Source organism: Aegilops tauschii, chromosome 3 (assembly GCF_002575655.3).
Source record: "Aegilops tauschii subsp. strangulata cultivar AL8/78 chromosome 3, Aet v6.0, whole genome shotgun sequence".
Taxonomy (NCBI): domain Eukaryota; kingdom Viridiplantae; phylum Streptophyta; class Magnoliopsida; order Poales; family Poaceae; genus Aegilops; species Aegilops tauschii.
Genome location: NC_053037.3, coordinates 91,169,113 through 91,241,201, shown reverse-complemented (window position 1 = coordinate 91,241,201; position 72,089 = coordinate 91,169,113). Strand labels below are relative to the sequence as shown.

The window sequence follows — 72,089 nt, the reverse complement described above, 5'->3', positions numbered from 1 at the left end:
CTGGCTCGACGCAGCACTGGAAGACTCCAGTGACGCTGCGCCTAACGATTTCTCTGTTTACTATTGTGTATGCTCTGACTCGGCGTTGAACTTGTCTTGCCGAGATCTCATCAGTCGGCAGCTCTCGGTTTACCAGGAAGTTGAGGATGTGTTGGGCCCATGATGGAGTTGTGACTTCTTCTATTGCCAATACGGCTACTGCGACCAGGGTGGGTGGGTTGGGTGGTGAAGAGTTGGAGTCGGCCACCGCATGTTGTGTCGTTGCAGTCCCCGGGCCGACTGCTGCAGTCCCCGGGCCGGGTTCTGAAGTCCCCGAGCCGGGTGCGACTACGGCAGTCCCCGGGCCGCCTGTCGAAGTCCCCGAGCCGCTTGTTGGGTTCCCCAAGTCGGATCCGGCTGCATCAGGGGCAGGCGGTACGAAGATGGAGTCTGATTCTGGAGACGGCTTGACAGACGGTTTGAGGAGGCGTTGGAGAGAGACACCGGTTGGTATAGATTGTCGGGTGGAGCCGATTCGTGCCAGGGCATCTGCTTGCTCGTTGTCAGCCCGTGGCACGTGGAGGAACTCGCATCCTTCAAAGTATCCGCTGATTTGCTGAACGAGGAATCGGTAGCTCGCCATGTTTGCGTCCTTAGCATCCCAGTCGCCGGATGATTGTTGGACTACCAAATCCGAGTCGCCATAGCACAGGATCCGGCGGATGCCGAGCTCTTTGGCTAGCCGGAGCCCGTGTATGAGCGCCTCGTACTCGGCCACATTGTTGGAGGCGGCAAAATGAATTTGCAATGTGTATCTGAGTTTGTCGCCCTTGGGAGAGGTGAGGACGGTGCCGGCTCCCAAGCCGGTGCGCATCTTGGATCCATCGAAGTGCATCCGCCAATGAGTGGAGTCGGGAGCCGGCGGTAGGTACTGGGTCTCGGCCCAGTCGACAAGGAAGTCGGCCAATGCTTGGGACTTGATGGTGGTGCGAGGCTGGTAGAAGATCGTGTAAGGAGCCAGCGCAATGGCCCACTTAGCCACCCGGCCGGATGCATCCCGGCTGCCTATGATCTCGGCGAGCGGGCAGTACATACGACCGTGATGGGATGCTCTTGAAAGTAGGGCTTTAGCTTCTTGGCGGCGAAGTATACTCCATAGCACATCTTCTGGTAGTGCGGGTAATTTTGCTTTGAGGTGGACAGTACTTCGCGCAAATAATACACCGGCCTCTGGACTAATTGAGCCCAGCCTTCTTCTGGGCGTTGGACCACAATAACTGTACTGACCACTCGACTAGTTGCGGCAATGTAAAGGAGCATGGGCTCTTTCTCAGTCAGCGCCGCCAAGACAGGCGGCGTGGTCAGCATCTTCTTCAACTCGTGAAAAGCTTGGTCTGCTTGGTCGCTCCACTCGAAGTGGGTGGACTTTTTCATGAGTCGGTACAGGGGGAGAGCCTTCTCTCCTAGCCAGCTGATGAAGCGGTTCAGGGAGGCCAGGCACCCGGTAAACTTTTGGACGTCTCGCAGCTTGGTAGGAATCTCCATTCTCTCTATGGCATTGATCTTCACTGGGTTGCACTCGATGCCGCCTTCGGAGACCAAGAAGCCTAGAAGCTGGCCGGTTGGTACTCCGAACACGCATTTCTCAGGGTTGAGCTTGATCTGAATCCGGCGCAAGTTGTCAAATGTTTCTCTGAGGTCTTCCAGCAGGGTGCCGCGCTTCTCCGTCTTCACCACAATATCGTCTACATAGACGTGGGCATTTCTGCCGAGTTGCTTGAGGAGGCATTTCTGCATGCAACGCTGAAAAGTGGCACCGGCATTTCTCAAGCCGAATGTCATAGTCAGGTAGCAGAAAGCTCCGAATGGTGTGATGAAGGCGGTCTTCAGGCGGTCGGCTGGATCCAACTTGATCTGATGGTAGCCTGAGTCAGCATCCAAGAAACTCAACAGCTCGCATCCGGCTGTGGAGTCTATCACTTGATTGATTCGAGGTAAGGCAAACGGATCTTTGGGGCAGGCTTTGTTGAGGCTGGTGTAATCTATACACATGCGCCATTTATTGTTTTTCTTCAACACCAGGACCGGGTTGGCAAGCCATTCTGGAAAAAACACCTCCATAATGAAGCCGGCTGCCAGAAGCCGGGCTATCTCTTCTCCTACAATCCTTCTCTTTTCCTTCGATAGTCGGCGGAGAGGTTGTTTGACTGGTTTTGCATCTGCTCGGACGTGTAACTTGTGCTCGGCGAAATCCTTCGGAACACCCGGCATGTCCTTTGGGGACCATGCAAAGATGTCCCGATTCTCACGGAGGAAATCGACGAGCTCGCCTTCCTTTTTGCTGTCTAGGTTTGCACCAATGACAGCAGACCTCTCCGGGTTCTCCGGGTCCAGAGGTATCTTCTTGGTTTCCTTGGCCGTCTGGAAGGAGCCTTGAGCATCATATTCCTTGGGGTCAGGGGACAGGGCCGGCTGCTTGCCGGCCATGGCCACGACTCGGTCCAGCATCTTCTTTTCTTCGGCAATCACAAGGGACTCGGCCAGTCGGCTGCTGGCTGCAGCACACTCGGAGGATTTCTTGTAGTCTCCGGCTATGGTGATGATCCCCTTCGAACTTGGCATCTTCATCTTGAGGTAGGCGTAGTGGGGCACGGCCATGAACTTGGCCAGGGCAGGTCGGCCAAGCAACGCGTGGTAAGGGCTCTCTAGATCCACCACTTCAAACCAGATTGCCTCTCGGCGAAAGTGATCCTTGTCTCCGAAGAGAACATCCATCTTGATCTTGCCGATTGGTGAGCAGGACAGGCCGGGTACGATGCCATGGAACAGAGTCCGGCTTGGCATGAGTTGCTTTGTCTTGATGTTTAGCTTCTCCATGGTGTCACGGTACAGTATGTTGATGCTGCTCCCACTGTCAATCAGTACACAGGAGAAGCGGGCAGCTCGCCTTTCTGTCGCGAGGGTGGCGTCTAACACCAACGCATAAGAGCCGGGAGACGGCATCACCTCTGGGTGATCGGCCTGGCTCCAGCTGATAGGCTTCTCAGACCAATGCATAAACTCTGGGTTGCTAGAGGCCACCACGTTGACTTCTTGGTGCTGTCGGTGCCGACTGCGCCTGTCTTCAGTTTGGCTTGTAAAGACGACGTAGGCGGCGTGCTCGTCCGGGAACTCGTCTTGAATGGCTCCGACTGCTGGTCGAGCAGCTGGCTGCTGAGGGGCTGGAGGTGGCGGGCCGGCAGGTGGAGGCGGCACCAGCCCTTCGCCTTTGGAGATCCGCGTGAGCCAATGACACTTCCGGGTCGTGTGGTTAGACGGCTTCGCCCCGCTGTGGAACTTGCAGGGAGCATCAAGGGTTTGCTCGTAGGAGAAAGTCGGCTGCCAAGCCGGCCTGCCGCCCTTCTGCTTCTTGGGCACGGACCGCTCTTCAGGTTGTTCGTCTTCGACTGTGGCCACTTGCCGACTGGTGGAAGGCGGCATAGGGGCCTTGCGCTTGTTGTCGTTCTGGTAAGGGCGTCGATTGGAGTCGCTAGCCGACGTCTTGGGAGCCGGAGCGAGCACCTTTCCAAAGGCATCCACTCGAAGCTCGGTCTTCATTGAAGAGTCGGCCGTGGCGTACTTGTCTGCTATGATCAGCAGCTCGTCGAGGGTAGTCGGCTCGTCGCAGAGGAGCCGGTGCTTGAGGAGGGTGCCCTCTCGGCAGCCGGCGGTGAAGTACTCTATGGCTTGAACCTCGTGCACCCCTTCGCAGGAGTTGCGGAGCTCGGCCCAACGTGTGAGGTAATCGCGAGTTGATTTGCTGGGCCCTTGGACGCACAAGGAGAGCTGGCGGGGCTTGGGAGGCCGCTTGTACGTGCTGGTGAAATTGTGGATGAAGACTTCCGTGAAGTCTAGCCAGCTGTTGATGCTGTAGGGCTTGAGGTTGTTCAACCAAGTGCTTGTCGTGCCTTGAAGCATGAGCGGGATGTACTTCACGGCAACGCGCCTGTTGCCGTTTGCTATGCGGACTGCGGTGGAATAATCGATCAACCAGTCTTCCGGCTTCACGGAGCCGTTGTATTTTGGCATGTCTCTTGGGAGCGAGAACCCTTTGGGGAAGGGTTCGTCGCGAATGCGGGGGCCAAATCAAGGCGGGCCGACATCATCTTCTTCTTCTAGCGCCAGGGATCGCGCTAGGCGGTCGATCCGGTGGCGGGCGTCGTTGTCGCTGACTCCTTCGCGGTGGCCTAGTCGGCCGCCAAGAGTCGGATGCGTAACAGGTGGCGGGGTGGGATATCTCTCCCCACGAGGCGGATCGCCTCGTCATTCCACAGCTCGGGGGCGGCCTTCTGCGTCGCGCTCGATGGTGAGCCGAATCCGACTGCGGCTAGTAGCCGGCTCCTTGTCTTTTCTCGCGCGGGCGCCGTCTGCAGTCGGCGTCCGGGATGTCGCGCCATGCTCTCGGCGTGGGAGAGGACTTTCAGCGCGGGCAAACCGGCAGATGTTGACAAAGGAGGCCTCGCGGCGGCGGCGGGGGCGGACTTTGCTAGGGTTTCGAGCGAGGGAGGGTGTGTGTGTCTGTGTGTGTGTGTGTGCGCGCGCGCGCGCATGCCCGAGGAGGTTTTGGTGTGTGTGTGTGGAGGAGGGCACGGGGTGTTTGAGGAAATGACGTGGGTACTGAAAATTTTACTACGCGGGAGTGAAATGCCGGGCTATTGAAAATTTTGATGAGAGTGCATCACACACGGTCCGGAGATAACAACCGTGTGTTATGAAACAGAAAAACCCTCGAGGCGGGCAGATATTTTCCTGGGATGCAGGCAGGATTGGGAACAAGAAACATCGCACACGGTCCGGAGATAACAACCGTGTGTTATGAAACAGAAAAACCCTCAAGGCGGGCAGATATTTTTGAGAGGGGGAGCCTCGTGGAGCCCAATTTACTGTGCGGATGTGTGCGTGACAGGTGCACCGGCGTGGCACACGGTTAGTTTGAGTGAACCGTGTCTGTTGCGTCATCCGACTTGTCTAATGTTCATAAATTTGGCGAAAAATGACGCAGGAGAGGGTCAGAACACGAACACACTTGCATGTGGACCAAATTTATGTATCAAAAGGGTGGTTTGATTTTTAAATACCAAATGCAACTTCGATGTGGCACCTCTCTCGCAAAGCGCACAGTATTGCTTGCCCCCCCTCGTGTCGGCACGAAGGGAATCCTAAGCTATGAATGCATGCCCCCTTCCCCTCAACCGAGGTTCACCTAGCAAAGTGCGAAGTAGCTAGCAGACCCCCTCCTCCCTCGTGTCGGCACGAAGGGAATCCTAAGCTATGAACACATGCCCCCCACCAACCGAGGTTCACCGTAGCAAAGTGCGAAGTAGCTAGCAGCCCCCCTCCCTCGTGTCGATACGAAGGGAATCCTAAGCTATGAATGCATGCCCCCCAACCGAGGTTCACCTAGCAAAGTGTGAAGTAGAGCTAGCAGCCCCCCCCCCTCCCTCGTGTCGGCACGAAGGGATTCCTAAGCTATGAATTCATGCCCCAACCCAACTAAGGTTCACCTAGCAAAGTGAGAAGTAGCTAGCAGCCCCCTCCCTCGTGTCGGCACGAAGGGAATCCTAGCTAAGCTATGAATGCATGCCCGCCCCCCCCCCCCCAACCGAGGTTCACCCTAGCAAAGTGCGAAGTAGCTAGCAGCCATCCCTCCCTCGTGTTGGCACGAAGGGAATCCTAAGCTATGAATGCACATGCCCCCTCCCAACCGAGGTTCACCTAGCAAAGTGCGAAGTAGCTAGCAGACCCCCTCCCTCGTGTTAGCACGAAGGGAATCCTAAGCTATGAATGCATGCCCCCCAACCGAGGTTCACCCTAGCAAAGTGCGAAGTAGCTAGCAGCCACCCCCCCTCGTGTCGGCACGAAGGGAATCCTAAGCTATGAATGCACATGCCCCCCGCAACCGAGGTTCACCTAGCAAAGTGTGAAGTAGCTAGCAGCCCCCCCCCTCGTGTCGGCACGAAGGGAATCCTAAGCTATGAGCATGCCCCCTCCCCCGAACCGAGGTTCACCTAGCAAAGTGCGAAGTAGCTAGCAGCCCCCCACCCCCCCCCCCTCGTGTCGCCACGAAGGGAATCCTAATTAAGCTATGAATGCATGCCCCCCAACCAAGGTTCACCTAGCAAAGTGCGATGTAGCACCCCCCCCCCCACACACACACACTTTCAGTCGGCGGGCCAGAGAGGCATATATCTCACCAAGATGGATCTAAAACGGACCAAGAATAATCCACCTTGGTCGTACAACCTCTCTCTTGTTGTTGGTCAAAGTGATGGCCGTCCATGCGACCCCAGAGATGGGCTAGCTCGCAATAATCACGCAAGTAGCTAGTCCCCGAAGACAACCACTACATGCATGTGGCCCAAACATATGTATGGAGAGGTGTGTTTTTGAGTAACAATGGAACAACTTTGATGTGGCACCATGATTTCGAACTAGAAATCCCCACACTGAGTGAGGGTTAGGTTGACGATGCATATGTATGTTACACCACACTTCAAGCCAATGACGGGGATTCATATTTGCATGCATGCGTGCATAGTATATGCGCTCAAACTTAATTAGGTCTGAATCTCACCATGACCTATACTACGATAACACGAACCAAATGAAGAATCCGCCATGGTAACCTATCTTGTTGTTGGTCAAGGTGATCATGGATGTCCACGCGGGCCCACGAATATATAGGCTTGTCGCCGATAACCACGCGAGGGAGTGTATCGTTCGAAGGCAACCACTACATGCATATGTATGGAGGTGATGCATGCATGCATGTTTGAATACACAACATTGATCTGGCGCGTGTGTGTCAAAAATCGTACACTAGCTCCCCACACAGAGTGAGATCGGTTCATGATGGTGTCTTGTACTAGCCACTTCGACTCGATGGGAGGGATTCATGCATACACATGCATGTGTGTGTGCTCAAAGTGTATCATGCATGTCATCCCAGAGCAAAAATAATAATCCCCTCCTAAGTCAAATTAACCTCTCTTGTTGTCAGGTAAAAAGAAGTGATGGACCAAGCGGGCCCACAGATGGAAAGCATCGATATCGCTGATAACCGCTTAAGTGGGTGCTAGAGGACAACCACCACCGCTTTGCATGTGGGCCAAACATATATATGTTGAATACCCAAAATGCACAACTTTGATATGCCACATGCCTCAAAAACCGTAAACCATGCACCCACACAGAGCGAGGTTCATATCAAGCGTACTACAGATGATGGTCCCCTTCCCCCCTCTTCACCGCATACTACTCCTGCCGTAATATATGTACAACCCAAAAGAATCCTCGTCAATGGTGAAATTAATTAACCTCTCCCGATGTAGGTCAAAGTGATGCATGCATGCATGCATCGACGATGGCCTCGTGGGCCCACAGATGGAAGCGTCACACGTGAGTGTCCTAGCTAGGATATATATGCATGTGACCCAAAAAGGTGTTGTGTGATGTTTGGATAACCAATTTCATAATTTTGATGTGGCACGTGCCTCGGTAACCAAAAAGTCCTGACACTGAGTGAGGTATACTTGTTCACGGACGCATACGTATAGTATATATGTTAGTCCCCTCCCACCTCTTCGATGCGTACTATATACCACCATAACACAAACAAAAAAGATTCTACCTTGCTGGTCAAATTAACCTCACTGCCGGCTGTTCGTCAAAGTGATGGACGACGACCTCGCGGGCCCACAGAAAGCGTCACACGCGAGTATCGAGTGTTGTGTAGGACAACCATCGACTGCATGTGGCCAAAACATTTATGTATGAAAGGGTTGTGTAATGTTTTAAATAACGATTTCACGACTCTGATGTGGCACCAGCCTGCCTAACAAAACGGCCAACCCACACGGTGGCTCACAACTCGTAGTGTACTTCGAGCCACCCGCCACCCCCAGACGCACACACCCCCACACACACCGCGAATCCACTGCAACTACGATGCATATTAAATTAATTATCCCTCCGTGAACATACATGTTACCAAAGGAGGGACGTTTTAATTTCAAAAAAATCACAGAGATCATTAAGACGTTTTAGTACATTGATTGATTGATATTCTATGGGTATAATGTGCAAAAATCAAATTTGAGCTACATGCACACCTGATAGTGCACCTAAATGGATTGCAAAAACACATGTGTCTCACTGGGTGCATGTTTACTCCCCGTGCAACAAATTTCAAACATTGAGAATCTTGATTTTTAAATTCTAGTACATCCAAAACTTATTTGAAGTTCATGAAACTTATCGTGTTGTCATATGGACATCAATACAAAGTGGCATTGTACTTTTTTATCAAATTTGAGACCAGTTTTGATGTAATCTTTATCTAGTAATAGACGGGAGATTATTAATAATTGGGAACCAATATCCCAAACGGATTATTTATTCGAACCGTGAGCGTTAGACCAACAATGGATACGTGCCATGCTTCGGTTAAGCAATAAAGCGGCAGCATTAATCATCCAAATAGAAAAACAATATACGTGCCGCCGCGCGACCCGTGTGGCGTGCGAGGAGGCGTTAGTTGATGGGACGCATGCGAGCAGTCCGCCGTGCAGGCAGACGGGGAGGCATGCGTGCAGGTGTGTGAATTCACGGAGGCATGCTCATTGTGCAGTGTCAACCGGAGGGGTGCGAGTAGCTGTGTGAAACTTTGGTAGGCATGCGAGCAGTCCGGTGCGCAGGCTCACCGGGGCGAGCCATCGGTTTGACCGCCGCCCGCCTCTCTCCCACAACTCCCACTGCTCCATATTAATGGTGCGCCCGAGCAGCCGCACCCCCCATCCTCGCTACGCACACACAATCCTCTCTCTTCGCTTGCATCCTCGACGCTGCTCTCAGTCCTCATAGCCGTCAGTGTATGAGGATGCCGCCGAAGCGCCCCATCGGAGGGAGTGGCGACGCCGGGGCTGCTAAAGCACCGGGGCACGGCATGGATATGGAGACAGAGGTTGCCGTCACCACCAGCGAGTTATCGCTGCACCCTGACGTCGTCGACGGCGTCGAGCTTCCACACCGACTCCGATGACCACTCCGGCGACGACTCCGACAACGACGGACAGCTGGTTAGTCATCTATACCCATTTATGTGTCAAATAGATCATAGGGTTTCTCTGGTTACTCCTGCCTCCCACGTTTTGGAATAGATATCCTGTGGTTATGTTCTCCCAATCCATGAAATCTGAGTAAGTTTCGTTAGATCCGTGTAGTGTATTGATTGTTTGAATGGTACAGGTGATAAGTGATTAGTTGTTTCATCTGTGCAAATGATTTCTGCTAGTAATTCGACTAGGGTTAGTGTTCGTGCTAATAATTCCTAGCTAGGACTTGACAATTGATTTTGAATGACCTACATATGTTTGTGCCATTATTTTCTTCAAGATTGGTCTATATATAGACGACTGTGCTTAAAAATTGAACCATAATCTCTGGATATGTATAAATAGATAGCCATAAATTCTCCTAATCCTACTTCACGGCATGTAATCAGTGATTTGATGCCAAATTTGTTTTACTATTTGTATAGGTGTTGTCTGACAATGTGGACAGCGCGGATGAAGATGCCCAGAGGAGGTACAAGAGGCGAATCCTGAGGGAGCTTTATGCGGGAATGCATGACAGGCGTATTAGGACCTGGAACGCCGGTTATGGATGCCCATTTTGCAACCACAAGATTCATGACGCGTATCTAAGTGTTCTGGCGCATGCAAGAGGACGGACCGTTGGCTCCTTCAAGCAGAAGTATTCTCGTAGGGTGGCGCACGACGCGTACGCCGAGTACCTGGAGAAGCTTCAGGATCGTGCCGGCCGCATGTGAGATAGATGTGCGATGGATCGAACTATGTACGCTTGAGTATGCTTAATGACGGTTGAACTATGTACTTATGGTTGAACTATGCTTATGTACATGTACGCTTATTATCTATGTCTGAGTATGTTAAATATTTCACCAAATTTTGGTAAAACTTACAATGGGGGACCAATAAACCAGGACGGAGGTAGTACGTCAATCACACACGGTTCCCAAAATTGGAACCGTGTGCAATGACTTTCATTTTGCCTGCTGCGTCAATCACACACGGTTCGCTCTAGCAAACCATCGCCCTCAAAATTCGTTGTGGGACAGAAAACCCTCACCACCCAATTCAAAAAAGAAAAAAGAAAACCCTCACCATCCCCACGTCACAAAAACCCTCACCCCGCCCGCCACCCACTCGGCCCCTCCGGTACGTTCCCCATTCACAGCTGCACAAGCTCCTCCGCGTCTATGCCATGGCACCGCCTATCGCGGCGGTAAACACTTAGCTCGATGCCTGCCGCCGCCAGGCTGCCGGCAAAGCCCACCACATTTCGCCGCTTCCACTTGCCGCCGCCTATCGCCATCCACTTTCTCGACGCTGCTCGCGTTTGACCCAGCTCCGCTCGGTTGGGGAATCTGCCGTACTGAGGGTTCCTTCTCATGGACGACAAGGTAACTAATTTAACGAGATATTATCTCATCTCTTATCCCAGTTCATCTGCCTCCTTTAATCACCCGGCATAAATCGCCGTGAATTCATTTTTATTCGAGCTGATTTGAGGGTTTTCTTTCATTCATAGAATGTACAGTGCGCCGACACTTCAGGACTTTGCGACCGACGCCAGAGATTCCATCTCATCATACCAGATAACTTGAGGACGCGCGCGGTATGTTCAATCTCACCCTAAATCGGTTGGCATGGCCTACTTTCCTGAACATATTCTAAATATTGCTACATTTGGATGAAAGGTGCCACATGCACCATATACGTCAAAGGGGATTTTCCTCCTCTTCTTTCTATATTAGGCAAATTAATGATATATTGTTCTTTCGATTACTCTCATTTTTCCATGACATCATGTTTACCCTATCTGTTTAATTATAGATTCTTGTCCTTCGATTTCAACTGCTGTACAGTTCTTTCAATTTGGGCCCATATTTGCATGTTACCATATTTTCTTTAACAATCTTACCATTTTCTGCAGGACATCCCTCGCTATGCAATAGATTATGTAGTGCACAATTTTTCCCTTTACATAGATCAAGGCTCCAATGATGTCATACTGCACACAAACCATGGATTTACAATCGTTGCTACTATAAGACTTGATGAACGTGGTGACTCCTATTTTTGCACTGGCTTTTGGAATGAAATTGCAAAGTTTTATGTACTGAAAGCTGGCACTAAAATTGCACTGCACATAAAAGGGCCTGGTCATGAGATATATGCTAACTTCCCCGACAAAATCATCCGTCCAGACTTTGTTCGAAGTAAGTTTTCTTTTCAACTATCTGCATATGTTGACTTACCCAGCAATGTCAAATGAATTGTGTAGTATTTAAGCAATCAATTGTTATTCCCTTTTCTTACTATATTCCTACCTAATAACTTCTAGTTACCAATACACTTTTCTATTGCCCTGTTTTAACTAAATATTCCATGTACTCCCATTTCTATCAGAAAGCGTCGCTGACAAGGAGACTCCGGAGGTAGAGAACGGGGCTGCCAACAAGCGGAGGCGGGGCGAGCTAGAACCGCAAGCGACTCCAGCAGGCCTAGACTTAATCAGCAACCTCCCTAATGATATGTTGAGAGTCATCATCTCCCTCCTCTCAATCAAATATGGGGCGTGGACAACCCTCGTTTCCCGACGGTGGCGCCCCCTATGGAACTCCAGCCCTCTCGACCTCATCGACACCCACGAGCTTTGCCATGGCTATCGCAAAAGCTTGGATGCGTTCTCCAAGATCCTCGGCAGTCACCTTGGCCCAACCAAAGGCCTTAGAACGGGCAAGTTCCGTTCCAACGGCAAGGACCGAGCCAAGCTTGACGACTGGTTCCGATCCCCCGCCCTAGATCAGCTCGAGGAGCTCACTTTTGATGATGGGCATATGCAGTCGCTGCCAACGTCCACACTCCACCTCGCGCCCATGTTGCGCGTTGCCAAGTTCAGGAACTGCCATTTCCCGCCCCTTAATGACGTGCCCGCTCTTATTCTACCACGACTGAAGCACCTCAAGCTCGTCGTCGTCTACCTCTCAAAGGGTGACATGGGGCGCCTGCTCCGTGGTTGTACTGCACTCGAGTACCTTCGTCTTCAGGCGATCAATGGGTTGAGTACCTTCCACATCACCTCCATGACTCTCTGGACTATTTATGTGTGTTGCTGGTGCGGCAGGAAGACATCACAAGATGTGTACCACGGTATGGTCATCCAGGACACACCTGCACTTGAGAGATTACTTGTAGTTTTTCAAGAAGGTCCAACAAGAATCAATGTCACTTCTGCGCCGAAATTGACAATGGTGGGCTACTCGTCTAACAAATACTCCGAACTTGTTATTGGATCCACACCCGTTCAGGTACCACAGCCGCCTTCTACCTCTCCTTCTACAAATTAACATTATTTCTATTTTTGAATATGTTTGTTCGTCTCTCATTCAGAAAATTATTCCGACGAGCTTGACCCCGAAACTGCGCATAGTGAAGGTCTTGGCACTAGAATCTATTGGGCCCGACCTAGAGCAAGTTGTCAGTTTCCTGAGAGGCTTTCCGTGCCTGGAGAAGCTATATATCGAGGTGATGTTCCTTTCCTATTAAATGTTAACCATAAGGGAGTTCAATTTGTGACGCCTTTTTCCAAGTTTACAATGACAATGTAGTACGATTTCCGAAGGTTCTTTTGGAGGATTTCAGTACATACATGTCCCCCCCATATTGGTTGCTTGATCCATATGGTTACAATCAATAAGCATTTCTCCTTTGAATTCATCTGTAATAGTTTTCTTAGGGAACTTTTCATCCACTCCAACCTCTTGTGAAGAAGGCTACATTTTTCATCAAATGCCCATGTTAATCATGTCAGATCAAAGATGGCATGTTAGTGCATTTTACAAATCCTGCAAACCAAATAGCTAGGCCTGTAGTAATGTTCAAAACTGCATGTAGGCACTAACACGTTTTCTTCTTTTGCAGATAAGATTAGGCCCAGTGGTGGATAATGTGATACAATATAACAATCACGTCGAATGCCTAGATCTACATCTCTCAGAAATTACTTTGAACTCCTACCGAGGGACCTTACCGGAGATTATATTCACCAGGTTCTTTGTTCTCAGAGCAAGGGTGCTGAAGGAAATGAGGTTTGCCCTACATTTATTTCGCAAAAATGAATGGTTTGTTAATCAGCGCCGGCGCCTGCGGCAGAATGGAGTAGGCTCCAAAAATGCTGAATTTCATTTTGGAACTTCAGATGACAGAGTAATCGGAAGTCATCGTGTCAACCCCATACATGACTTCTCAATGGCTGACCCCTTTGCAAAAAATGTGAGGTTTCGAAGCCAGACTTAGAAGCGGTGATATTAATTTGAACGTATCTGATATCCATGTTCAGCGGATCAGCGCGAGCGTTTGCAGCTGATGAGCTGAATTTCATTTCTAATATCAGTTTGAACCTTGTAATCTTCGAATTTGAGCCATATAACTATGGAATTTGAACCTTGTAACATTTCGAGCTTTTGTGGTACAATCGTTGAAATTGCATCGTCTGAGACTCGTATATTGCTAGCACTATTTTGACCTTAATATGCAATGGTCTTAGATTTCATTAACCATTCTCGAATCAGTTTACCTTGTCGATCTCATAGCACACGATCTGTATAGCTAACTCGACTGTGATCTTCGACATTATTGCACACAGTTGGTTCTTCCACCGTGTGCAGTGTAGAGCGCAGAATTAATTATCACCCTCGAGTGTCCATCATCACCCTTCTGTGTAACTTTGACCTCATCACCCAAGGGTAAACTTATGACCAAAGTCATTCCACACACTTCATTTTTACAAAGTTTTTGCCAATAAATGCCCATGATTTGTCCCTCTTCTAGCCGACGCGTGGCCAAACTAGCCGGACGGGAAGCTTGTGCGGTAAACAGTGCGGTAGCGCGGGAACAGGCTGACCGATGATACATTTGGCGCCTGTTCGAACCCACGCATGCGGTGCGGTGTTGTCAAGCGTGCACTAGAATCCTCCGCTATGAACGCCATGACAAGACGTGACGATTACAGGCCGGCCGGCCCCCATTTATTACAGTGGCCATTTAACCTACCCTTATGTCTCTTCAACCTTTCGATCGCGCCCCACCATTGCAAGAAGCACACCCACCACAAGAAATTCTTAGAGGGTGTCCAACGCGGCTCCAATGGCGCTCCGAGCGGCTGCCGACGACGAGCAGTAGTTCACCATGCATGCCGTGGTGGACACCCACAGAAGGTTCATGGACCTCTCGATGGTGTACACCAACGACCCGGTCTGGGTGGAGCACTCCATCCACATCATGGAGCTGTTGCTTGTCGAGGAGAAGTACAAGGTGGTCGGGTTCGACCTCGAGTACACCCGTGCTCATGCCGGGTCTCGTCCCAAGGTCGCCATCGCCCAGATGTGCGTGCACCACCACGTCCTCGTCTACCACTACTACCTGGCCACAAGGCCTTGCGAGCATTTTGCCAGGTTTGTCAACAACCCCCACTACATGTTCGCTATGGTGGACTTCACCAACGATGTAAAGGCGCTCGAGAATTCGGGCATCACCTGCCAGAATCTTGTCGACATCCAGGGCCAATACAAGATCTGGGGCAGCAAGGAGCATGAGAAGGACTCACTGGTTCACCTCATCGAGGCCATCATCGACCCCTACTACAGAGACATGAAGGATTCGTGCAACAAGGACAAGCGTGCCTGGCACTCGGCCTGGATGGAGAAACTCGACAAAGCTCATGTCGTGTGCGCGGCCAAGGAGGCATACACGAGCTACAACATGTACAGGCGGATCGTTGACATGAGGAAGTCCCTCCTTCCCCAAAACGGCCAGGGATCCAGCCGGAAGTAGAGCAATGGCAAGCGTCGTCGCAACAATAAGTAGATGATTAGATCCTCGTTTCTCCTACTTTAGTATGCATGTAATTGCTTTCTTTGGTGTGTGGAAATGTTATGTGTGTAGTCACTTGTGTAATTGTATGCTTTATTTGGTTATGCAATTCTGTCTTTTTAAGTATATATGTTGATGCTCTATAGGCTGAGCGTAGATGTTGTGCGGACAAGAAAAATCACATCGCACACGGACTAAACAATGGAACCCGTCGGTGATGTTTTCATCAATCACTCACAATTGTATACCAGCAATCGTTTGCTCACAACACACACGGCTTGTTAGCAGTAATCGTTTGTGTTGTTATCGGTCTTCGCACACATTTTCGACTACAGACCTGTTTGCCTCGTATCACACACATCTTGTTCATTTGAACCATTTCTGTTCTCATGTCTCAACACAAACAGTTCATTCGAGTGAACCGCATGCCGTATATCGCACACACCTTTGATCTGGCTGACCGTTTCTTTTGTGTTGCCTAATCACAAACAGTTCATCCGAGTGAACCGTATGTTGTGTATCGCACACGCCTTCATCTGGCTGCTCGTTTCTTTTGTTCCTCCTCATCGCAAACAGTTAATTGAACTGAATCGTATGCCCTTCATCGCACACGCAACTAAAACCTGAACCATGTTTGACGCATCCGTCATCGCAAATGTTTTATACATTTCTGACGGTTTTCATACAGCACCGTTTGCGATTATTGCATCGCACACAGTTTCTCGAAGGGTCTCTGATCGTAGTGTCGCGTTAGCAGCATCCTGCAGTAGTGAATTGCTATATTTCCAAGTTGTTAAGCATGCTTGGTTTGGTTAACTATCTAATCTTCTCTTAGGAGTATGTTATATTGTGCAATGTGGTGCTCAGTTAATGTTTGGTTCATTTGTTGTGGTGTTTAGTTAACTGCTTGGTTCAATTCTGCAATGCGATGTCCAATTGTCGTGGGTAAAATTTTATATTGTTGTGCATGTGAGGAATAAATCGAATTTGGCTGCACTTAATACATGAGAAACATATACAAGTGCTATATTTCCTAGTTCTTAATCATGCTTGGTTTGGATAAATGGGTTTTCCATGTGGCTTGAATTAATCTGATGAATCTGTAATGTGCTTATTTTCCATCAACATATTTTACTAATAGCATGCGAACCCTTACTTAACCTGATGGCTAACTACCTTATACGTGTTGCAGGGAAACAATGGGAAGCACTGAGGTTTACAATTGAGGTTAGCACGTGCATGGTCCGTTGTCTAATAGCACATTATTGTGCAATTGCAGGAACCATTCTAATATTTAGGTTTTTAACAATTTGGTCTTGCACATGTAGATCCTGCTGCCAGAGGTTTTGATCCACTGTTCGACCCTTTTTGCATATGGGGAAATGAGTTGTCCATGAATATCAGTCAAATCAAGAAACTCAGAAAGATTGTTAGGATAAAGAAATTAGCGACAAAAAACAACAAGATCTTTGTGTGCACAATGAAGAACATATCAGTTCACTACAAGATGGTACTAACTATTATACCTTAACTTTTTTATTCCTTTGCCCCATTTCCAATATAGAGAAGATATTTATGCAGATCATTGTTTTCAAGCCTTTCCAAAGTAGTTCACTGATGGTTACCTCTCAAACCACCTCTATGGTCAGGAGGCGAGGAAGGTTTTCATACAACACCCACGGTTCAATATTGAAGTGTTCCTGAAGAGGACGAAGGACAGACGATCAATCATCCACAGGCACTGGCCTAAAGTTGCAAAGACCTTCAACATGAATGAAGGCTCAATATTCGCCTTCCGCTTCAGCAGTTTTTCCAGATGAGATGCATCTGTCTATATATCGTCTATGATGCTAATTTTGAAATGTTCTAGATGTTGCATGTGAAACATGGTGCTGGTGCAGTTGTGTAATGGGATAGCTGAGTGCTGAAGCTATATCATGTTGTACTCTGATGTATTTCAATTATAAAATTCTGCTTCCTTAATATGGAAATGAAATATATTATGTGCTGAATATGAATGTCAATTCGATTAATAAATGGATTATTAATAATAGGGCAATTAGCCTGCTAATGGCGAATTAGCCTGCTAATTGGGTTTTGCTATTGCAAACGGTTATTGAAAAAATACCGTGGCCGATGACCTTTGGCAACGGACACAATTTCTAGGAATAAACCGTGTTGGGTCAATGAACAATCACACACGACTTTCTCTTGAAAACTGTTTGCGTTTGGCCACCTTGCGCAAACATTTACCACATAAAAACTGTGTGTGATGGACAGCCTTTGCCACACAGTTTCTTCTACGGACCATGTGTGATGCATTCAATAACGCAAACGATTTAACGGGAAAAAATTGTGTGTGATGTACCTATGAACGGAAACGTTTTCCTTGGAGCGACTGTGTGGGATGTACATACGAACGGAAACGTTTAGCGGGGACTGATTGTGTGGGATGTACTTGCGACCGGAAACAATTTCGCCAGTATAATTTTATTTTTTTAGCTCTACTGTACGTATTTCCGTATTTGAGGGCTCGCCGGTCGCACACAACCTCATTTTGCCGAGCGTGTGTGCCAGGAGGGCATATCCCCGACAGTTTCTGGGTCATGTGGGAAGGACCCCCCTATCACCGTCACTCACTAGTCACTAGGCAACGGTTCCAAATGCCGTCGCGGAAAGGGGTTAAAAACCGTTTGTATAGCACCGACGCGTACTGGTGAGTTGCTTGCTCAGGACAAGTACCAAGTGGTTGGCTTCGACCTCGAGTTCACCAGCATCCATGCCAGGTATGATCAGAAGGTTGTCGGCGCCCAGTTGTGTGTGCGCCATGACATCCTCGTCTAACACTACCACCTGGGCACAAGCCCTTGCGAGCATTTCACCAGGTTTATCAACAGCCTCGACTACAGTTTCGTTATAGTGGACACCAACCACGATCTAAAAGCACTCAAGATTTCAGGCTTTACCTGCCGGATTCTTATCAACATCTGTGACCACTACCCGGTCTGGGGCAGCATGAAGAACAACCAGGACTCCCTGGTTGACCTCGCCTCGGCCATCATCGACCCCTACCACATGAAGATGAAGGATAAGAGCAAGAAGGACAAGATTGCCTGGCACAGTGTTTGGGAGCAGAGACTGGATGAAGAACATGTCAAGTACCCGGCCAAGGACGCGTACCACAAGCTACGAGATGTACAGGCAGATCGTTGACATGAGGAAGTGCCTTTGTTCTGCCCCAGATGAGGGATCGAGCCACATAGCGGTGGCGGCAGCGTCACAAGAAGTAGATGATTAGATGATCGTTTCTCCTAGTTTAGAATGCATGTAATTGTTTATTGAGGTGTGTGCGAATGTTTTGTATAGTCACTTATGTAATTGGATGTTTATTTTGATTATATATGTTGTTCTTCTATAGACAGAACAAATCACATCGCACAAGGAGTAAACTAGGGAACCCCACGGTGATGATTTCATCAATCGCTAACAATTATATACCAACAAGCCCAGCCAAAAAAAATTATATACCAACAAGCATCTGCGCACAACACACGCGGCTTATTAGCAGCAATCATCTGTGTTATTATCGGTCTTCGCACACATTTGTGATTACAGACCTGTTTGCCATGTATCACACACATCCTGCTAAGTTGAACCGCTTCTATTGTATTGGCTCATCAAAAAATAGTTCATTCGAGTGAACTGTATGCCGTATATTGCACACACACACACCTTGATCTGGCTGACCGTTTTTGTTGTGTTGCCTAATCACAAAAAGTTCATCCGAGTGAACTATATGACGTATATCGCACACACCTTCATCTGGCTGACCATTTCTGTTGCTATTCTCATCGCAAATAGTTCGTATGGATCAACTGTATGCCACGTATTGCACATGCAACTCTAATCTGAATCGTGTTTGATGTCTCCGCCATCGCAAACAATTCGTATCATTTTTGACGATGTTCTTACACCACCGTTTGCAATTAATGCATCGCACACAGTTTCGTCGAAGGGTCTCTGATTGTAGTGTCACGTTAGCATCATCCTGCAGTAGTGTAATCTTCTTTTGCGGTGTGTTTGTTGGGATCCAATAAATTGTGGGTTTATGATCAGATTATTCATTGAAAGTAATTGAGTCTTTACTCTTTACTGAACTTTATTATGCATGATTGTTATAGATTTGTATTTCTCTCCGATTTGGCCAACTAGATTGATTTACCTTTAGTGGGAGGGGTGCTTTTTAATGGGTTCAACCTTGCGGTGTCATCGCCCAGTGACAGAAGGGGTAGTCAGGCACGCATAGTGTTGTTGCCAGTAAGGGTAAAACGACGGGGTTTAATCATATTGCTTGAGTTTACTTTGTCTACATCATGTTATCTTGCTTAAGGCGTTACTCTGTTTGTCATGAACTTAATACCATAGATGCATGCTCGATAGCGGTTGATTGGTGGAGTAATAGTAGTAAATGAAGGCAGGAGTCGGTCTACTTGTCACAGACGTGATGCCTATATACATGATCATTGCCATGAAGACGTCGTAACTATGCACTTTTCTATCAATTGCCCGACAGTAATTTGTTTACCCACCGTATGCTGTGTGTTTCAGAGAGAAGTCTCTAGTGAAAACTATGGCCCTGAGGTCTACTTTTATCATATTATTAAAAAAATATTTTGCTACAATTTTACTCTTTTTATCAGTCTATCACTATCAGAATTAATCCTTATAGGTAATGAGTTCAAGGGGATTGACAACCCTCTTGCCTGCGTTGGGTGCAAGTATTTGCTTTTGTCTGTGTAGGTACTGAAGACGGGAATTTGTGTGGTTCTCCTGTTAGTTCGATAACCTTGGATCTCTCTGAGGGAAATATTTACACTACTGCAGGTTGCTGCTAACGCGACACTACGATCAGAGACCCTTCGACGAAACTGTGTGTGATGCCATAATCGCAAACAGTGGTGTAAAAAACCATCAAAAAAGGTGCAAAACGTTTGGGATGGAGGATGCATCAAACACGGTTCAGATTTTAGTTGCGTGTGTGATTCAGGGCATACAGTTCAGTTCAATTAGCCATTTTCGATGAGGAGGAACAAAAGAAACGGGTAGCCAGATGAAGGTGTGTGCGATGTACAGCATAGGGTTCACTCGGATGAACTGTTTGTGATTAGGCAACACAAAAGAAACGGTCAGCCAGATGAAGGTGTGTGCGATATACGGCATGCGGTTCACTCGGATGAACTGTTTGCGTTGAGACAAGAGAACAGAAATGGTTCAACTTAACAAGACATGTGTGTTGTGCGATGGGATTGCATACAGAACAACAACATATATATACACACTTATAAGGACATGCTTGCATAACCAAATTAAACATCCACTTACATAGGTGGCAACTACAACCATGGCATTTACACACACCAAAGTAAACTATTACATGCATAATTACATAGGTGGCTACTACACACATGACATTTCCACACACCAATAAAGTAAACTATATATTATATGCATGATTAACTAGCATAAATGATCATCTGATCATCATCTACTTCTTGTGACGCTTGCTCTGCTTGTGGCTCGATCCGGGCTCGTCGATTTGGGTAAGGAGGCACTTCCTCATGTCAACGATCCGCCTGTGCATCTCGTAGCATGTGTACACGCTCTTGGCCGCGAACCTGAGGTGAGGTTCATCCAGTTGCCGCATCCAGGCCCTGTGCCAGGATAGGGGGCTTGTTCTCTGGGCATCCTGCTTCATCTTTTCGTAGTAGGGGTGGATGATGGCCGAGGCGAGTTCGACCAGGGGGTCCTTCTTCATGCTGCCCCAGACCCTGTAGTGGTCACGGATTTGGACAAGGTTCTTGCAGGCCAAGCCCGTAACACCGAGCGCTTTTACATCGTCGGTGGTTTCCACCATGGCGAACTTGTAGTCGGTGCTGTTGACAAACCTGTTGAAACGGTCGCCAGGCTCTGTGGCCATCCAGTAGTGGTAGCTGAGGACATGATGGCGCATGCATAACTGGGCGATGGCAACCTTCTGATCTATGCCGGGACGACCGGCGGTGTACCGGAGGTCGATGCCGACCACCTTGTACTTGTCTCCAGCAAGCAACTGCTCAACGTTGTTGATGTAGTCGTCCACCACGGCCGGTCGATGGTGTACACCACCGAGAGATCCGTCTCCCTCGCGTGGGTCTCCACTCTATGCTTGTCGAACTCCATTGGAGCACCGCTGGACACCCCCTCTCTATGTGTCGTCGTGGGTGTGCTTGTTGTGTTGTGGGGCGCGATCGAAAGGTTGAAGAGACTAAGGTTATAATGGCCGCGGGAATTAAAGGGGAAGCCGGACAACCAGGAATATCGGCAGGCCCTGATGGCAGTTCTAATTTGCAGCGCATAACTCCTGTTGGGGAACGCAGTAATTTCAAAAAAAATCCTACGATCACGCAAGATCTATCTAGGTGATGCATAGCAATGAGAGGGGAGAGTGTTGTCTACGTACCCTCGTAGACCGAAAGCGGAAGCGTTATGACAACGCGGTTGATGTAGTCGTACGTCTTCACGATCCGACCGATCCTAGTACCGAAAGTACGGCACCTCCGCGATCTGCACACGTTCAGCTCGGTGATGTCCCACGAACTCTAGATCCAACTGAGGTCGAGGAAGAGTTTCATCAGCACGACGGTGTGGTGACGGTGATGATGAAAATACCGGCGTAGGGCTTCGCCTAAGCACTACAACAATATGACCGAGGTGGAAATCTGTGGAGGGGGCACCGCACACAGCTAAGACAACTGTCAACTTGTGTGTCTATGGGGTGCCCCCCTCCCCCGTATATAAAGGAGTGGAGGAGGGGAGGGCCGTCCATCTCTATGGCGCGCCCAAGGGGGAGTCCTACTCCCAGTGGGAGTAGGTTTCCCCTTTCCCTAGTTGGAGTAGGAGAAGAAGGAAGAGGGAGAAGGAGAGAAGGAAAGGGGGGCCGGCCGCCCACCCAATTCGGATTGGGCTTGGGGGGCGTGCCCTCCACCTGGCCGCCTCCTCCTCTCTCCCACTAAGGCCCATTAAGGCCCAATGACACCCCGGGGGGTTCCGGTAACCCCCCGGTACTCCGGTAAATGCCCGAACTCACCCGGAACCATTCCGATGTCCAAACATAGCCTTCCAATATATCGATCTTTATGCCTTGACCATTTCGAGACTCCTCGTCATGTCTGTGATCACATCTGGGACACCGAACTATTTTCAGTACATCAAAACACATAAACTCATAATACCAATCGTCATCGAACGTTAAGCATGCGGACCCTACGGGTTCGAGAACTATGTAGACATGACCGAGACTCATCTCCGATCAATAACCAATAGCGGAACCTGGATGCTCATATTGGTTCCTACATATTCTACGAAGATCTTTATCGGTGAAACCGCATAACAACATACGTTGTTCCCTTTGTCACCGGTATGTTACTTGCCCGAGATTCGATCGTCGGTATCATCATACCTAGTTCAATCTCGTTACCGGCAAGTCTCTTTACTCGGTCCGTAATGCATCATCCCGTAACTAACTCATTAGTCACATTGCTTGCAAGGCTTATAGTGATGTGCTTTACCGATAGGGCCCAGAGATACCTCTCCGACAATCGGAGTGACGAATCCTAATCTCGATCTATGCCAACTCAACAAACACCATCGGAGACACCTGTAGAGCATCTTTATAATCACCTAGTTACGTTGTGACGTTTGATAGCACACTAAGTGTTCCTCCGGTATTCGGGAGTTGCATAATCTCATAGTCATACGAACATGTATAAGTTATGAAGAAAGCGATAGCAATAAACTAAACGATCATAGTGCTAAGCTAACGGATGGGTCAAGTCAATCACATCATTCTCTAATGATGTGATCTCGTTCATCAAATGACAACTCATGTCTATGGTTAGGAAACTTAACCATCTTTGATTAACGAGCTAGTCAAGTAGAGGCATACTAGTGACTCTTTGTTTTGCCTATGTATTCACACATGTACTACGTTTCCGGTTAATACAATTCTAGCATGAATAATAAACATTTATCATGATATAAGGAAATATAAATAACAACTTTATATTGCCTCTAGGGCATATTTCCTGCAGTCTCCCACTTGCACTAGAGTCAATAATCTAGATTACACAGTAATGATTCTAACACCCATGCAGTCTTGGTGCTGATCATGTTTTGCTCGTGAGAGAGGCATACAACGGGTCTGCAATATTCATATTCGTATGTATCTTGCAAATCTCTATGTCTCCCTCCTTGACTTGATCGCGGATGGAATTGAAGCATCTCTTGATGTGCTTGGTTCTCTTGTGAAATCTGGATTCCTTTGCCAAGGCAATTGCACCACTATTATCACAAAAGATTTTCATTGGACCCGATGCACTAGGTATGACACCTAGATCGGATATGAACTCCTTCATCCAGACTCCTTCATTTGCTGCTTCCGAAGTAGCTATGTACTCCGCTTCACACGTAGATCCCGCCATGACGCTCTGCTTGGAACTGCACCAACTGACAGCTCCACCATTCAATAAAAATACGTATCCGGTTTGTGACTTAGAGTCATCCGGATCAGTGTCAAAGCTTGCATCAACGTAACCGTTTACGATGAGCTCTTTGTCACCTCCATAAACGAGAAACATATCCTTAGTCCTTTTCAGGTATTTCAGGATGTTCTTGACCATTGTCCAGTGATCCACTCCTAGATTACTTTGGTACCTCCCTGCTAAACTAATAGCAAGGCACACATCAGGTCTGGTACACAGCATTGCATACATGATAGAACCTATGGCAGAAGCATAGGGAATGACTTTCATTTTCTCTCTATCTTCTGCAGTGGTCGGGCATTGAGTCTGACTCAACTTCACACCTTGTAACACAGGCAAGACCCCTTTCTTTGCTTGATCCATTTTGAACTTCTTCAAAACTTTATCAAGGTATGTGCTTTGTGAAAGTCCAATTAAGCGTCTTGATCTATCTCTATAGATCTTGATACCTAATATATAAGTAGCTTCACCGAGTTCTTTCATTGAAAAATTCTTATTCAAGTATCCTTTTATGCTATTCAGAAATTCAGTATCATTTCCGATCAATAATATGTCATCCACATATAATATCAGAAATGCTACAGAGCTCCCACTCACTTTATTTTAAATACAGGCTTCTCCAAAAGTCTGTATAAAACCATATGCTTTAATCACACTATCAAAGCATATATTCCAAATCCGAGATGCTTGCACCAGTCCATAAATGGATTGCTGGAACTTACACACTTTGTTAGCACCTTTTGGATCGACAAAACCTTCTGGTTGCATCATATACAACTCTTCTTTAAGATATCCATTAAGGAATGCAGTTTTGACATCCATTTGCCAAATTTCATAATCATAAAATGCGGCAATTGCTAACATAATTCGGACAGACTTAAGCATCGCTACGGGTGAGAAGGTCTCATCGTAGTCAACTCCAACTTGTCGAAAACCTTTCGCAACAAGTCGAGCTTTGTAGACTGTAACATTACCGTCAGCGTCAGTCTTCTTCTTGAAGATCCATTTATTCTCTATGACTTGTCGATCATCGGGCAAGTCAACCAAAGTCCACACTTTGTTCTCATACATGGATCCCATCTCAGATTTCATGGCCTCAAGCCATTTTGCGGAATCTGGGCTCATCATCGCTTCCTCATAGTTCGTAGGTTCATCATGGTCAAGTAACATGGCCTCCAGAACAGGATTACCGTACCACTCTGGTGCGGATCTTACTCAGGTTGACCTACGAGGTTTGGTAGTAACTTGATCAGAAGTTTCATGATAATCATCATTAGCTTCCTCACTAGTTGGTGTAGGAATCACTGGAAGTGACTTCTGTGATGTAATACTTTCCAACTCGGGAGAAGGTATAGTTACCTCATCAAGTTCTACTTTCCTCCCACTCACTTCTTTCGAGAGAAACTCCTTCTCTAGAAAGGATCAATTTTTAACAACGAATATCTTGCCTTCATATCTGTGATAGAAGGTGTACCCAACAGTCTCCTTTGGGTATTCTATGAAGACACATTTCTCTGATTTGGGTTCGAGCTTATCATGTTGAAGCTTTTTCACATAAGCATCGCAGCCCCAAACTTTAAGAAATGACAACTTGGGTTTCTTGCCAAACCACATTTCATAAGGTGTCGTCTCAACGGATTTAGATGGTGCCCTATTTAACGTGAATGCAGCCGTCTCTAAAGCATAACCCCAAAACGATAGCGGTAAATCCGTAAGAGACATCATAGATTGCACCATATCTAATAAAGTACGATTACGACGTTCGGACACACCATTACGCTGTGGTGTTCCGGGTGGCATGAGTTGCGAAACTATTCCGCATTGTTTCAAATGAAGGCCAAACTCGTAACTCAAATATTCTCCTCCACGATCAGATCGTGGAAATTTTATTTTCTTGTTACGATGATTTTCCACTTCACTCTGAAATTCTTTGAACTTTTCAAAATTTTCAGAGTTATGTTTCATCAAGTAGATATACCCATATCTGCTCAAATCATCTGTGAAGGTCAGAAAATAACAATACCCGCCGCGAGCATCAACACTCATCGGACCGCATACATCAGTATGTATTATTTCCAACAAGTCTATTGCTCGCTCCACTGTTCCGGAGAACTGGGTCTTAGTCATCTTGCCCATGAGGAATGGTTTGTAAGCATCAAGTGATTCCAAAAGCCCATCAGCATGGAGTTTCTTCATGCGCTTTATACCAATATGACCTAAACGGCAGTGCCACAAATAAGTTGCACTATCATTATTAAACTTATATCTTTTGGCTTCGATACTATGAACATGTGTATCACTACTATCAAGATTTAGTAAAAATAGACCACTCATCAAGGGTGCATGACCATCAAAGATATTACTCATATAAATAGAACAACCATTATTCTCTGATTTAAATGAATAACCGTCTCGCATCAAACAAGATCCAGATATAATGTTCATGCTCAACGCTGGCACCAAATAACAAATATTTAGGTCTAAAACTAATCCCGAAGGTAGATGTAGAGGTACCGTGCCGACGGTGATCACATCGACTTTGGAACCATTTCCCACACGCATCGTCACCTCGTCCTTAGCCAATCTTCGCTTAATCCGTAGCCCCTGTTTTGAGTTGCAGATATTAGCAACAGAACCAGTATCAAATACCCAGGCGCTACTGCGAGCATTAGTTAAGTACACATCAATAACATGTATATCAAATATACCTTTCACTTTGCCATCCTTCTTCTCCGCCAAATACTTGGGGCAGTTCCGCTTCCAGTGACCAGTCCCTTTGTAGTAGAAGCACTCAGTCTCAGGCTTAGGTTCAGACTTGGGCTTCTTCACCTGAGCAGCAACTTGTTTGCCATTCTTTTTGAAGTTCCCCTTCTTCCCTTTGCCCTTCTTCTTGAAACTGGTGGTCTTGTTAACCATCAACACTTGATGCTCCTTCTTGATTTCTACCTCCGCAGCCTTTAGCATTGCGAAGAGCTCGGGAATCGTCTTATCCATCCCATGCATATTATAGTTCATCACGAAGCTCTTGTAGCTTGGTGGCAGTGATTGAAGAACTCTGTCAATGACACTATCAACTGGAAGATTAACTCCCAGCTGAGTCAAGTGATTGTGGTACCCAGACATTCTGAGTATATGTTCACTGACAAAACTATTCTCCTCCATTTTGCAGCTATAGAACTTACTGGAGACTTCATATCTCTCAATCCGGGCATTTGCTTGAAATATTAACTTCAACTCCTGGAATATCTCATATGCTCCATGACGTTCAAAACGTCGTTGAAGTCTCGGTTCTAAGCCGTAAAGCATGGCACACTGAACTATCGAGTAGTCATCAGCTTTGCTCTGCCAGACGTTCATAACATCTGGCATTGCTCCTGCAGCGGGTTTGGCACCTAGCGGTGCTTCCAGGACGTAATTCTTCTGTGCAGCAATGAGGATAATCGTCAAGTTACGGACCCAGTCCGTGTAATTGCTACCATCATCTTTCAACTTAGCTTTCTCTAGGAACGCATTAAAATTCAATGGAACAACAGCACAGGCCATTTATCTACAACAACATAGACATGCAAAATACTATCAGGTACTAAGTTCATGATAAATTAAAGTTCAATTAATCATATTACTTAAGAACTCCCATTTAGATAGATATCCCTCTAATCATCTAAGTGATCACGTGATCCATATCAACTAAACCATGCCAAGTCATCACATGAGATGGAGTAGTTTTCAATGGTGAACATCACTATGTTGATCATATCTACTATATGATTCAAGCTCGACCTTTTGGTCTCAATGTTCCGAGGCCATATCTGCATATGCTAGGCTCGTCAAGTTTAACTTGAGTAGTCTGCATGTGCAAAACTGGCTTGCACCCGTTGTATGTGAACGTAGAGCTTATCACACCAGATCATCACGTGGTGTCTCGGCACGACGAACTGTCGCAACGGTGCATACTCAGGGAGAACACTTATACCTTGAAATTTAGTCAGAGATCATCTTATAATGCTACCGCCGAACTAAGCAAAATAAGGTGCATAAAGGATAAACCTCACATGCAATCAATATAAGTGATATGATATGGCCATCGTCATCTTGTTCCTTTGATCTCCATCTCCAAAGCACCGTCATGATCACCATCATCACTGGCTTGACACCTTGATCTCCATCGAAGCATCGTTGTCGTCTCGCCAACTATTGCTTCTACGACTATCACTACCGCTTAGTGATAAAGTAAAGCAATTACATGGCGATTGCATTTCATACAATAAAGCGACAACCATATGGCTCCTGCCAGTTGCCGATAACTGTGTTACAAAACATGATCATCTCATACAACAATTTATATAATCACGTCCTGACCATATCACATCACAACATGCCCTGCAAAAACAAGTTAGACGTCCTCTACTTTGTTGTCGCAAGTTTTACGTGGCTGCTACGGGCTTAGCAAGAACCGTTCTTACCTACACATCAAAACCACAACGATTTTTCATCAAGTTTGCTGTTTTAACCTTCAACAAGGACCAGGCGTAGTCACACTCGATTCAACTAAAGTTGGAGAAACAGACACCCACTAGCCACCTGTGTGCGAAGCATGTCGGTAGAACCAGTCGCGCGTAAGCGTACTCGTAATCTCGGTCTGAGCCGCTTCATCCAACAATACCGCCGAATCAAAGTGTGACATGCTGGTAAGCAGTATGACTATTATCGCCCACAACTCTTTGTGTTCTACTCATGCATATAACATCTACGCATAGACCTGGCTCTGATACCACTGTTGGGGAACGCAGTAATTTCAAAAAAATTCCTACGATCACGCAAGATCTATCTAGGTGATGCATAGCAACGAGAGGGGAGAGTGTTGTCTACGTACCCTCATCGACCGAAAGCGGAAGCGTTATGACAACGCGGTTGATGTAGTCGTACGTCTTCACGATCGAACGATCCTAGTACCGAAAGTACGGCACCTCCGCGATCTGCACACGTTCAGCTCGGTGACGTCCCACAAAATCTAGATCCATCTGAGGTCGAGGAAGAGTTTCATCAGCACGACGGCGTCGTGACGATGATGATGAAGTTACCGGTGCAGGGCTTCACCTAAGCACTGCAACGATATGACCGAGGTGGAAATCTGTGGAGGGGGCACCGCACACGGCTAAGACAACTGTCAACTTGTGTGTCTATGGGGTGCCCCCTCCCCCATATATAAAGTAGTGGAGGAGGGGAGGGCCAGCCCTCTCTATGGCGCGCCCAAGGGGGAGTCCTACTCCCAGTGGGAGTAGGTTTCCCCCTTTCCCTAGTTGGAGTAGGAGAAGAAGGAAGAGGGAGAATGAGAGAAGGAAAGGGGGGCGGGCCCCCACCCAATTTGGATTGGGCTTGGGGGGCGCGCCCTCCACCTGGCCGCCTCCTCCTCTCTCCAACTAAGGCCCATTAAGGCCCAATGACTCCTAGGGGGGTTCCGGTAACCCCCCGGTACTCCGGTAAATGCCCGAACTCACCCGGAACCATTCCGATGTCCAAACATAGCCTTCCAATATATCGATCTTTATGTCTCGACCATTTCGAGACTCCTCGTCATGTCCATGATGACATCCAGGACTCCGAACTACCTTCGGTACATCAAAACACATAAACTCATAATACCAATCGTCATCGAACATTAAGCGTGCGGACCCTACGGGTTCGAGAACTATGTATACATGACCGAGACTCATCTTCGGTCAATAACCAATAGCGGAACCTGGATGCTCATATTGGTTCCTACATATTACGAAGATCTTTATCGGTCAAACCGCATAACAACATACGTTGTTCCCTTTGTCACATGTATGTTACTTGCCCCAGATTCGATCGTCGGTATCATCATACCTAGTTCAATCTCGTTACCAGCAAGTCTCTTTACTCGCTCCGTAATGCATCATCCCGTAACTAACTCATTAGTCACATTGCTTGCAAGGCTTATAGTGGTGTGCTTTACCGAGAGGGCTTAGAGATACCTCTCCGACAATCGGAGTGACGAATCCTAATCTCGATCTATGCCAACTCAACAAACACCATCGGAGACACCTGTAGAGCATCTTTATAATCACCCAGTTATGTTGTGACGTTTGATAGCACACTAAGTGTTCCTCCGGTATTCGGGAGTTGTTAATCTCATAGTCATAGGCACATGTATAAGTTATGAAGAAAGCAATAGCAATAAACTTAAGGATCATAGTGCTAAGCTAACGGATGGGTCAAATCAATAACATCATTCTCTAATGATGTGATCTCGTTCATCAAATGACAACTCATGTCTATGGTTAGGAAACTTAACCATCTTTAATTAACGAGCTAGTCAAGTAGAGGCATACTAGTGACACTATGTTTTGTTTATGTATTCACACATGTACTAAGTTTTCGGTTAATACAATTCTAGCATGAATAATAAACATTTATCATGATATAAGGAAATATAAATAACAACTTTATTATTGCCTCTAGGGCATATTTCCTTCAACTCCATCGTGCCGCACATAACTGCATCGCGTGGCAACGCGCGCGGCGTAACCGCATGCATACGGGGCCCATGACGTGATCGTGCGCATGCCCAACCGTTGGCAGAGCGCGCGCGGAGGGACGCGAGCAGAGCGCTTCGCGGTCGCCTCAACGGCGAGCAACCATATATTATGCATATAGCAGTTGAACACGCAAGGAAAAGTTGTCCACAAGCCGAGCGCGCCGACAGACACGAGCAGAGCGCGCCGACGGACGCGAGCAGAGCGCGCCAATGAACACGAGCAGAGTGCGCCGCGGCGCCTAACGGCGGGATAAACCTTCATTCAAGCCAATCAAAATAAGACTAGAACGGACATGTCTGTATTGAGCAAAGGGATCGCACATGTTTGTATTGACTGGAACGAGAATGCAATAGCAAAATAAGAATTAAAGCCACGATGATGTGATCGCAGTGGTGGTTACATGAGGCAAGAAGAAAGATGCATCCATCAACGTACGACCTCCTCCTCCTCAACTCAGTGCGCCGGCCGGGCCACCGATCGGCGGCTAAGGAGCGGCGCCTTTTGTGGCCAGGTCAAGGTGCTTCTCAGCAAAGGCATCCAAGGCTTCCAGCCGGCTGAAGAAGGCCAACGTCGTAGCGTCCTCACCGGCCTTGTAGACCTATGTACACGATTCGCTCGTACACATGGATGTGTAGGTCGACGGTTTCTTGCAGGGCGAGCCGCCTCGCGGCGAGCGCGACCTCCAGGTGGACATTCTTCGTGGCGTCGGCGGGCAACCGCAGGGCCACCAGTGCTTGAAAGAGGTTCTGACCATGGAGGCCGATTAGGGTGGCAGGCAATGAGGAGCCCGGGCACGCGGGCTGGAGGAGTATGGCAATGTCGTCCGTGAGCTTCTTGACGACGGTGAACCTGTTGGTGGTGTGAACGATCATCTGGTCCAACTGAGAGTCGTAGCTGGCGTCGACAGTGGCCATCCACCAGCCGGTCGCCAACACTGTATGGAGATGATCCACGGTGCTATGCCTCAGGACGGCGTCGTGGACCATCTAGCACAGCCGTTGGCTGCTCGCATGCATCGCCGCCATGGGTCTGGAGTGGGCACTTTTGCGCTTATTAGTGCAGGTGCTTAGGCAAATGCTTAGGTGCGTACGATGTGGTAGATGCATTGGAATGGAGGGGCGCCTTTATATGAGTGCAAACTGCGTTGCATTCACATCGTGCTGCGTCTTTTCCCGGTCCTCCCATTACTTCCCTCATGCATTCACATGATGCTAATTGAAGGAGGATGCATCATTGGTCGTTCAACATTTCGGGAACCGCTACCCTCTCCCTCGTCTGCATTAAAGCCGTATCGGGAACTGCGCTGCCCGCTGTCAAATTGAATAGTACTGTGCCGCCCGCTGCACGCCTGGCTGAACATGCCTCCTCGCCTCCATCTATGCTTAATTACTGAATTTTAGTTGCAAAAATTAGATACTGCTAGTGATTTTTAGCTTCATATTTTGACAAATCGCAGTGTTACAAGGTTGGCAAATGGCAATGTTACTAGATCAACAACTGTCAATCTTTCTAGTTTGACAAATGGCAACATACCCAATATGGCAGATGCAAATCGCACCAAATTGTTTGTAAGATGTTCACACGGATCATCCAAAAGAACTGTTTGTGTTCAAGAGATGCACAAATCCTGCTCTCACTTTGCATACGGGTGTTCTATCTGATACCTGGGTTTTAAATTCTAGTAAATCCAAAACTCGTCTGAAATTCATGAAACTTGGCATGCTAACATGGAGCGGCCGAGTGACGGTGGCAGGGTGTTTGACATTCCTTCCCATTTCTTGCATGGGACCTAAGCATGCACCCAAGGACAAAGATTTGATTTCTCAACCAATTTATATGCACTGGAGCATGTGCATGTAGTTCAAATTTGAATTATGCACATAAATGCATTGAAAACTCACTTAATGCATAAAAATGTCCAAACGAACCCCGAAAAATCACAAAACATAACACAACACTCCTGTTGTTCTATGTTGACACGAGAAAAAATTTGAAAGCAATAAGAGGCAATGGATATCGTTTTGCCCCCAAAGTTGGGGCGTTCCCTACCGAAACCATCATGCTTGTTGTGAGAAGCTCTGGTTTGTGAGAAGCATATACCCAAACCTGTCCCAAATGGGACAAAAAAATTACCAAGGCATCTTGATGCCGCTCCATGATAGCATGCCAAGTTTCATGAATTTCAGACGAGTTTTGGATTTACTAGAATTTAAAAACCAGGTATCTCAATGTTTTGCGGCCGAGTGATGGTGGTAGGGTGTTTAACATTCATTTCCATTTCTTGCATGGGACCTAAGCATGCACCCAAGGACAAAAGATTTGATTTTTCAACCAATTTATATGCACTGGAGCATGTGCATGTATTTCAAATTTGAATTATGCACATAAACGCATTGAAAACTCACTTAATGCATAAAAATGTCCAAACGAACCCTGAATAATTCCAATTCTTTTATGATCACTGCAGATAAAAGGTCTAGCAATTCAAACACCGTCCATGGCCGTTGTGACCCCATTATGTAATTCAAATCAAGACGAAAAATCAAGTAGATCCCACACAGTTTATTATAACCAACCGTGTGAGATGCAGCACAAAATATCTTGGAGCACCGTCGGAGTATAGTATGCATACGGCTTACGCGAGAAGGTGCGACGGCTACAGTCCACAGCCCACTCTGAATAAGGGACTGTGTCTAATGACACTTTGCGCGCCAGTTTTTTGGCTGAAGCGATTCCAAATTTTCGGCTTCCGCGGAAATATCTATCTCCCCGTCCCTCCCCCTACCAAAAGCCACATTTCCCCTGTTTCCGCCTTCCTTTCCAAGTTGAAACCTTCACTCCTTGCTTGCAGCACCGCCGCCTCCTCGCCGGCGACCCTCCTTCACGCTGCTCGGTCTCGCCTATCCAGGCAGGTAATCCACACCCGACCCCCATCCTCCTCCTCCTTCCACATCCCACATGCCCCGACCGCCGGCGCGAGCGTGACACCTTCCACCCAAATCACCGACCCCTCCACCAAATAAGCGTCGGCCTAAGCCATGGTGCACACATTATAGCCAGGACCTCAAGGAGCATTTGGCAGCGGAGAAGAAAATCGCGGCCGCACGCGCGGATGAGGTCGCGATGGCTGCCATTCGTGCCGACCCCCAGATCTTGGAGGAGCACCTCACCGTCGAGGCCACCGTTGACGCCTCACACGCTGACGCCGCGACGTGGTTGGTTGCTTTAAACGACAGTTCGTGCCGTTTTCTCGAGGCCACCGCCGGTGCCTGTGAGAAAGACTACGAGGTGTTTTCTCAGCGTGCACGTGCTTACCTCATCTTGAGAGCCAGCAGGTTGGTACCCGGAGCGGCTCAGGCAACTCACCTGTAACATCCCAAATTTTCAATTTGGAATGTTATACATAGATCATTCTTGCATGACATATTTTATTGCATTTTGTTTTGCGATCCTAGAAATTCTATGCAACTCAAGGACCCACGGAGAGAGTTGGGGATTTCATTATTTTCATATTTGGGTTTTTCTCAAATTTTGAAAATAGGATCATTTGTTTTAATTACTTTTCTCTCCAAAAATATTTCATATCAAAATATGTGAGAGGGGATAAAATGACTTCTCCACAAATAATGAAATATTGCAGGAAAAATATTAAAAACAAATATTTGATTTTATTTGAATTAGGAAAAATATGCGTTTTTCAAAATTGCATTTTAGGCCCAAATAAATGTTCATCTTGTCCGGCTTATTTTTAGAGGACGGGGAAAATTTATTTCGGGATTTTTGGAGTCCGTTTAGTATATCTTTTCTTACTTTTTCTGCACGTCCGAATTATAAAAAAAAAGTCAACCGACTCCGGGCCGTACCCGAGCGGGACTCCTCGGGCCGGCCTTTATAAGCAGCGACCCCGGCGCCCCAGCCCACCCGAGCCGCCCCGCAAAACCCTAGCCCCGCCCCGATCCGCGCCGCCGCCACGCGCCGACGCCGCCGCCCCTCGCCAGACCTCGCCGCCGCCGCCCGTAGCCGCCGCCGCCGGAGTCCCACCGCCCCTCGCCGGACCTCGCCGCCGCCGGAGGCAGCCGCCCGCGCCGCCACCTGTTTTCTTCGGAAAACCGTGGTTTTTTTAGGAAACTGCGATTTTTTTATATAGATCGGTTTAGTTTTTTTCCGGTTTATTTATTTTGCGGACGTTCGTCCGTATGTTCGTTTTAACGAACGGTTTCCGTCGTTTAACCACAGACAGCGAACGTTCGTCTTTAGAGGACGGGGAAAATTTATTTCGGGATTTTTGGAGTCCGTTTAGTATTTCTTTTCTTACTTTTTCTGCACGTCCAAATTATTAAAAAAAAGTCAACCGACTCCGGGTCGTACCCGAGCGGGACTCCTCGGGCCGGCCTTTATAAGCCGCGACCCCGGCGCCCCAGCCCACCCGAGCCGCCCCGCGAAACCCTAGCCCCGCCCCGATCCGCGCCGCCGCCGCCGCTGACGCCGCCGCCCCGCGCCGACGCCGACGCCCCTCGCCGGACCTCGCCGCCGCCGGAGCCGCCGTCGCCGGAGTCCCGCCGCCCCTCGCCGGACCTCACCGCCGCCGGAGGTAGCCGCCCGCGCCGCCGCCGGTTTTCTTTGGGAAACCGTGGTTTTTTTTAGGAAACCACGATTTTTTTTATAGATCGGTTTAGTTTTTTTTTCCGGTTTATTTATTTTGCGGACGTTCGTCCGTATGTTCGTTTTAACGAAAGGTTTCCGTTGTTTAACCGCAGACAGCGAACGTTCGTTCGTTAGCCTGTTCGTCAGTTTTTCTTTTTCTCGGATTTTCCGCGATTATTTTCGATCGCGATTTCCGATCTGTTTTTCGTTTTAGTATAACTTTTCGCTCGTTTATCGGAATCAGGCGATTCAAGCGCCTAGAGTTTCGTCTCGAAACCCTCTTCCTGTTTAACCAACTTGAACAAGTTTTTGCTACTTTAAATTTGACTTAGGTCCATATTAGTAAATGAAGCTTGTTTTCCTTCGCCGTTTGAGTTTCGTTGCTTCGTTCGATTTGATTCTTTTTGCAAACTGGAGTTCTTAAGTTGAACTTTCTGGTTAGATCTCTTATTTTGAGTTTTATTCGTGCACCCTTGCTTGATTGCTTATGTATGTATTGTTTGTTTGCGTTAGAGTACCCGGAGTGCGAAGCGTGCTACTACGAGTCTCTAGGTTTCACGGATCATCAGCAAGGCAAGTAACACTTTGATCATACCTCTTTACCACCCAGTTTTATTGCATTAGATCAATCCTCAAACTACTGCATGATTAGGATCTGATTAATATGTGGGTTTTGGGAAGTAGATGAGGTAGTACCTATTGCCCTGTTTATTATCAAACCTTTGGGAGTTACTTCTACGTTTGCTTATATTGCTATGCTATGCTCGTAGACGTGGATTGGGTTTGAGATTTTTCCATGACAGATGTGAGATTGTTAATTAATGGTTCAACTTAAGGTGGCTACTTTAATTTACATCTGGGTGGATTGAGGCACCTGAAGAACCCAGTGCTGCCTGTATTTTTGGATATCCCGGAGTACCCGTGTGATCATCCTATGGACCGCCACCCAGGCTCAAAGGGATCATGAGATTATTCATGCTAGAAACTTCCGTGTGCAGCCAGAAGCTATTATGGGCTCTAGCATAGTTGAGTAGGTTACATGACCTCTTGAAGAGGTGGGCTAGCAGATGTAGGGGAAAGTAGGTGTAACTGTCCACCCGGAGTAAAGAGTATTGTTTCTGAAAGACTGTGTCTCGGTCATCCGTTTCTCAAACACCATGTAGTGCGAGAAATCAAGCGGAGGCGATCGAGTCTTGTGGGGAAAAGTGCACAAACCTCTGCAGAGTGTACAATCTAATCATGGTTAGCCGTGTCCCCGGTTATGGACATCTTGAGTATCTAGTTCTTGGATTATCATGTGAATCTCATCATCATGTTACTTAATTTAATTTGATCGGGTTAATCACGTTCTTAATTGGGATTGAGTTGGAGGTACCTTCTCAATGTTTAACAACCACCATGATAGTTAAATAAAATTTATTCCTTTGTGGTAGGGAAAAATTGGCTGTTCGCAAAACTGTAACCATAGAGCTTTCCACCAGCCAAATATGCATGTAGTGATAGCATTATTCTGTTCATTACTCTCTATGTGTTACTTTGTCAGCATATTCCATGTGCTGACCCGTTTTCGGGCTGCAACGTATCATGTTGCAGACTTTTCAGTCGACGAGTAAGGAGCCTTAGGTCGTGGTCTTATACTCAGTGATGCTGTTGGAGTTGATGGACTCACTTTATCTTCCAAGCCTTCCGCTGTTATCGTATTTATATGGCCTTAAGCCATATTTATTGTAATGAGTTCTCTCTTGAACTATTCGATGTAATAAGTGTGTGATTGCTACTCTGTTATAAATCCTTCAAGTACTGTGCGTGTCAGCATTACCGATCCAGGGATGACACTGATGCACAAAGACTAGACTGTTTGAGGTCTGGTCGCTACATCACCCCTACGACGAGGGCACCCACGATGCGGAGGCCTCGCCCTCTTCCATGTCCAAGGAGCCAATCGTCATCGATATCTCCGACAATGAGGAGTAGCTTGTCTTATTAGCTCACTATAAGGACCCATGTTCAGTTTGCTAGCTACTGCCTTTCCTTAACAAATTCTAGTGAATTGTGCTATCTACTTTTACCATGCAATCTTCTGCTATAGTGTATATGTTCTATATGTCGTGCAATGTGGTGTTCAATTAACTGCTTGGTTCAATTCTACAAATGTGATGTTCAATTCTTCAGGGTGCAATATTTCCAAGTTGTTAAGCATGCTTGGTTTGGTTAACTATCTGATCTTTTATTAGGAGTATGTTATATTGTTCAATTGGTGTTTAGTTAACTGCTTGGTTCATTTGTTGTGGCTTGATTCACTTGTTGTGGTGTTTAGTTAACTGCTTGGTTCAATTCTGCAATGCGATGTTCAATTGTTGTAGCCGCATTCTGTTATTGTATACCATGTGAGGAATAAATCGAATTTGGCTGTACTAAATACATGAGAAACAAATACAATTGCTATATTTCCAAGTTGTTATGCATGCTTGGTTTGGTTAACTGTCTGATCTTCTATTAGGAGTATGTTATATTGTGCAATGTGGTGCTCAGTTAATGTTTGGTTCATTTGTTGTGGTGTTTAGTTAACTGCTTGGTTCAATTGTGCAATGCAATGTTCAATTGTTGTGGCTGCATTCTGTTATTGTATACCATGTGAGGAATAAATCAAATTTGGCTATACTAAATACATGAGAAACAAATACAATTGCTAGATTTCCAAGTTGTTAAGCATGCTTTGTTTGGTTAACTATCCGATCTTCTATTAGGAGTATGTTATATTGTGCAATGTGGTGCTTAGTTAACGTTTGGTTCATTTGTTGTGGTGTTTAGTTAACTGCTTGGTTCAATTCTGCAATGCGATGTTCAATTGTTGTGGCTGCATTCTCTTATTGTATACCATGTGAGGAATACATCGAATTTGGCTGCACTTAACACATGAGAAACATATACAAGTGCTATATTTCCTAGTTCTTAATCATGCTTGGTTTGGATAAATGGGTTTTCCATGTGGCTTGAATTAATCTGATGAATCTGCATTGTGCTTATTTTTCATCAACATATTTTACTGATAGCATGCGAACCCTTACTTAACCTGATGACTAACTACCTTATATGTGTTGTAGGGAAACAATGGGAAGCACTAAGGTTTCCAAGATGGTACTAACTATTATACCTTGCCTTTTTGTATTCCTTTGCCCCATTTCCAATATAGGGAAGATATTTATGCACATCCTTGTTTTCAGGCTTCACTGATGATTACCTCTCAAACCACCTCTGCGGTCAGTAGGCGAGGAAAGTTTTCATACAACACCCACGGTTCAATATTGAAGTATTCCTGAAGAGGTCGAAGGATGGACGGTCAATCATCCACATGCACTGGCCTAAAGTTGCAAAGACCTTAAACATGAATGAAGGCTCAATATTCGCCTTCCGCTTCAGCAGTTTTCCAAATGAGATGCATCTCTCTATGTACCGTCTATGATGCTAATTTCGAAAGGTTCTAGATGTTGCATGTAAAACTTGTTGCTGGTGTAGTTGTGCAATGGGGTGGCTGAGTGCTGAAGCTATATCATGTTGTACTACGATGTATTTCAATTATGAAATCCTGCTTCCATAATATGGAAATGGAATATATTATGTGCTTAATATGAATGTCAATTAGATTAGTAAATGGATTATTAATAATAGGGTAATTAGCCCGCTAATTGGCCAATTAGCTTGCTAATTGGGTTTTCCTATTGCAAACGGTTAATGAGAAAACACCGTTGGCGATGACCTCAAGCAACGTACACAGTTTATAGGAATAAACCGTGTTGGATCAATGAACAATCACACACGACATTCTCTTGAAAACTGTTTGCGTTACGCCACCTTGCGCAAACGTTTTCCTTGGAGTGACTGTGTGGGATGTATATACGAACGGAAACGTTTAGCGGTGACTGACTATGTGGGATGTACTTACGACCGGAAATGATTTCGCCTGTATAATTGTATTTTTTAGCACCACTGTATGTATTTCTGTATTTGAGTGCTCGCCGGTCGCACACGACCTCATTTTGCCGAGCGTGTGTGCCAGGACGGCATATCCCCGACGGTTTCTGGGTCGTGTGGGAAGGACCCCCCTATCGCCCACACTCACTTGGCGACGGTTCCGAATGCCGTCGCGGAAAGGGGTTAAAAACCGTTTGTTTAGGACCGACGCGTACCAGTGTTAGCTCTACTGTACTGCATCACCCCTCCTCTTCGGGGAAAATCCCGACACAGTTTACAATAGCACCCCCCAGCAGAGCTCTAGAACAGGCCCCCATATTGGATCACCTCGGAACAGAAGCTTGAGGCAGCGGAAAGATTCTTCTAGAAATACCTCGGAGGGTTTCTCTATTTATATGAATTTATGGCCTTGGAATGGACGAAAGGCGGTAAGTATGAGGCCCACACAGCCAGGGGTGCGACCTAGGGTCTGGTAGTGCTAGGTGGTTGGGTGGGACCTCTTGCCTTCTCTCGTTTGCCCTCTGATACTTCCTAAAACCTTGGTGGCCCAAAAAATCATATCAAATCGGCAAGGTATTTTAACCTCCGTAGATACGTTTTCTTTGTAAAGTCAAAAACATGCAGAAAACAACGATTATCACTTGGCACTAGATTAATAGGTTAGTCCAGAAAAATAATATATAATGCTATAAAATATACAAAAGTGATATTATAATAGCATAAAATAATAAAAAATTATAGATATGTTTGAGACATCCCTGACAGCAAAAAGAAGATGAGAAATACCCGCACTTTTTCTACAAATCATGAATTCTTAAAGAGCCCCTCTGGATATGCTATCATTCAGAAATACCTGGACTTTATCTATAAATCTTGAAGTCTTGAAGAGCCCCTCTGGATATGCTATCATTTAGCAAAACAACCAAAGTGTTAGTCGCAAAGAGAAACAAGTGTGGTGAGAGAGGATCACCTTGAAGAATACCACAAGTAGGCACAATGAGTCCAATGATTGACCAAGTCGCATAAAAAAATTTGTTTGTGGTCACACATTCCATAACTCAGTTAATCCATTTCGAAGAGAAACCCAAAGCAATCAATCCATCAAAAAATATGCCGCTCTGTTATGTATGTTATGCCATAGCCAAGTCAAGCTTGTACGCACAATAATTTGTACGCTCATGTTGAGACGACTGAAGAGTATACAAACATTAGGGGCAATGAGTGTATTAGTAGAGGCAATGAGTGCATTATTAGAGATCATTCTTCTAAAGATGAAAGCACTTTAGGTGGGAGAGATCAATCCATCAAGAAAATGCCGCAGTCTGTTTACGAGACACTTTGAAATAATCTTGTATAAGATGTTATAGAGGTAGATTGGCCAAAAAATTAATCTTATGCTTGACTTCATTTTTCTTCTTGGGAATAAGGACAATCATAGTGTCATTGACTCCATTTGGCATCCTTCTAGACTCAAATTAATATTTTACTACAACAATTATATCAGTACATAGCAATTCCCAATTTCTTTGAAAAAAACCTTACCAAAAAACGGCCCTGATTTCAACGTTACACTTATACTATGTGAGTGCTCATAAATGGAAACTGGTTATGCTATTAACCAAGTATGCTCAATTCGTTTCTTCTCGTTGTTTGTTGATCAATATAACATATTTAGTTATGAATTAAACACACAAAACAAAAATATAATTTTCCTCTTTTTGAACAAAGTCACGTCAACTTTGATTATATGATACATACTAAAATCAAGTTAAAATAAACTTATAAAAACCTAATCAAATTAGATATCAATATAGTATTTGTTGATGTATCACATCACAACCATATTTACCTAGAAACCGTATTATTGAACTGAATTAACTAGTGAAAACACACTAATCAAACCCACCATCACCCTTATAATTATTAGGAAGAAAACACCAATTGTTCTTTTATATAATAGAAATCATAAATTGGATGTTCAAACTAGTTCTCCCTCCCTTCAAGAGTATAAGATGTTTTTTTAATATAAACTACATACAAATTAAGACGAGTGAACAAATACACTAAAACATGGGACGTGGAGTATCTGCTCAAATCAAATGCACCCTGGTGAACAGTAACATTGAAAAAAATAGTAAAAGAATTAAAAAATTCTTATTTTTTGGTAAACTTTGACAAATATTTTGTATGCTTGCAAAATTTCAGCAAAGTGTATTTTTTGCCACTTCCAAGAATGTTATTTCGTGCTGAAATTTGTTAAACGTATAAAACATTTGTCAAAGTTTATAAAAAAATTAGAATTTTTTTTTTTGTATCTTTTACCGTTCATCATGGTGCATTGGAGCTCAGGGTCAGAATAGGACTTTGGTAAAACATGTCTATAACTCAATATACATCGATTTAGAAAAAAAGGATTAACCTATATTTATGGACGGAGGGAACAGTACTTTTCTAGGTCAAGCGGGGTTTTATTATGTGTATAAATCGACTGAGACATAGGATAATCCGAGGAATTACGCCTTTCCAAGAAATAAATATATGGGGGGGAAGGGGTTTATTCGCGTGGTCGCTCTGCAGTCTCTACTTCTCACACCACTCTCCCCTTCTCGCGCGACCCCCTTAGATCTCGCCCACGTCGCCGCCGTCCACATCGCCGCCGCAGAAAGGTCCGCCGCGTCTCACTGCTGCGGAGGTACAAATTTCCTCCCCCTCCCCTACGCCTCATGTTCTTTCCTCCCCCCTACTACCCCCCGTCTCCCTTCCCCACCCTTCTCCTACCTATCCACTCTTCTGCCCTGCGGCCACACCTCGTCGCCGGTTTAAGATCCGGCAGCCGCCCCCCTTCCGCCCGGAGGAACTTCGGCGGGAGAGCAGGTATATCTCCCGTGCCCCCCTCATCGTCCGCTTTCCTCTCCTACTCCTCCCGTCTCCCACGCACTCTTACACCCTGCATCTCCCTCTCCTCCCCGTCGCGGAAGCTCGTCCTCCAAGTCCTCCTCCCCTCCCCGGCTCGTGCAACCGCATCTCCCTCTCCTCCCCGTCGCGGAAGCTCCTCCTCCAACTCCAACTCCTCCTCCCGTCCCCTCTCGCCTGCTGCAGGCCAGGATCGATCTTGCCGGTTTGATAGAAATTGCAGTCCTGTCATACCGACCGTCACCCATGCCTTGGCCCCGGGTTTTATCTTTAGTCTTGGATTTAGGAATTGCCGACTAACTCTCTCGGATTTTGACTGGTAGTATGATGTTTTGTATGGTTTGGTTCGATGAAGCTCGCGCCTTTTATACGTTGCTGGTGATACAGGGTTGCTCACTGGATTTTATTTTATTTTGCATATTTTGTTAATCTTGGCCCGATGTGTATGAAGATCTCTGTCTTTTCTCCAAAAAAAGAAACAAGCTTGGCGCTTCATAGTTCATACAGATTATGCAAAACTGCAAACATACACTTATGTTATGTGTAGATGGCTGTGCTGATTTAATTTTATGTGGCTGTTTTATGTATAGCTGTATAAGCATCTCGTGTTGTTATGCGTGGAATGTTAAGTATTTAAGTTCACTACAGGATGAGAAGTCACTGTCTCCACTTCAACATATGCTTAGCACCTTCTGTCCAGAATGATGGTAGTTCTACTAGTACTATACTTTCATAAACATTTCTAGTGTTAGAGCCTCCGGATCGAAGTGGATACCCGTGATCATGATGGCTAGAGGGCTGACTAGCCATCAGCAAGGGGGAACGGTATCCAGTGTACGAGCAAAGGAGAGAGCAAAGAAGGGTTCCCACTAGTGTGTTGAATTCGCCATTCTCCTTTCCTGCCCCCTCTTTTTCTCTCATTTATAAGACTTTGTTTCCTGTTGAGAAATGAAAAGACATATATTACTTTATGGATAGCTTGCATCAATCGATGCAGCTAGGGGCCCTTGTATATGCGACTTAAGGGTTTAATGCCCTCAACAGATACAACGCTGATTCGACTCAAACTCTCTGGCAGAACATGACTGCTGCAGGTTCTATTGAACCGACTTCAGTTTAACAATAGAAGACCCTTTCATAATTAAAAATAAGTCTTTATTTCTTTTTAGCCCATTCCAACTCAGGCGCGGGTGTTGTGGGCTTCCTCCTCTGCTAAGGAATTCCCCACATAGTATCTGGTGAAAACAATCGCTTTGGTCTAAACTAGAAAACAAATTTGGTCTCATCACCATATACATAAATTTGTCTTGTCAAACTCCATCGTCTGTCATCGTCTGTCTTTGGCAAACAAGAAATCAAAATGCTTTAGGTTTAACTTCATTTATTATCATTATGTCTGTGATGCATTGTTTTGCTAATTTGTGCATTTCTTATCTGTGGTAACAAAGATAAACATTGAGTGTAATGGTGAGAACACCAGACAACAGCCCTTCGTGCTGGATACTCCTGCAATGTTTATCAAGTTGGACAGATAGAAGGCAAGTGGATTTGGGAGGCATTACTGTATTTCTTAATGTGTTAGCAACGATGGTAGACAATAAACTTGTGGCACCCCGTTCTTCAAGGGCGCGCTGAAAACTTGAGATGGAGACCCTGCTCGCGTATGTCAGCGGGCCCACACAAAGTCACTTGAAAACAGCAAAAGGACCAAAATGTGTTGCAAGGAAGGAAATGAAGTTCTCTTTATTTCAGAATACTGAATTCTTTGGTTGGAGGGGTGGAGGAAGTTACAATTTTGCCCTAGGCCATTTGCTGTCCTACCCTTATATGCACTTGCCACTGAGAGCAATTTGATCCTTTCCTCCAGGAATATATTGGGTATATTATGTGGGCCCTGCTTGGCATACCTCTTGTCGATTCAAGGTGCGAGCTGGTGGGGCAGTGCCGGGGACAGGAGAGGATGAGCGCACATGGCCGGCGGCGTAGTATTTTTCAGGGATGGGAGAGAAGCCAGCGAATGGATCGGCAATACCCTAGTTGGGTTTTGGGTCTGCACATACCCAATTAGCCCCTAAGCACTAATTAATTATCTTAAAGAGAGGATAAATCTATTGCTTTATATGGATGGACGAAAATACCCTTTTGAAATTTCTCTAGGGGTGTGTGCCGAAGCATATCAAAATCTAAGTTTCTCCATTTGTATCTAAAAGGAAGTTCTCTGTAAAGGAGTCAAACAAACCATGATTCATCAGTAAAGAGCAAGTCTTCCTCTTCGGTTCCTTGACCCTGTAATGAGTTTGGACTTCGGATGTGCTCACTGCCCATGAACCCCCCCCCCCCCCCCCCCCCCCCCCCTGATGCGAGTCACTCCTTGGTGCAAAGTTTGAGTTTCTTGTTGGTGTGAAGTTCGAGCTTCCCATCGGCGCAGAGTTCATGTTTCCTGTTGGTGTGAAGCACGGATATAAGGCTTGGAGATTTTCCGCTAAGTCTACAAAAGCATCGGATCCGGGTAGTGTGGTGACCACTTCCCAACACTTGCTTTATTGGGACAAATTTCCATCCCTCATATATATAGGAGCCTAACAATACTATAACTTTGTCGTATTTATCTTTAAGACTATCATATTCCTTACTGAATCTGTTGCTAGAACATGATAAGTTTTCTGATTATTTGATCTGTTGCTCATGGAATATCTTAATTTTCCAACTTAAATGTTGGCCATAATTCAATACTGCAAGTATGCGTCTATAATATTGCCGTAGAATATAGAAGTTGCAATTAAATGTGCTGCTTAACTTATTGGCTATCTGTCTTTGCATTGTTGCAGTTCCCTTGCATCCCGGGTTTTAAAGTTATGGCGAGATTTCCAAGAGCCCGAAACCTCCCAGCTCGTCGAGGTAGGTCATCTTCATCTGATGCGCGTTCCAGCTGTTGGAAGACAAAAGAAGCAGACGAACAGAGTGATTTGCCATTGGCCTGTGAGAAAAGAGAATGGAAAGGTGCAACTTGCCCAGTTTGCTTGGAGCATCCACATGATGCCGTCCTCCTCCTCTGTACTTCTCACCACAAGGGTTGCCGGCCTTATATGTGTGGCACCAACTACCATCACTCTAACTGTCTTGAACACTTCAAAGAAGCTTATGCGAAAGAGAAATTGGCCCTTAGTGATTCTGCCGAGTCCGCGCTGAACCTTCCATTTTCTCCAAACACAGAACCAGCAAACAAGCATCCATCTACAATGGAACTCGCATGCCCTCTGTGCCGTGGGGATGTTAAAGGATGGACTGTTGTTGAACCTGCTCGTCAGTATCTCAACCGCAAGAAGAGAGCATGTGTGCATGATGCCTGCTCGTTCGTTGGTTCATACAGAGAACTTTGCAAGCATGTGAACTCCAAACACCCTTCAGCAAAACCTCGTGAGGTTGATCCTGCACTTGCAAGTGAGTGGAAAAAGTTTGAATGTGAAAGAGAGCGCCAGGATGCAATCAGTACTATCAGGGCTTCGAACCCAGGAGCTGTGATTATGGGGGATTATGTACTTGAATTGAACGGTGGCAGCAACAACAGTATGTTCGCTGATGGAGATGAATTTGACTTGGAGGAGAGACTCAACTTCTTCACTTCCATGGATCGCACCCTGAACGAGAGGATCGACTTCTATGAATCTTCAGAAGGTAGTTTGGATGAGAGCATTGACTTCCTGGCATCTTTATTTGGCCGTGGCAGGCGGATCGCAAGTGGAGACTCACACAGCAGGGCTTACAGAAGGCACAGGGAGAGGCCTAGGCGTAACCACCTGGGCATATCAGTTGATTCTTCTGATATCCAGCAAGGTCCAGTTAACACTCAAAGGGGGCAGCGAGTTGCTGCTGTTCGAGGGAGAGCCCCACGGCGGCACCATCCTATGGTGACTCACGTGAGATCAACACGTGGGAGCTGAGGGTTTTAAACTGCCATGGGGGCCTGTTCATTCTATCCATGCGCGAGTTAGGCAAAAATAATGCAGCTGTGATGGGTGATCCCTGGTTCTCCGAGGTCCATCAGGTTCTTCCCTTTTCGCTTTGTTTCGTCGCTGAGACGGCAGCAACAGAGAACGCAGGTTGGACTGGGATCTCTCTGTTGGGCGATGCTCATGCCTGTAGTATATGCTCTGCTGCATACCATTGGGGGCCAAAGCAGTGCTGTTTTTCCTGTGCTGCCTTGCATGGATTTTGATGTGAATGCCCCTTGCCTTTATTTTATTTTCTTGATCATTTGTAAAACTATGGACGGGTTGTTATCTAGTGATTGCTACATGTGTCATTTGTATCGCTGCGACGAACTGGATTGTGCAGTTGATTTGATCCGCGAGCTTGTTATTCATGCGTGGATCTTCTTTATGTTTTTTTTTTTGCGCATAGATCTTCTTTATGGTTCTTTCGTATTAGCTATTGCTGTGGCTTATTATCAGCCAGTCATTGGTATGTAATATTGTAGGCTGCTTTGGTACAATAGATATGTTTACCTGGATTGTTGAAATAATTTCATTACCATGTGCTTCTTTGGACACTAATTTGACTCCCTACATCCTCAGTTGCCGAGTCCATAAATTTGGCCTGTCTATTCTTGGCAGAAATAGGTATTTTGGACGATGCGGAGCGGGATAGTGTGCATTGGAGTTGGAGTTGCTCTTATCGCGTGTAAATCTCTGCTATTAACTGATACGTACTTGCGTATTCATACCTGACATATAGCATGGTTGATTAGTGATTATATACAGCTAACACATGGTTATACATTCTTGTCATGTCATCCAGAGTCATTATTGGCAAACACTCATACTATGGATTGGCTATAAGATTGGATATTAGGATGGCCGTACTTTCAATCATCTTTATCCCTTTCTTCATTGCATTTACTCTGTTTGCTTTGGAGGTTTGTTCTTGTATGAGAACCAGCTCCTTCCATTTTTTTTCTTGTCTCTTTTTTTTCGAAAAAACTTCCAATCTATTCATCTTCAATCATGGCAGTACAACGAACACCAGAAATAAAAATTACATCCAGATCCGTAGACCACCTAGCGATGACTACAAGCACCGAAGCGAGCCGAAGGCGCGCCGCCGTCATCGCCCCTCCATCGCCGGAGCCGGGCACAACTTATTGTAGTAGACAGTCGGGAAGTCGTCGTGCTAAGGCCCCATAGGACCAGCACCCCAGAACAGCAACCGCCGGCGATGAAAAATAATGTAGATCGGAAGGATCCAAACCGAAGACACATGAACGTAGACGAACAACGACGAGATCCGAGCAAATCCATCAAAGATAGATCTGCCGAAGACACACCTCCACACGCCCACCAACGATGCTAGACGCACCGCCGGAACGGGGGCTAGGCGGGGAGACCTTTATTCCATCTTCAGAGAGTAGCCGCCGTCTTGCCTTCCTGAGTAGGACACAAACCCTAACAAGATTGAAGAAAACGACTAAAAACGGAGCCCTCCCGCCAGCCCTTGCCAGGATCCACCGCGCTCCATGTCCCTAGGGTCACCGGAGATGAGGCGGACCTGCGCCGGCGCCGGCGAGAGGCACGAACCCTAACTTTCTTTCTTGGAGGAGGAGGGATTAGGGGGTGATTGTGTCTCTCTCCTTGACACAAGTGTCATGTAAGTAGGATATACACCTTAATTATATTTTTTTGAGGGACACCCTTAATTATACTTGCTATCACATGATTTCATTGAACTGGCCAAATTCTCATCAAATAAATTTGCACACCTAGTTTGAAATCTGAACCCCTCACAAAAAAGGAACTTTTTTTTGAGGAACCGCCAGGAGCGCTGCCTTTTCATTAAGAAGGGAACATTTTGTATTAGACGTCCGAGTCCATCACAAGCAAAGCATGATTGATTATATAATCACATGATTGATTATATAGTGCTCGATATGGTGCTCGGGTAGCCTCACCATGTTGCCTCGAAGACGGGCGGCTCTGTTGCCTCGTCTTCATGCTCGACCAGGCTCGTGACCCTATCGATGACCCCGTAAGCTGCCTCGCCACCGCGCTGTGGCAACCTCACTTGGCGGCCAGGTCGACGACCACCTATGCCGCCTCGCACCCGGGTTGACTGCGCCATGTCGCTATGTCGTGGATGCTTCCATAGCATAGTGATACGTCCATTTTGCATCATGCTTTTATATCGATATTTATTGCATTATGGGCTGTTATTACACATTATGTCACAATACTTGCGCCTATTCTCTCTTATTTTACAAGGTTTACATAAGGAGGGAGAATGCCGGCAGCTGGAATTCTTGGCTGAAGGAGCAAATATTAGAGACCTATTCTGCACAACTCCAAAAGTCCTGAAACTCCACGAAAGTTATTTTTGGAAATAATAAAAAATATTGAGCGGAAGAAGTATGTCAGGGGGCCCCACCTGGCCACGAGGGTGGGGGGCGTGCCCTACCCCCCTGGGCGCACCCCTTCCTCGTGGGCCCCCTGTTGGCCCTCCGGTGGCCATCTTCTGCTATATGAAGTCTTTCGCCCGAAGAAAAATCATAAGCAAGCTTTCGGGACGAGACTCCGCCGCCACGAGGCGGAACCTTGGCGGAACCAATCTAGGGCTCCGGCAGAGCTGTTCTGCCGGGGACACTTCCCTCCGGGAGGGGGAAATCATCGCCATCGTCATCACCAACGCTCCTCTCATCGGGAGAGGGCACTCTCCATCAACATCTTCACCAGCACCATCTCCTCTCAACCCTAGTTCATCTCTTGTATCCAATTCTTGTCTCCAAGTCTGGGATTGGTACCTGTAGGTTGCTAGTAGTGTTGATTACTCCTTGTAGTTGATGCTAGTTGGTTTATTTGGTGGAAGATCATATGTTCAGATCCTATATGCATATTAATACCCCTCTGATTATGAACATGAATATGCTTTGTGAGTAGTTACGTTTGTTCCTGAGGACATGGGAGAAGTCTTGCTATTAGTAGTCATGTGAATTTGGTATTCATTCGATATTTTGATGAGATGTATGTTGTCTATCCTCTAGTGGTGTTATGTGAACGTCGACTACATAACACTTCACCATTGTTTGGGCCTAGAGGAAGGCATTGGGAAGTAATAAGTAGATGATGGGTTGCTAGAGTGACAGAAGCTTAAACCCTAGTTTATGCGTTGCTTCGTAAGGGGCTGATTTGGATCCATATGTTTCATGCTATGGTTAGGTTTACCTTAATACTTTTGTTGTAGTTGCGGATGCTTGCAATAGAGGTTAATCATAAGTGGGATGCTTGTCCAACTAAGGACAGCACCCAAGCACCGGTCCACCCACATATCAAATTATCAAAGTACCGAACGCGAATCATATGAACGTGATGAAAACTAGCTTGACGATAATTCCCATGTGTCCTCGGGAGCGTTTTCCTTTATATAAGAGTTTGTCCAGGCTTGTCCTTTGCTACAAAAAGGATTGGGCCACCTTGCTGCACTTTACTTTTGTTACTTGTTGCTCGTTACAAATTATCTTATCACAAAACTATCTGTTACCTATTATTCCAGTGCTTGCAGAGAATACCTTGCTGAAAACCGCTTATCATTTCCTTCTGCTCCTCGTTGGGTTCGACACTCTTACTTATCGAAAGGACTACGATAGATCCCCTATACTTGTGGGTCATCAAGACTCTTTTCTGGCGCCGTTGCTGGGGAGTGAAGCGCCTTTGGTAGGTGGAATTTGGTAAGGAAAAATTTATATAGTGTGCTGAAATTTACTGTCAATTGTTACTATGGAAAGTAATCCTCTGAGGGGCTTGTTCGGGGTATCTTCACCCCGACCAGTAGAGCAAAGAGTTGCTCCTCAACCTACTGAACCTACTGAAAATGAAGATGTCCACTTTGAGATTCCTTCGGGTATGTTAGAAAAACTGCTAGCTAATCCTTTTGCAGGAGATGGAACAAAGCATCCTGATGAGCACCTAATATATGTGGATGAAGTTTGTGGATTATTTAAGCTTGCAGGTATACCCGGTGATTTTATTAAGAAGAAGGTCTTCCCTTTATCTTTGAAGGGAGATGCATCGACATGGTATAGGCTATGTGATGATACGGGATCATGGAAGTACAAACGATTGAAATTGGAATTTCATCAGAAATTTTATCCTATGCATCTTGTTCATCGTGATCGCAGTTACATATATAATTTTTGGGGGAGGTTTAAATCAATGTTATATTCATGCCCCAATCATGAGCTTCCAAGAGAAATAATTATTCAAAGTTTTTATGCTCGGCTTTCTGATAACAATCGCACCATGCTCGATACTTCTTGTGCTGGCTCTTTTATGATGAAGACTATTGAATTCAAATGGGATTTATTGGATAGAATTAAACGCAACTCTGAAGATTGGGATCTCGACGAAGGTAAGGAGTCAGGTATGACACCTAAGTTTGATTGTGTTAAATATTTTATGGATACCGATGTTTTCCGTAAGTTTAGCACTAAATATGGACTTGAATCTGAGATAGTAGCCTCTTTCTGTGAATCTTTTGCTGCTTATGTTGATCTCCCTAAGGAGAAGTGGTTTAAATATCATCCTCCCATAGAAGTAAAAGTAGCTGCACCTATTAAAGTTGAAGAAAAGACTATCACTTATAATGATCCTATTGTTCCTACTTCTTATGTTGAGAAACCACCTTTCCCTGTTAGGATAAAGGATCATGCTAAAGCTTCAACTGTGGTTCGTAAAACCAATATTAGAACTTATACACCTCCTGAGCAAATTAAAGTTGAACCTAATATTGCTATTGTTAAAGATCTCTTGTCTGATAATATCGATGGGCATGTTATTCATTTCTGTGATGAAACTGCTAGAATTGCCAAACCTTGTGCTAAAGATAAACATAGACCTGTGGTAGGCATGCCTGTTATTTCTGTTAAAATAGGGGATCATTATTATCATGGCTTATGTGATATGGGTGCTAGTGCTAGTGCAATACCTTTTGACTTATACAAAGAAATTATGCATGATATTGCACCTGTTGAGATAGAAGATATTGATGTTACAATTAAGCTTGCCAATAGAGATACTATTTCACCAATGGGAATTGTTAGAGATGTTGAAGTCTTGTGTGGGAAAACTAAATATCCTGCTGATTTTCTTGTTCTTGGCTCCCCACAAGATAGCTTTTGTCCCATAATATTTGGTAGACCCTTCTTGAACACCGTCAATGCTAGGATAGACTGCGAAAAGGATGTCGTTACTATTGGTTTGGGTGATATGTCTCATGAGTTTAATTTCTCTAAATTTAGTAGACAACACCGTGAAGAGGAATTGCCTAGTAAGGATGAAATAATTGGTCTTGCTTCTATTGCCGTACCTCCTAGTGATCCTTTAGAACAATATTTGCTGGACCATGAAAATGATATGTTTATGAATGAAAGAAGGGAAATAGATGAAGTATTCTTCAAACAGGAACCTATCCTGAAACACAATTTGCCTATTGAAATCCTAGGGGATCCTCCTCCACCCAAGGGTGATCCCGTGTTTGAGCTTAAACCGTTACCTGATACTCTTAAATATGCTTATCTTGATGAGAAAATGATATATCCTGTTATTATTAGTGCTAACCTTTCAGAGCATGAAGAAGAGAGATTATTGAAAACTCTAAGGAAGCACCGTGCTGCTATTGGATATACTCTTGATGATCTTAAGGGCATTAGTCCCACTCTATGTCAACATAAAATAAATTCGGAGGAAGATGCCAAACCAGTTCGTGATCATCAACGACGGTTGAATCCTAAGATGAAGGAAGTGGTAAGAAAAGAAATACTAAAGCTCCTTGAGGCAGGTATAATTTATCCTGTTGCTGATAGTCAGTGGGTAAGTCCTGTCCATTGTGTCCCTAAGAAGGGAGGTATTACCGTCGTTCCTAATGATAAAGATGAGTTGATCCCGCAAAGAATTATTATAGGTTATAGGATGGTAATTGATTTTCGCAAATTAAATAAGGCTACTAAAAAAGATCATTACCCTTTACCTTTTATCGATCAAATGCTAGAAAGATTATCCAAACATACACATTTTTGCTTTCTAGATGGTTATTCTGGTTTCCCTCAAATACCTGTGTCAGCCAATGATCAATCAAAGACTACTTTTACTTGCCCCTTTTGGTACTTTTGCTTATAAACGTATGCCTTTTGGTTTATGTAATGCACCTGCTACCTTTCAAAGATGCATGATGGCTATATTCTCTGACTTTTGTGAAAAGATTTGTGAGGTTTTCATGGACGATTTCTCCGTTTATGGATCCTCTTTTGATGATTGCTTGAGCAACCTTGACCGAGTTTTGCAGAGATGTGAAGAAACTAATCTTGTCTTGAATTGGGAAAAGTGCCACTTTATGGTTAATGAAGGTATTGTCTTGGGGCATAAAGTTTCTGAAAGAGGTATTGAAGTTGATAAATCCAAGGTTGATGCTATTGAAAAGATGCCATGTCCCAAGGACATCAAAGGTATAAGAAGTTTCCTTGGTCACGCCGGTTTTTATAGGAGGTTCATTAAGGACTTCTCAAAAATTTCTCGTCCTCTGACTAATTTATTACAAAAAGGTATACCATTTGTCTTTGATGATGATTGTGTAGAAGCATTTGAAATACTTAAGAAAGCATTGATCTCTGCACCTATTGTTCAGCCACCTGATTGGAATTTACCCTTTGAAATTATGTGTGATGCTAGTGATTATGCTGTAGGTGCTGTTCTAGGGCAAAGAGTTGATAAGAAATTAAATGTTATTCAATATGCTAGTAAAACTCTAGACAATGCTCAAAGAAATTATGCTACTACTGAAAAATAATTCCTAGCAGTTGTATTTGCATGTGATAAGTTCAGACCTTATATTGTCGATTCTAAAGTAACTATTCACACTGATCATGCTGCTATTAAATATCTTATGGAAAAGAAAGATGCTAAACCTAGACTTATTAGATGGGTTCTCTTGCTACAAGAGTTTGATTTGCATATTATTGATAGAAAGGGAGCTGAGAACCCCGTTGTAGACAACTTGTCTAGGTTAGAAAATGTTCTTGATGACCCACTACCTATTGATGATAGCTTTCCTGATGAACAATTAAATGTCATAAATGCTTCTCGTACTGCTCCATGGTATGCTGATTATGCTAATTATATTGTTGCTAAATTTATACCACCTAATTTCACATACCAGCAAAAGAAAAAGTTTTTCTATGATTTGAGACATTACTTTTGGGATGACCCACATCTTTATAAAGAAGGAGTAGATGGTGTTATTAAACGTTGTGTACCTGAGCATGAACAGGAACAGATCCTACGCAAGTGTCACTCCGAGGCTTATGGAGGACACCACGCTGGAGATAGAACTGCACATAAGGTATTGCAATCTAGTTTTTATTGGCCTACTCTCTTCAAGGATGCCCGTAAGTTTGTCTTATCTTATGATGAATGTCAAAGAATAGGTAATATCAGTAGACGTCAAGAAATGCCTATGAATTATTCACTTGTTATTGAACCATTTGATGTTTGGGGCTTTGATTATATGGGACCTTTTCCTGCCTCTAATGGTTACACTCATATTTTAGTTGCTGTTGATTACGTTACTAAGTGGGTAGAAGCTATTCCAACTAGTAGTGCTGATCATAATAATTCTATTAAAATACTTAAAGAAGTTATTTTTCCGAGGTTTGGAGTCCCTAGATATTTAATGACTGACGGTGTTTCACATTTTATTCATGGTGCTTTCCGAAAAATGCTTGCTAAATATGATGTTAATCATAGAATTGCATCTCCTTATCACCCACAGTCTAGTGGTCAAGTAGAATTGAGTAATAGAGAGCTCAAATTAATTTTGCAAAAGACTATTAATAGATCTAGAAAGAATTGGTCCAAGAAACTTGATGATGCATTATGGGCCTATAGAACTGCATATAAAAATCCTATGGGTATGTCTCCGTATAAAATGGTTTATGGTAAAGCATGTCACTTACCTCTCGAACTAGAACATAAGGCTTATTGGGCTATCAAAGAGCTCAACTATGATTTCAAACTTGCCGGTAAGAAGAGGTTATTTGACATTAGCTCACTTGATGAATGGAGAACCCAAGCTTATGAAAATGCCAAGTTGTTTAAAGAAAAAGTTAAAAGATGGCATGACAAAAGAATACAAAAGCGTGAGTTTAATGTAGGTGATTATGTATTGCTATACAACTCTCGTTTAAGATTTTTTGCAGGAAAACTTCTCTCTAAATGGGAAGGTCCTTACGTTATCGAGGAGGTCTATCGTTCCGGTGCCATAAAAATCAACAACTTCGAAGGCACAAATCCGAAGGTGGTAAACGGTCAAAGAATCAAACACTATATCTCAGGCAATCCTATAAATGTTGAAACCAATGTTATTGAAACCGTAACCCCGGAGGAATACATAAGGGACACTTTCCGGAACGTTTCAGACTCCGAAAAGGAATAGGATGTGGTACGGTAAGTAAACCGACTCCAAAACAGTTTTTATGGCAATATTTCTCCGTTTTGGAATATTTAGAAAAATAGAAAAATAAGAAGCAGTCCGGGAAGGACACGAGGCCTCCACGAGGGTGGAGGGCGTGCCCCCTACCTCGTGGGCACCTCGTGTGCTCTCCGGACTCGGTTTTCTTGCACGATACGTATTTTGGTCGGTAAAAGTTCATTATATAATCTCCCGAAGGTTTTGACTCCTGTATCACGCAATTGTCCTCTGTTCTTGTTTCGAGCTGTTATCTATCAGGGTTGTCAAGGCCAGGCATCATGTCGTCCCCCTCCTCCAACAATGGTGACAACGATGCTTGGCTAATGAAGATAGAGCTGAAGAGGGAAGAACCTATGTAGATCAACAAGGATGAAGGAATCAAGAAGGCCACGGAAGACCAAGCTCCTAAAGACAACCTTCAACTTGATCACAATCTTCTTACCCCAACTGATATCGAAGCTTTCAAGATGTTGAGTTAGCTTGTATTCAAAACAAGTATCTCACCCGTGAAAATATTTTGTTGAAGGAGCATATTGTCGCACTCAAGGGCATTATCCGCAAGTTGGAGGATCTCTTACGCTTGATGTGCGATTACCCATCATCAACAACTCCACCTTCTTCACCAGCAAAGGAGACATAATCACATGGGTATGGGCACTCCCCTTGGCAATTGCCAAGCTTGGGGGAGATGCCCCGGTAACGTATCACCACCACATCTCCTATCTTTACCGTTTTTCTTAGTTCGATCCTATTAGTAGTATCTCGATCTAGTAGAATAAAGTTTTGGTATGATCTATTTTTGAGTTTTGCTTTATGATCCCTCTATGTAATCGAGTCCGTGAGCTATATAATAAAGATTAGTGTTGAGTCAAGGGCTTGATTATCTTGCTATGATGTTGAGTTAATAAAAGAAAAGAATAAAAAGGAATAAAAATATCATATTGATCTTATTGAGAATAATGACTTCACATAGGAAGAGTATGATGATTAAAAGTTGTTGAGAGTTGACAAACGTAGCTTTGGTCATCGTTGCAATTAATAGGAAGTAATAAAGAAAGAGAGGTTTCACATATAAATATACTATCTTGGACATCTTTTATGATTGGGAGCACTCATTAAAATATGACATGCTAAAGAGTTGACGTTGGACAAGGAAGACAACGTAATGGGTTATGTTTTCTTATATCTGAGATAAAGTATATTGTCATGGATCATCCAACATGTTGAGCTTGCCTTTCCCCCTCATGCTAGCCAAATTCTTTGCACCAAGTAGAGATACTACTTGTGCTTCCAAAAACCCTTAAACCAGTTTTGCCATGAGAGTCCACCATATCTACCTATGGATTGAGTAAGATCCTTGAAGTAAGTTGTCATCGGTGCAAGCAATAAAAATTGCTCTCTAAATATGTATGATTGATTGGTGTGGAGGAAATAAGCTTTATACGATCTTGTGATGTGGAAGAAATAAAAGCGACGGACTGCATAATAAAGGTTCATATCACAAGTGGCAATATATAGTGACGTTCTTTCGCATTAAGATTTTGTGCATCCAACCCTGGAAGCGCATGGCAACCTCTGCTTCCCTCTGCGAAGGGCCTATCTTTTATTATTATCTTCTATCTTATGCAAGAGTCATGGTGATCTTCACCTTTCCTTTTTTACATTTTATCCTTTGGCAAGCACAGGGTGTTGGAAAGATCCTGATAGATATATCTAATTGGATGTAGGTTAGCATGAACTATTATTGTTGACATTACCCTTGAGGTAAAAGGTTGGGAGGCGAAACTATAAGCCCCTATCTTTCTCTGTGTCCGATTAAAACTCCGTAACCACAAGTATAGCGTGAGTGTTAGCAATTATGAAAGACTAAATGATAGTTGAGTATGTGGACTTGCTAGATAGCTCTGACATAGACTCTTTCTGATGTTATGATAAATTGCAATTGCTTCAATGACTGATATTATAGTTTGTTGGTTCTCAATAAAGTTTCTGGTTCATACTTTGCATTGTGAATAGATTGTTACTTGAGCATAAGAAATCATATGACAATATCCATATATGTTGCTGTTATGAAAATAATCATGATGCCCTCATGTCCGTATTTTATTTTATTGGCACCTCTACCTCTAAACATGTGGACATATTTATCGTTATCGGCTTTCGCTTGAGGACAAGCGAGGTCTAAGCTTGGGGGAGTTGATACGTCCATTTTGCATCATGCTTTTATATCGATATTTATTGCATTATGGGCTGTTATTACACATTATGTCACAATACTTATGCCTATTCTCTCTTATTTTACAAGGTTTACATAAGGAGGGAGAATGCCGGCAGCTGAAATTCTGGGCTGGAAAAGGAGCAAATATTAGAGACCTATTCTGCACAACTCCACGAAAGTTATTTTTGGAAATAATAAAAAATATTGAGCGGAAGAAGTACGTCAGGGGGCCCCACCTGGCCACGAGGGTGGGGGGCGCGCCCTACCCCCTGCCTCGTGGGCCCCCTGTTGGCCCTCCGGTGGCCATCTTCTGCTATATGAAGTCTTTCGCCCGAAGAAAAATCATAAGCAAGCTTTCGGGATGAGACTCCGCCGCCACGAGGCGGAACCTTGGCGGAACCAATCTAGGGTCCGGCAGAGCTGTTCTGCCGGGGACACTTCCCTCCGGGAGGGGGAAATCATCGCCATCGTCATCACCAACGCTCCTCTCATCGGGAGAGGGCACTCTCCATCAACATCTTCACCAACACCATCTCCTCTCAAACCCTAGTTTATCTCTTGTATCCAATTCTTGTCTCCAAGTCTGGGATTGGTACCTGTAGGTTGCTAGTAGTGTTGATTACTCCTTGTAGTTGATGCTAGTTGGTTTATTTGGTGGAAGATCATATGTTCGGATCCTATATGCATATTAATACCCCTCTGATTATGAACATGAATATGCTTCATGAGTAGTTACGTTTGTTCCTGAGGACATGGGAGAAGTCTTGCTATTAGTAGTCATGTGAATTTGGTATTCGTTCGATATTTTGATGAGATGTATGTTGTCTATCCTCTAGTGGTGTTATGTGAACATCGACTACATAACACTTCACCATTGTTTGGGCCTAGAGGAAGGCATTGGGAAGTAATAAGTAGATGATGGGTTGCTAGAGTGACAGAAGCTTAAACCCTAGTTTATACGTTGCTTCGTAAGGGGCTGATTTGGATCCATATGTTTCATGCTATGGTTAGGTTTACCTTAATACTTTTGTTGTAGTCGCGGATGCTTGCAATAGAGGTTAATCATAAGTGGGATGCTTGTCCAAGTAAGGACAGCACCCAAGCACCAGTCCACCCACATATCAAATATCAAAGTACCGAACGCGAATCATATGAACGTGATGAAAACTAGCTTGACGATAATTCCCATGTGTCCTCGGGAGCGTTTTCCTTTATATAAGAGTTTGTCCAGGCTTGTCCTTTGCTACAAAAAGGATTGGGCCACCTTGCTGCACTTTATTTACTTTTGTTACTTGTTGCTCGTTACAAATTATCTTATCACAAAACTATCTGTCGGAGTAAATAGCCACGGGTAGCCTAACCGACTGCCCCTGGCTCTTCAAAAAATTATCAGGCCATTTGGGCCTTCAAGCATTTCAAGCATTGGGAAGCCTTCCCCGGCCGGCTACCTCTGAAGCCGGCTCTCAGAAGGCGACCCAGCCTCAGCAACCTCCCCCCAAGATAACCACGGGGTGGCCGACTCCAGGAAGCCGGCCATAGAGGATGCCGACTCCCCAGAGCCGGCCATGAAGAACGCCGACTCCCCAGAGCCGGCCACGAAGTACGCCGACTCCAAGAAGCCGGCCAAGACCGCACCCACCAAAACTACACCCACATAACGGTGACAAGACGGGGTGTGGCCACAGTGCGGCCCACTACCCCCGCAGCCCGAGGCAGGCATGGCCACAGGACGCCGTACGGGTCGGCCATCTCCCGTCCGGCTCAGCACTGTAGCCATGCCGGCCTCAACGTCATCCACGACAGACGCCAGTACGGCCCACGGGCGGCGGACCCCTTTAGCCAGAGAGAGGCGCGAAGGCGGCCCGGCCTCCCCTAGTCGGCCAAGGGCGTAGCCGGCCTCCAGAAGCTGGCTACCCCTTCCCTCGAAGCATGTGCCACATTAAGGAGACAAGACGAGGTAAGGCTACAGTGAGAGCCCTCGAGGCGGCACACTGTAGCCACGCTTACCTCGACGGTGCCCTCGTCATCAGGGACGATGCTACAGTAAGCAGCCGCCGACAAGACCCTAGGCGGTGGGGCTGGCCTATCGACCAAGAGGCCAGCAGCCGGCGGGACCCACCAGTCGGCAGGCCCCTGCGGCCGGCGGAGAAGCCGGCGAGCGCAGACACTGACGACTGGGACCAGCGCCCAGCCGGATTACAATTGTACCCCCGGGGGGTAGGCCTATATAAACCCCCCGGGGCACCCATGCAAAGGGTTGGCTTCTTAGAATTACACACACACCATAGAGAGAGGGAAGCGAGAGCTAGCATTGCTCTTATTCTCCCTTGAACCCAACAACTCTAGGAGCAATTGTAGCTACTCTTTCTGATCTAGTGATCATGCGGAGACCCCGCAGAGCAGGACTAGGGGTGTTATCTCCTCGGAGAGCCCCGAACCTGGGTAAGATTCGCCGGCGTGCATGTCTTCGCCTCATCCCGTTTCCAGGCACCGGCGACGTCTTACTGGCACCCACCATGATAAGCCACCCGTTGCCATATGTCGCACCTACCACCCGACACTATCTGTTACCTATTATTTCAGTGCTTGCAGAGAATACCTTGCTGAAAACCGCTTATCATTTCCTTCTGCTCCTCGTTGGGTTCGACACTCTTACTTATTGAAAGGACTACGATAGATCCCCTATACTTGTGGGTCATCACATAGGAAATTGTTTCGGCAGGGCAATGAATTTCTCCATTAATTGGAAGTGTTTCGCATCACACAAAAAACAATGTTTCCATTCATATATGAAAAAAAGTCATGCTAGGTGCTGGCCGGCCGGCCGGAATTTCCACCGGTCACCGCGCAGACGCCCGATTCAGGCCTCGCGAACTGTTGGATCCTCTCTATTCGCTTCACCCATCTCATAATGCTTTGACTCTCTCATAATATGTTTTTTCTAGTATGGCCCAATTATGTATGTCCTAATTATCTTCCACACACAAGTACATTAGGATGTGTTTGGTTAGAGGCACATGCTGGGCTAGATATGGGCATCCCCATCCTGCTAGATAGGGATAGCCATTTGTTCTGCTTGGTTAGATGGATGAGGTTAGCCCATGTTCTGTTTGGTTTGAAGGATGAATCATGGTTGGGGATCGCCATTTTTCTGTTTGGTTGGTGGGTGAGGTTAGGCATGTTTCAATATAAGACAATTGAATATGATATGTACAATAGTAATTATAAGAACATTTTTAGAAACTTGAACATCATACCCAAACAAACTCATCAGTAGTACAAGCTAAACATTATCTTCAATACATATCATAGTTAAAGATTTCCATATATATAACACAAGTGCATAGAGCTCATAGTTCAACATTCCATAGAATACTGGATCAAATCTATAGTTATACAACCCATGCATAGTTCAATGTTTTGGTTATAATAAAAAAACAAGTCCATACAACCCATATCTCCATTGTTTTGGCTTTCATCAAAAGCATAAGTCAAACACTCATATAAACTCATCATGCTTCGACTTCGGGAAAGGTACTCTTCACATACCTAGAGACCCAAACCTTTCTTTGAACTTCCACCAAGACCTTGAATGTCGTTGCAACACGAGGATTGTCAACCAAATAGGCATAATAATGAGCAAGGGAATCCACATCAAAACCAGGGAGATCTTTCATCTCATCCCAAAGACCATCAATGGCAGGGTTGGCGCTGCTAGCAAGTTTGATGCGGAGCATCCTATGGACATCACCATGTCAAGAGTCCATTTGGCAAGTGACACGTGCCACATCTACTTCATACATACAAAGGTGAATCATCTCCTTTAGACGTGTCCACTTGTACCTTTCGAGGATACTACTTGACCCCTCTCTCGTGTGCATACATAGGTGTGAGTGGAGCTACACATTCATCGAGGAGGAGTCCAAGAAGAAGAGAACATGTACACCATCCAAGAGGGAAGCCTGGAAGCGGAGAAGGAAGCGCCAAGAAGAAGAAGGCGGCTCCCAGGCGACCCCGTGCGCACGGGCGTGTACCGTGCCCACGGGCCTCACGGACCCCGTGCGCACGGGCTCATGCGTCATGTCTCTGGAGCCCCATGCACACGGGGCCCCCTGAGTGTTGCTGCGGGCTTTGCCCATGTAATCCCCATTTTGCCCCTGCTTACCTCTTCATCCCTTGGACCTATATATACTCCTTCCCCTCCTCCATTTAGACTTAGATAAGAATAGATCTAAACATTAGAGCTTAGCTCATGTATCTCCCCTTGTGGGATTCCTCTTGAGAGAGAGAAGACTCCATTGGAGTTCAGGGCCTCCATTGGAGAAGATCCTAAGGGATTCATCAAGACCTCATCTCCCTTGGGATTTGGGATGAACTTTACCTTGTATCTTTCCTTTTGTTGTTCATGTACCTTGTGGATCTTGTGTGTTTGATTGTATAGTGGATGTGTGATTGGACTTGTTCTTAAGTGTTCCTCTTGTTTTCTCCCTTGTGTTCATCTTGTTCTTGGGGATTCCCCATCCAATTCGTGAAAGATCTCCCCATAGGGTTCCACCCTACAACATCTTGGTATCTAGAGCCAGGTTGATCACGAAATTGGAGCTCCCCTCCTTGCTCATGAACATCTTGGTATCATGAGCCATGGTTTCTCACGAAATTGGAGCCCCCCTCTTTGTTTTCTAGCCTAATTTTGCTTGTTCTTGCCCAATTTCGAAAATCCGCACAAAAAAAGAGCCATACCAAAAATTTTGTGATTTGAAGTTTCTTGTGAGTTTTTGTTGATTTTGATCCGTGGATCTGATGTCTAGCAAGTTGATCTAACTCCTATTGCATCCCCATACCCCAAATTTTCTTTTCCCCCTCGAATTTGACAAGAAAATCACGAAATTTCCGCCTACCCCGTGCCCACGGGCCCCAAACCCCGTGCTCACGGCCCCTCGAAAAGTCTCTAGACACCCCGTGCCCACGGACCTCTACCGTGCGCACGGGACCCTGTGCCCACGGCCTTTGACCCCGTGCGCACGGCCCTCCCAGAATCAGCCGCGTGCACTTTACGTTTTCGGTCATAACTTCCACTCCCGAACTCCGATTTGGGTGTTCTTTGGCTCGTTGAAAAGCTAGCGACGTGCCCGAGCTGCTCATCTTGGTTTTACCACCATTTGACTCCATCAATTTTTGCCCATTTTTGCATCTTTTGCATAGGCCCTACGCCATAACTTCTGCACCACCACATACAACTTCTGCAAACTAACTCATTTTGGTTCCTTTGGTATTTGTGGTTGTTTGAGTTGTGATTTGAGTCTCCTAAGGTGTTTCGGCTACTTAGGGATGGTTAAATGTTCATCAACCACCACGTGGAACGATACGAGTAACGCCTAGTTCCATTGACTACATCCACCACGACATTCCGCATCGACGACGACCATCCATCCTTTGAGACCATCTTCATCCGGAAGCAAGGCCGGTTACTGATACGTCTCCAACGTATCTATAATTTTTGATTGTTCCATGCTGTTATATTATCAATCTTGGATGTTTTATAATCATTTTATATCATTTTTGGTACTAACCTATTGACATAGTGCCAAGTGCCAGTTGCTGTTTTTTGCATGTTTTTTACATCGCAGGAAATCAATATCAGACGGAGTCCAAATGCAACGAAACTTTACGGAGATTTTTTATGGACCAGAAGGAACATAATGGGCCCTGGCTGCGCCTGGGGGGTGCCCCGAGGGAGGCACAACCCACTAGGGTGCGCCAGGAGGCCCAGACGCGCCCTGGTGGGTTGTGCCCACCTCGGGTGCCCCCCGGACTGCCTCTTTGCTCTATAAATACCCCAATATTCCCAAAACCCTAGGGGAGTCGACGAAATATTGATCCAGCCGCCACAGAGTCCAGAACCACCATATCCAATCTAGACACCATCTCGGTGATGGAAATATGCCCTAGAGGCAATAATAAAGTTGTTGTTTATATTTCCTTATATCATGATAAATGTTTATTATTCATGCTAGAATTGTATTAACCGGAAACTTAGTACATGTGTGAATACATAGACAAACAGAGTGTCACTAGTATGCCTCTACTTAACTAGCTCGTTGAATCAAAGATGGCTAAGTTTCCTAGTCATAGACATGAGTTGTCATTTGATTAACGGGATCACATCATTATAGAATGATGTGATTGACTTGACCCATTCCGTTAGCTTAGCACTTGATCGTTTAGTATATTGCTATTGCTTTCTTCATGACTTATACATGTTCCTATGACTATGAGATTATGCAACTCCCGAATACCGGAGGAACACTTTGTGTGCTACCAAATGTCACAACGTAAATGGGTGATTATAAAGGTGCTCTACAGGTGTCTCCGATGGTACTTGTTGAGTTGGCATAGATCAAGATTAGGATTTGTCACTCCGATTGTCGGAGAGGTATCTCTGGGCCCTCTCGGTAATGCACATCACTATAAGCCTTGCAAGCAATGTAACTAATGAGTTAGTTGCGGGATGATGCATTACAGAACGAGTAAAGAGATTGAACTAGGTATTGAGATACCGACGATCGAATCTCGGGCAAGTAACATACCGATGACAAAGGGAACAACGTATGTTGTTATGCGGTTTGACCGATAAAGATCTTTGTAGAATATGTGGGAGCCAATATGAACATCCAGGTTCTGCTATTAGTTATTGACCGGAGATGAGTCTCGGTCATGTCTACATAGTTCTCGAACCCGTAGGGTCCGCACGCTTAACATTCGGTGACGATCGATATTATGAGTTTATGTGTTTTGATGTACCGAAGATAGTTCGGAGTCCCGGATGTGATCACGGACATGACGAGGAGTCTCAAAATGGTCGAGACATAAAGATCGATATATTGGACGACTATATTCGGACACCGGATGAGTTCCGGGGGTCACTGGATATTTATCCGAGTGTCGGGGGGACTATTGGGCCTACATGGGCCATAGGGAAGAGGGGAGGCATCCCACAAGGGGCAGCTGCGCCCCCTCCCTATAGGGAGTCCGAATTGGACTAGGGAGAGGGGCGCCCCCCTTTCCTTCTCCTTTCCCTCTCCTTCCTTCCCCCTTCCCCCTTCCTAGTTGGGCTAGGAAAGGGGAGTCCTACTCCTACTAGGAGGAGGACTCCCCCCTCTCCTTGGCACGCCCCAAGGACGGCCGGCCTCCCCCCTTGCCCCTTTATATACGGGGGCAGGGGGCAAGGGAGACCTGGACTAAGGGGTCCTCAGGCGTCCGGCCTGTTAGCCATGGGCCGGACTGATGGGCTGTGAAGATACGAAGACCGAAGACTCTACCCGTGTCCGGATGGGACTCTCCTTGGCGTGGAAGGCAAGCTTGGCGAATAAATATGAAGATTCCCTTCTCTGTAACCGACTTTATGTAACCCTAGATCCCTCCGGTGTCTATATAAACCAGAGGGCTAGGTCCGTAGATGAGAACAATCATAATCGTAGTCATACAGGCTAGACTTCTAGGGTTTAGCCATTACGATCTCGTGGTAGATCAACTCTTATAATACTCATATTCATCAAGATCAATCAAGCAGGAAGTAGGGTATTACCTCCATAGAGAGGGCCCGAACCTGGTTAACATTATGTCCCCCGTCTCCTGTTACCATCGACCTTAGACGCACAGTTTGGGACCCCCTACCCGAGATCCGCCGGTTTTGACACCGACATTGGTGCTTTCATTGAGAGTTCCTCTGTGACGTCGAAAGATAGCATTGATCGCTCGCCTTGTTCTCAAGGACAATATCACCTCCGGAGGAGCACTGGCCCCAGGCCAAACCCTCCAACTAGGCGGCTTTACCATGACCGCTCGTCCGGCCGTTAAGCCGATGATGACTTCTCGGGTCATCGAAAATCCCCTCCATGTTAACTCCAAATACTCCAAACAGATGGATCCGGCGGAGTTGTCGTCTTTAAACGAGCTCCTAGATCACATCGCCGCCCTGGGGGTCACCACAGACTATGATCGGATTGGGCTTAAACCCGACCAGAGAGAAATTAAAACTCCACCAATCACCCATCAGATAGCGGTAGTAGAGGAGCAAGACGACAACTTTTCCTCTATATTGAGGACAAACTATGTTCGGATCTCCGAGCTCGAAGAGCCGGACACCCGCCTGCAGAAAGACACGCCTTGTTCTCCGAACATAGAATCGGATGACAAGCCTAAAAAAATCAGTTGATATCCCGGAGCCCGAACTATTATGTTCGGAAGTCCTTCAGACTCCGGATCCCAAATTGGGTCAGGGTTCGGATTCAAATCCACCCACCCACCCAGATATAAGCGCTCTCATGGGCATACGACAACAGTCTCTGGAAACGGTTCATCACTTCTGGGCTAGATTCCTCCTTGTCAAAGACAAGATTAAAGATTGCCGCGACGAAGACGCGATCTTAGCGTTCCGCAACAATTGCACGGATGAAGGAATTCTCAATGCCATCAACCGCCGTCGCGTATCACACTTCACAGACTTGGCAACTATAGTACACAAGTACTGCGCAATGGAAAGCACCTAGAAAACTCAGGCAGCCCGCTGGGAACCATCGGTGTCCACCCAACCCCTCGTTCAGGCGAAAAGGACGCACCCTCGCGACATGCCCGGCCCAATAGTAAAGAAATATAAGCCTGTTACAGGGCACATAACCGTTCTGGAGTGATGGCTCGATGGGCCATGCAGAATACACTCAACACTGGATACAATATCAACCCATAGCCTTAGAGCATGTTGGATACTCCGGCAAGTGGCCAAGAGCGGCGAGGATATCCTCACCAAAAACACCCTAGAGCAACACCTCCCAGAAGACGACGACCTCAGAGTATTGACGGTCTTCGAGACCTTCGCTTCAAACAATAAGCGCAAAAGGGCACTCCGCGACCTCGCCGAAGTCTGCCAAATTGCAGCAATAAACCCTTGGAACGACACGGCTATAACTTTTAACGCCGGTGATGAACCAAAATTCAGGACAGTCCAGGCACCAGCCGCCTTGGTCCTCAGTCCGATTGTGGATGGCTTTCGGCTCACCAAAGTTCTCATGGACGGCGGCAACGGACTAAACCTCATTTACGAGGATACACTCAGCAAAATGGAAATAGACAAGAGTCGCATCGAGCAAAGTAGTACGACCTTCCGAGGAATTATTCCCAGTCGGGAGGCGCGATGCGCGGGAAAGATCATGCTCGACGTGGTATTCAGCACACCGGAGAACTATCGGTCCGAAGAAATAACCTTCCAAGTGGCCCCTTTCAACAGCGAATATCACGCCCTATTGGGGCGAGATGCGTTTACACGCTTCCAAGCCATACCTCATTATGGGTATATGAAGCTCAAGATGCCTGGGCCCAACGGCATAATCACTCTCGCCAGTGATCCGGACATAGCACTCCGCGCCGAAAATAAAACCGCATTCCTGGCCCTTGAGGCATTATCTGAAGCCCTCGCGGCCGAAGAGTTAACCGCACTGCACTCCACGGTGGATAGGGACAATGTAATCCTGGACAAACGGCCCAAGTCCACCTCCTTCAAACCAGCAGAAGAAATAGTCAAATTCCAAGTCCACCCAACAGACCCCAAGAAGACAGCATCTATCGAAGCACAACTGGACCCAATGGTCAACGCCGCGCTACAAGAGTTCCTGCGCGAGAACTGGGATATATTCGCCTAGCACCCTTCTGATATGCCAGGAATCCCACACAGGTTGGCCGAACATAGCCTCAATATATTGAAGGGATATAAACCAGTCAAGCAAACACTGAGGCGCTTTTCCGAACCCAAACGTCAAGCTATGGGGGAAGAGCTAGCCAAGCTAATCGAGGCTGGATTCATTAGAGAAATAAAACACCCGAACTGGCTAGCAAACCTGGTGATGGTGCCAAAGAAGGATAAATCCTGGCGCCTGTGCGTCGATTTCAAGGACCTCAATAAGGCCTGCCCTAAGGATCCCTTCCCCCTCCCCCGCATCGACCAAATCATTGATGCCACCGTAGGACACGACTCACTGTGCTTCCTCGACGCATATTCCGGATACCATCAAATCAAAATGAAGGAATCCGATCAAGCCGCAGCAGCTTTCATTACCCCATACGGGCCATTCTGCTTCAACACCATGCCCTTCGAGCTCAAAAATACCGGGGCAACCTACCAACGCATGATTCTAACATGCCTGGAGAAACAGATCGGCAAGACAGTTGAAGCATATGTGGACGACGTCGTCATCAAAACTAGGCACGTCGAGTCACTAATAGACGACTTACGTCTCACATTCGACAACCTCCGTGCATATGACATCAAGCTCAATCGGGAAAAGTGTGTTTTCGGCGTCCCCGCTGGAAAACCGCTGGGCTTCATCGTTTCCAATAGAGGAATTGAAGAAAATCCAGCCAAAATCCGAGCTTTGTCACAATTGGCTACGCCAACGGACCTTAAACAGGTCCAAAAACTCGCCGGTTGCGTGGCAGCTTTAAGCCGCTTTATCTCCAGATTGGGAGAAAAGGCATTGCCACTCTATCGCCTTCTACGGCACACCGATCACTTCGGGTGGACGGATGTGGCAACAGCCAGACTGGAAGAAATAAAAGCCCTTCTAGCGAGCAACCCAATCCTGGCCGCACCGAACATCGGCGAACCCATGTTATTATGCATATCGGCAACACACCAGGTGGTGAGCGCCATGCTCGTCGTTGAACGAGAACAGGACGGACACAAATTCCCGCTTCAGAAGCCAGTATACTACGTATCCACTGTCCTCACACCATGCAAACCTCGGTACCCTCATTATCAAAAGATAGCATACGCGGTCTTCATGGCATCCCGGAAGCTACGACACTACTTCCAGGAGTGTTCGATCACAGTGGCTTCTGAAGTAACACTCAATGACATAATAAACAACCGCGATGCTACGGGCCGGATTGCCAAATGGGCCATTGAGCTCCTTCCATTCGACATAACATACAAACCGCGTTGAGCCATTAAATCCCAAGTACTGGCTGACTTCGTCGCTGAAAGGACAGAGGCCGAACTCCCTAAAGAGTACGGCACATATTCCAACTGGGTTATGTATTTCGATGGTTCCAAAATGCTTGCAGGGTTAGGAGCGGGCGTCGTTCTAACGTCCCCCACTGGAGACGTAGTCCAGTACGTACTCCAAATATTATACACAGACTCCAATAATGCAGCCGAATACGAGGCCTTATTGCATGGTCTTCGGATGGCTGTCTCCATGGGCATACAACGCCTGGAAGTGCGCGGGGACTGAAACCTCGCAATATCTCAAAATGGAGATTTCGATGCCAAAGATCCGAAAATGGCAGCTTACCGTAATGTCGTTCTCAAAATGTCAGCTCGATTCGAGGGGCTCGAGTTCCATCATGTGGCTTGAGAAAGCAATCAAGCGGCGGATGTCCTCGCTCGCATCGGCGCCAAGCGCGACCCCGTCCCACCTAATATCTTTCTGGAAAGGCTTTTTAAGCCTTCAGTGGTGTGGCAAGGGGAGAGCGGCCACTCCAGTCCGGATCCGACGACTTCCCCAGATTCCGAACACACTGACACCATCGGGGGCTTGATACGTCTCCAACGTATCTATAATTTTTGATTGTTCCAGGCTATATTATATTCTATTTTGGATGTTTAATGGGCTTTATTATACACTTTTATATTATTTTTGGGACTGACCTATTAACTGGAGGCCCAACCCAAATTGCTGCTTTTTGCCTATTTCAGTGTTTTGCAGAAAAAGAATATCAAACGGAGTCCAAACGGAATGAAACCTTCGGGAACGTGATTTTCGGAACAAACGTGATCCAGAGGACTTGGAGTCTACGTAAAGCAAACAACGAGGAAGGCACGAGGTAGGGGGGCCCGCCCACCTCCCCCAGGCGCGCCATCCACCCTCGTGGGCCCCTTGTTGCTCCACCGACGTACTTCTTCCTCCTATATATACCTATGTACTGATACGTCTCTGTCGTATCTACTTTTCCAAACACTTTTGCCCTTGTTTTGGACTCTAACTTGCATGATTTGAATGGAACTAACCCGGACTGACGCTGTTTTCAGCAGAATTGCCATGGTGTTATTTATGTGCAGAAACAAAAGTTCTCGGAATGACCTGAAACTCCACTGAAATTATTTTTGGAAAATATTAAAAATATTGGTGAAAGAATCAAGGCCAAGGGGCCCACCACCTGTCCACGAGGGTGGGGGGCGCGCCTGCCCCCCTGCCTCGTGGGCCCCCTGTTCCTCCACCGACCTCAACTCCAACTCTATATATTCGTGTTCGGGGAGAAAAAAATCGGAGAGAAAGATTCATCGCGTTTTATGATACGGAGCCGCCGCCAAGCCCTAAAACCTCTCAGGAGGGCTGATCTGGAGTCCATTCGGGGCTCCGGAGAGGGGAATCCGTCGCCATCGTCATCATCAACCATCCTCCATCACCAATTTCATGATGCTCACCACCGTGCGTGAGTAATTCCATCATAGGCTTGCTGGACGGTGATGGGTTGGATGAGATTTATCATGTAATCGAGTTAGTTTTGTTAGGGTTTGATCCCTATTATCCACTATGTTCTGAGATTGATGTTGCTATGACTTTGCTATGCTTAATGCTGGTCACTAGGGCCCGAGTGCCATGATTTCAGATCTGAACCTATTATGTTTTCATGAATATATGTGAGTTCTTGATCCTATCTTGCAAGTCTATAGTCACCTACTATGTGTTATGATCCGGCAACCCCGAAGTGACAATAATCGGGACCACTCCCGGTGATGACCATAGTTTGAGGAGTTCATGTATTCACTATGTGTTAATGCTTTGGTCCGGTACTCTATTAAAAGGAGGCCTTAATATCCCTTAGTTTCCATTAGGACCCCGCTGCCACGGGAGGGGAGGACAAAAGATGTCATGCAAGTTCTTTTCCATAAGCACGTATGACTATATTCGGAATACATGCCTACATTATATTGATGAATTGGAGCTAGTTCTGTGTCACCCTATGTTATGATTGTTACATGATGAACCGCATCCGGCGTAATTCTCCATCACCGATCCAATGCCTACGAGCTTTTCACATATTGTTCCTCGCTTATTTACTTTTCCGTTGTTACTGTTACAATCACTACAAAACCCAAAATAATTACTTTTGCTACCGTTACCGTTACTTATATTACTTTGCTGCAGGTACTAAGTTATCTAGGTGTGGTTGAATTGACAACTCAACTGCTAATACTTGAGAATATTCTTTGGCTCCCCTTGTGTCGAATCAATAAATTTGGGTTGAATACTCTACCCTCGAAAACTGTTGCGATCCCCTATACTTGTGGGTTATCAAGACTATTTTCTGGCGCCGTTGCCGGGGAGCATAGCTCTATTCTTTGAGTCACTTGGGATTTATATCTGCTGGTCACTATGAGAAACTTGAAAGACGAGAAAACAAAAATTTATCCCTCAACTACGAGGGGAGGTAAGGAACTGCCATCTAGCTCTGCACTTGAATCACCTTCTGTTTTGAGTAAGCTTGCGACACCTAAACCTGCTTCTGCTATTAATTCTGATATGTCGCATGTTATTGATGATGCCACTTCTGCTATGCATGACACTTATGATGAAACTACTTCTATGCTTGATACTACTATGCCACTTGGTGAATTTCTTGATGAACAACTTGCTAGGGCTAGAGGAATGAAATTATTGAAACTGATAATATTGATGATAGTGATGATGAAGACTCTCCCCCTAATAAATATGAATTACCTGTTGTGCCTGAGGGCTATGTTATGGATGAAGAAACTAAAAGATACTTTCTTGCTCGCAATGATAGAAGTGATCTTAAGAAATTATTAGCTAAGCTTAAACAAAAAACTCTGAATGCTAGAATGAAATATGATCCTGCTTATGCTACTTCACCTATCTTTGTTACTGATAAGTATTATGAATTCTCTATTGATCCCGATATAATTACTTTGCTTGAATCTGATCCTTTCTATGGCTATGAATCTGAAACTGTTGTGGCACATCTTACTAAATTAAATGATATAGCCACCCTGTTCACTATGATGAGAGAACTCGCTACTTTTATATCCTCAAAATATTCCCGTTCTCATTAAAGGGTGATGCTAATATATGGTTTAATTCTCTTGATCCTGGTTGTGTGCGTAGTCCCCAGGATATGATTTATTACTTCTCTGCTAAATATTTCCCTGCTCATAAGAAACAAGCTGCTTTAAGGGAAATATATAATTTTGTGCAAATTGAAGAAGAGAGTCTCCCACAAGCTTGGGGGAGGATTCTCCAATTACTTAATGCTTTGCTTGATCATCCTCTCAAGAAAAATGGAATACTTGATATCTTTTATAATGGACTAACCGATGCTTCCAGAGATTACCTGGATAGTTGTGCTGGTTCTGTTTTCAGGGAAAGAACACCGGATGAAGCTGAAATTCTATTGAATAATATGTTGACCAATGAAAATAATTGGACACTTCCGGAACCAACTCCTAAGCCAACTCCGAAGAAGAGGGGTGTTCTATTCCTCAGTCCTGAAGATATGCAAGAGGCAAAGAAATCTATGAAAGAAAAGGGTATTAAAGCTGAAGATGTTAAGGATTTACCTCCTATTGAAGAAATACATGGTCTTAATTTACCGCCTGTTGAAGAAATATGTGATCCTAATCCATTACTTATTGAAGAAACTCATGGTCTTGATAACCCGACACAGGTAGTAAAGGTAAATTCTCTCTATAGATATGATAAAGCTGAAATCCCTCCTACTAAGTTTGCTAGCTATTGTCTGGATGAGTTTGATAACTTTATGGTTAAGCAAGAAGATTTCAATGCTTATTTTGGTAGACAATTAAAACAAAATGCTTATATGATTTAACACTTGGGTGATTATATGTCTAGAGTTAAAGGTGAACTTAAACTCATTAGTAAACATGCTTCTATGGTTACCACTCAAGTAGAACAAGTACTTAAAGCTCAGAATGATTTGCTCAATGAATTAAATAGTAAGAATAATGATTATGCTGTTAGAGTGGCTACTAGAACTGGTAAAATGACTCAGGAACCTTTGTATCCTAAAGGCCATCCTAAGAGAATTGAGCAAGATTCTCAGAGAAATAATATTGATGCACCTAGTCCTTCTAAAAAGAAGAAAAAGAAAAATGATAGGACTTTGCATGCTTCTAGTGAACCTGTTGTAGACACACTTGAGAATCCCAATAATATTTCTATTTCTGATGCTGAAACACAATCTGGTGATGAACATGAACCTAATGATAATGTTAATGATGATGTTCATGTAGATGCTCAACCTAGTAATGATAATGATGTAGAAATTGAACCTGCTGTTGATCTTGATAACCCACAATCAAAGAATCAACGTTATAATAAGAGAGACTTTGTTGCTAGGAAACACGGTAAAGAAAGGGAACCATGGGTTCAAAAACCCATGCCTTTTCCTCCGAAACCATCCAAGAAAAAGGATGATGAGGATTTTGAGCGCTTTGCTGAAATGATTAGACCTATCTTTTTGCGTATGCGATTAACTGATATGCTCAAAATGAATCCTTATGCTAAGTATATGAAAGAAATTGTTACTAATAAAAGAAAGATACCGGAAGCTGAAATTTCCACCATGCTAGCTAATTACACTTTCAAGGGTGGAATACCAAAGAAACTAGGAGATCCAGGAGTACCCA

General features: G+C 45.5%; 1 protein-coding gene across 2 annotated transcripts; it reads left to right on the top strand.

Annotated features, from left to right (window-relative positions):
- The first annotated feature begins 41,290 nt into the window (after positions 1-41,290).
- On the top strand, positions 41,291-46,165 carry LOC109769753 (uncharacterized). 2 transcript variants are annotated; one of them, XM_020328477.4, is made up of 2 exons: positions 41,291-41,422; positions 44,472-46,165. In XM_020328477.4, exon 2 carries the CDS (start codon positions 44,499-44,501, stop codon positions 45,582-45,584), a length of 1,086 nt encoding a protein of 361 aa, XP_020184066.3. In that variant the 5' UTR covers positions 41,291-41,422; positions 44,472-44,498; the 3' UTR covers positions 45,585-46,165. The 2 variants fall into 2 exon arrangements, with proteins under 2 accessions (XP_020184066.3, XP_020184065.3); XM_020328476.4 differs by having other exon boundaries at positions 41,380-41,604.
- Positions 46,166-72,089: the final 25,924 nt, after the last annotated feature.

What these genes read in the sequence shown, in the direction of transcription:
- LOC109769753 (XM_020328477.4), top strand. Translation starts at nt 44,499, where the DNA reads ATGGCGAGATTTCCAAGAGCCCGAAACCTCCCAGCTCGTCGAGGTAGG.